The 71,614-nt window shown below is 39.4% G+C and overlaps 5 protein-coding genes, 1 long non-coding RNA gene and 1 pseudogene across 7 annotated transcripts; 4 read left to right on the top strand and 3 right to left on the bottom strand.

Moving 5' to 3' along the window:
- Positions 1 to 18,857: 18,857 nt before the first annotated feature.
- LOC121988863 (3-ketoacyl-CoA synthase 20-like) lies at positions 18,858 to 20,795 on the top strand. The gene is made up of 2 exons (XM_042542556.1): positions 18,858 to 19,646; positions 19,836 to 20,795. The coding sequence occupies exons 1-2, from the start codon at positions 18,919 to 18,921 to the stop codon at positions 20,614 to 20,616; spliced, it is 1,509 nt and encodes a 502-aa protein (XP_042398490.1). The 5' UTR covers positions 18,858 to 18,918; the 3' UTR covers positions 20,617 to 20,795.
- A 5,523-nt stretch (positions 20,796 to 26,318) lies between these two features.
- LOC121993496 lies at positions 26,319 to 26,495 on the top strand (annotated as a pseudogene).
- A 635-nt stretch (positions 26,496 to 27,130) lies between these two features.
- Positions 27,131 to 31,153, bottom strand: LOC121988862 (stress response protein NST1-like). Its single transcript, XM_042542555.1, has 2 exons — positions 29,906 to 31,153; positions 27,131 to 27,400 (listed from the first exon to the last, which is right to left on the bottom strand). Exon 1 carries the CDS (start codon positions 31,041 to 31,043, stop codon positions 29,913 to 29,915), a length of 1,131 nt encoding a protein of 376 aa, XP_042398489.1. The 5' UTR covers positions 31,044 to 31,153; the 3' UTR covers positions 27,131 to 27,400; positions 29,906 to 29,912.
- Positions 31,154 to 35,912: 4,759 nt separating this feature from the next.
- Positions 35,913 to 38,791, top strand: LOC121988861. Its single transcript, XM_042542554.1, has 3 exons — positions 35,913 to 36,169; positions 37,418 to 37,915; positions 37,990 to 38,791. Exons 1-3 carry the CDS (start codon positions 36,100 to 36,102, stop codon positions 38,523 to 38,525), a joined length of 1,104 nt encoding a protein of 367 aa, XP_042398488.1. The 5' UTR covers positions 35,913 to 36,099; the 3' UTR covers positions 38,526 to 38,791.
- Positions 38,792 to 42,753: 3,962 nt separating this feature from the next.
- LOC121988860 (cytochrome P450 734A6-like) lies at positions 42,754 to 45,639 on the top strand. Its single transcript, XM_042542553.1, has 5 exons — positions 42,754 to 43,167; positions 43,500 to 43,723; positions 43,803 to 44,038; positions 44,132 to 44,558; positions 44,634 to 45,639. The coding sequence occupies exons 1-5, from the start codon at positions 42,870 to 42,872 to the stop codon at positions 45,063 to 45,065; spliced, it is 1,617 nt and encodes a 538-aa protein (XP_042398487.1). The 5' UTR covers positions 42,754 to 42,869; the 3' UTR covers positions 45,066 to 45,639.
- Positions 45,640 to 47,218: 1,579 nt separating this feature from the next.
- Positions 47,219 to 53,024, bottom strand: LOC121988859. The gene is made up of 4 exons (XR_006114117.1): positions 49,048 to 53,024; positions 48,003 to 48,237; positions 47,684 to 47,937; positions 47,219 to 47,574 (listed from the first exon to the last, which is right to left on the bottom strand). It is a non-coding gene; the product is annotated as an uncharacterized LOC121988859 (long non-coding RNA).
- Positions 53,025 to 53,370: 346 nt separating this feature from the next.
- Positions 53,371 to 59,374, bottom strand: LOC121988858. 2 transcript variants are annotated; one of them, XM_042542552.1, is made up of 4 exons: positions 59,240 to 59,374; positions 58,277 to 58,695; positions 57,471 to 57,998; positions 53,371 to 56,542 (listed from the first exon to the last, which is right to left on the bottom strand). In XM_042542552.1, the coding sequence occupies exons 2-4, from the start codon at positions 58,682 to 58,684 to the stop codon at positions 56,498 to 56,500; spliced, it is 981 nt and encodes a 326-aa protein (XP_042398486.1). In that variant the 5' UTR covers positions 58,685 to 58,695; positions 59,240 to 59,374; the 3' UTR covers positions 53,371 to 56,497. The 2 variants fall into 2 exon arrangements, with proteins under 2 accessions (XP_042398486.1, XP_042398485.1); XM_042542551.1 differs by lacking the exon at positions 53,371 to 56,542 and having other exon boundaries at positions 56,549 to 57,998.
- Positions 59,375 to 71,614: the final 12,240 nt, after the last annotated feature.

Raw genomic sequence — 71,614 nt, 5'->3', positions numbered from 1 at the left:
GGTCAAAAGGGTCAGCATGAGTTCCGGCCGATCGAAGAAGGGGTGGGTCGACCGGCCGAACGGCTCCGAGTGGAATCAAAGACAGCCCGACGGGGAGTCGGGTTTCTGACGCTCATGGTGAATAAGGTCGCCGGGCCGAGCGGGAAGCCCGCTCGGCCAAGGCGTAAAGCAGCAACGGAGGAACCGTCTCAAGCCGACTGGAGAACATGGAGTGGAATCTTCCCGGTCGAACTGATGTCTGCCGAGCGGATGGACGCTCGGCGCGGGGAAAGAAGAGACAAAAGGACAAGGGGACATTGGGGAACTTCTTCTGACAACGGGCATGTTTGACGACTAAGTTATACGCATAATCTTATGACAGAAGGTTTTACCGTCCCATCAGAAAAGTTCCCGGACTGTAGCAGTATGGTGTTAGGCATGCTTCTCTGTGAAGCCCATGCTACGGTATGGTAAAGGACACGTGTACGCCTCGGTAGGTGTGCATAAGCCTTCCCACAGCTCTATATAAGAGCCCTTAGACTTCGACGGAGGTACGAAATCTATCGTCTTGGGAGTCATTTCATCGTTTTCCTCTTGCCTGATTTGAGCGTCGGAGGGTAGTCGCCGAGAACCCTTTCCCGGCCCGACTTCTTTGCAAGTTCGCCGGAGATTCGTGTAGCTGGTCGTAGAAAGAGGAGAGCGCCACGTCCCCAGCGTCCGTCGACTCATCGTTCGAACAAGATCAAATTGACGTCGTCTGTGGGAACGCACCTGTATCCGAGCGGAAGCGATGGACGAAGCTGGACGACCGCACACCGTGATGCTCTCCCAGGAGGAGCTCGACACTCTAATCGAGGCGAGAGTAGCTAAGCTCGCGGAGCAATAGAAACAGAAGGCGCAAGCCGAGCGGATGGAGCAACAAGCGACGTCCGCGTCGGGAGGCCGAGCGGAAGCATCGCCGGCCACGGTTCCATTTCATCGGGCCCTATTCCGTACGCCTCCTGAAATCGCACCCGCTAACATTGATCGAGGATCTTCATCCGACGAGGCGCCCAGGTGAGACAACAGAAAAGGCAAGGCTCCCCGAACGGACGCCTCCCCCGAGCGGATCAACCGGCAATTTTCAGAGGCCATCCTGCTGGACCCTCTGCCAAAGCATTATGTTCCACCGGCGATCGGGGAATACAATGGAACCACCGACCTGGACGACCATCTGGGTAAGTTCGACAACACAACTACCCTACATCAATACACAGATGGAGTAAAGTGTCGGGTGTTCCTTACCACCCTCTCGGGATCGGCACAACGGTGGTTTCGGAGGCTGCCGGACGGATCCATTACAAGTTTCAAGGAGTTCCGCGCGGCCTTCCTCCACCATTTTGCAAGCAGCCGGCGTTACCAGAAGACTAGTGTCAGTCTATTCGCCATCAAACAAGAGCCCAGGGAGTCGCTCCGAGCTTACATCCAGCGATTCAACCGGGTGGCCATAGATATTCCAACGGCCACCTCAGAAACAATGATGAATGCGTTCACGCAAGGCCTCGTGGACGGTGACTTCTTCCGTTCACTTATTCGAAAGCCGCCCCGAGACTATGATCATATGTTACATCGGGCTAATGAGTACATTAATGTGGAGGAAGCCCAGGCGGCCCGAAGGAAAGAAGTTCCAACCGAGCGGCTAGCCCATGCCGAGCGGAAGCCGCTCACTGGCCACCAGCCGCCCAGAGGACCGCGAGCTGAAGCATCCCACCCTCATCAACATGCAAGGTCTCATGTCATCCAAGAGGTATCCGCCGAGCGGCCCAAACCAAAAAAGAAGGTATAGACCCCCCATGTTTTGCTCGTTCCACCGAAACGACACGCATAACACACGAGATTACCGAAGCCTTCCCCTGATTGCCCACCCCGCTCCCTGGAGTGGCCACCGTCGATCGCCATCATCTGACAGGCAACAGCAGCACCATGAAGCCGGTCGGCGGACATTTAGAAAGTCTCCCGAGCGGTATCCTCCTCAAAGGCACGAGGACAATCCACGGGTATCTAAGGAGCGGCCTAGGTCGTCCGCACGGGAGGAAGAAAATAGAAGTAACACGTCCCGGGGCGAAATCAACATCATCGCTGGCGGACCGACCGGAGGTGACTCCAACAGAGCAAGGAAGGCGAGTGTCAGGCAGCTCCAGATCCATGCGGTCGGCTGCAGTCAAGAACGGGCGAGCGGGCCCGAAATCAGCTTCGGGCCCATGGACCTTGAGGGAGTCAAAGTGCCACATAACGACGCCCTCATCATCAAAGCGGTAATAACTAACTATATTATTCACCGTATTTTCATTGATACAGGCAGTTCGGTCAACATCATATTCAAAAAGGCTTTCGACCAACTACAAATCGATCGAGCTGAGTTACTGCCCATGACAACCCCCCTCTACGGGTTTACGAGCAATGAAGTTCTACCGGTCGGACAGGTCCGACTGGCTATTTCGTTGGGAGAAGAGCCGCTCAGAAGGACGCGGACTGCCAACTTCGTTGCGGTCGATTCTCCCTCAACATACAATGTTATCCTGGGGCGACCAGCGCTCAGTGAGTTCCGAGCGGCCGTCTCCACCTTCTACCAGAAAATTAAGTTCCCGGTTGAAGATAAAGTAGGAGAAGTGCGAGGAGACCAGCTGGCGGCTCGGCGATGCTACATCGAAATGGTCCGAGCGGAAGCTAATTCCGCGCGAAAGACGCCACGGATCGAGGTGAACGCCATAATCGAAAAACCACCCTCTTTGGTTTATGAAGAAAAGGAGGAGGTGTAGATCCACCCGACCCTATTGGAGGCTACCACATTCATTGCGTCCAATCTGGAGGCAAGCCAGAAAAAGGAAGTGATCAAATGTCTCCAGAGAAACTACGACGTCTTCGTTTGGTCGACGCATGAGCTGCCGGGAATTTCGCCAAGTATAGCACAGCATGAGCTTCACGTCCGACCGGACGCTCGGCCGGTGAAGCAAAGGAAGAGGTACTTTAGCGCCGAACAAAACGCCATCATCCGAGCGGAGGTCGAGAAGCTCCTGGAGGCCGGTCATATAAGGGAGGTCCAGTTCCCGAGCTGGCTCGCAAATGTAGTGTTAGTCTCCAAGCCGGGCAACAAGTGGAGGGTTTACATCGATTTCCGGGATCTCAACAAAGCATGCCCAAAGGATTTCTACCCTCTGCCCCGGATCGATCAACTGGTGGACTCCACAGCCGGGTGCGAGCTGATATGCATGCTAGACGCCTATCAGGGCTACCATCAGGTGCCGCCCGCCCGAGAAGATCAAGAGAAGGTCAGCTTCGTCACAGCCGACGGCACTTACTGTTATAATGTAATGCCGTTCGGACTAAAGAACGCAGGAGCAACCTACCAGCGCTTGATGAACAAAGTATTCAAGGAGCAGATCGGACGCAATTTAGAAGTGTGCGTGGATGATATTCTCATCAAGTCTGTCCGAGCGGCTGATCTTTTTACGGACATGGAGGAGACCTTCCGAATGCTGAGAAAGTATGGAGTCAAGATGAACCCTCAGAAATGTTTGTTCGGAGCAAAAGGCGGGTGTTTCTTGGGCTATATAGTGACCGAGCGGGGTATAAAGGCAAATCCCAGCAAGGTAAAAGCGTTACAAGATATGCCGCCCCCAAGAAACCTGAGGGAAGTACAGTGCTTGACCGGTCGAATAACTACGTTGTCAAGATTCATCTCCAAGACTGCCGACCGGAGCCTCCCTTTTTTCAAGATCCTACGCAAAGCTACTAAATTTCATTGGGACGAGGAATGCAATCGGGCGTTCGAGGAGCTGAAGACATACCTGAACTCCTTGCCCGAGTTAGCCAAGTCAGCTGCAGGTGAGCCGCTCTGTATTTATTTAGCTTCAACCGAGCGGGCAGTAGGCTCGGCCTTAGTAAGGACGAGCGGTGAAGAACAACCCATGTACTTCTTGAGCTATATTCTAAAAGATGTTGAATCTCACTACACTGGGCTCGAGAAGCTGGCTTTTGCGTTGGTCCTCGCCGCTCGGAGACTTCGTCCTTATTTCCTAGCACATACAATCATCGTCCGGACAAATAGCCCATTGGGAAGAGTGCTGCTGAACCCAGAAGCGTCCGGACGGCTCATCAAATAGACCACGGAGTTAAGTGAATTTGACATTCAGTATCAACCCTGTTCGGCGATAAAGGCGCAGTCCTTAGCAGATTTTGTTACTGAAGTGCAAAATCTCGAGCCCGAAGCTATGTGGAAAATATTCGTGGATGGATCGTCAACTCGGCTCGAGAGCGGGATTGGTGTGCTATTACTTTCTCCACAAGAAGAACGGATGCACCTAGCCGTTCGGTTGGACTACAAAGCCACCAATAATGAAGCCGAGTATAAGGCCCTCATAGCCGACTTGCAGGCAGCCCGGCATGTAGGAGCCGGTCGGGTAACAATCCATTCAGACTCTCAGCTGGCCGCCCAGCAGCTCTCAGGCACTTTCGAGATTAACAACGCTCGGCTCAAGCTCTACGCTGAGGCCTTCGAAAAACTCAAGGCCCACTTCAGAGAAGTCATTATCCAGAAGATACCCCGAGCAGAGAACCAGGTGGCAGACGAGTTAGCCAAGCTCGCAAGTTCAATATCACCGGTCATCATCCAGCAGCCAATTGAGCAAGTATCCTTGGTGGCGCACATTGACCGGATGGAGGGCCTCTCATTCCCGGGCAATTGGAGAACAACCATCATAGAGTTTCTGTGCTCAGGTGCCACACCGTCCGATCGGGAGGAAGCCAGCTATTGAGGAGGAGAGCCGGCCGATTCACACTCGTTGGAGATCAACTCTACAAAAGGCTTTCTCCCGCCCACTTTTAAAGTGTGTGAGCTCGGAGGACGCGGAGTACAGCCTCCAGGAAGTGCACCAAGGATCGTGCGGAGGACATCCGGGCGGACGATCGCTGGCGAGGAAGATCCTGCTGGCCGGATACTTCTGGCCAACCCTGCAAGCAGACGCCGCTCAGACCGTCGTGACGTGCCTCTCCTGCCAGAAGTACCACAACGTCTCCCACCGACCGGCGGAAGAGATGAAAGCATCTACAGTCTCCTGTCCGTTCGATCAGTGGGGAATGGATATCGTAGGTCCGTTCCCTATGGCGACCGGTCAGCGGAAGTTTCTTTTAGTGGCGGTCGACTACTTTTCCAAATGGGTGGAGGCCGAGCCACTGGCCAAAATTACCGAGCAGATGGTCAAAAGGTTTATCTGGCAGCATATAATCTGTCGGTTCGGCATTCCTCGCCGGCTCATATCCGATAACGGGCGACAGTTCGCCAGGAAGCAGCTCGAAGAATGGTGCAAAAGTTATGGCATCGAACAACATTTTACTTCCGTGGCGTACCCCCAGAGCAATGGTCAAGCTGAAGTAGCCAACCGGGAGATTCTTCGCATTCTTCGGGCTCGGCTCGACCATATGGGAGGAAGCTGGGTGGACGAGCTGCCGGGCGTCCTATGGGCTATCCGCACGGCCCCAAAGGAGGGAACGGGCGTCACGCCATTCCATTTGGTGTACGACGGCGAAGCAGTTATCCCAGTTGAAGTCGGTATAGAATCCGTTCGGATCCAGAACTATGATGATGACAACGCCGAGCGGAGGCAGCTGGAATTGGACTTGATCGACAAAGAACGAGCCAAGGCATCCGTCCGGCTGATGGCATACCGGCAGAGAATGAAGCAGAACTACAACCGGCGCGTGATCCCTAGAGCGTTCCAGGTCGACGACCTAGTGTGGAAGAAAGTAAAGCCGGTCGGGGACGTTGGCAAGCTGGAGGCTCCTTGGGCGGGCCCCTTCAAAGTCATCGAAAAGCTCCGCTCTGGTGCCTATTATCTGGAGGATGAAGACGGACGGCAACAGGATCGACCATGGAGCGCGTGTTGGTTAATCCTAGGAAAACGTACTGGTTCCACTGTACAAAAATTTTTGTACAAGTGTCGAACCTTTCCTTAAATAACCTATTGTGTTCTATAGAAATTAAATCAGGAATCGCAGACGGAACTTAACATCATTGATTCCAAATTTAACTTATCTGTTCTTAATGGTTTAGATTTGAATCGCAAGCGGAACTTAACACTATTGATTCAAATCTACCTAAATTATTAATTCCATAAATATTAATTTTTAAAATTGACTTCCAGGACTGCATGGCGAGGCACATGACCTTCTTGGATATAGGAGCAACCACCACCGTCTAGGCAAAGCCTTCTAAGGAAAGCTAATATTTATTTCCTTAAATAACTTTAGGTTAACCAAAAAGAACAATCGAATCACAAATTCGAAAAAGAAGAAAACACAAAATCAAAAAATAAATTCGATAAACTAGATTTAATTGCCTCTTGTATTTAGAATTCATACAAAGAAAAATAACTAGTATGATGCGGAAGAAAAATACTAGTTATACCTTCTCTTTGTAAGCTAATGACCTCGAGATCTTCTGCCGTATTCCTCGCCTCGCCTTGGACGTTGTGTGGGCGACGATCCTCCAAGATGAACACCACCCAAAAGCTTCCTCCTTCTTCTTCTAAAATCCGGCCACCACCACCACCAAGGAGAAGAGAGCAAAGGGAGAGGAAGAAGGGAGAGGGCCGGCCACCAAGAGATCACCCAAGCAAAAGAATAAGAGTTGTGTCTCATGAAGCCCCCTCACCCCTTCTTTTATATTACTTGCCCAAGGTAAATAAGGAAAAACCTTTTACAAAAAATAAAATCATCCAAGAGTTTTTCCTTTTTCCTTTTTATTTTTCCTTTTCTTTCCTCTTGATTGAATCAATCATCAATCAATGGTTGAGATCAATCCTATTTGGTTTAGGATTTAATTTGGTTTAATCCTATTGGCCGACTCTTGCTTGGGCACCAAGCAAGGTGGCCGACCACAATTAAAAGGAAAGGAAAAATAATTTTTTAAAAATTTTACAAGAAGAAATCCTCTTATAAAATTTACAAGCTCTCTTTCCTAAAGTATGAGTTAAAAAAGGAAAGTTTCTAAAAATTAAAACCATGTTTTAAAATTTAAAAACTCTCTTATAAAATTTCTTTTTTTAACATGGTGATAGAAAATTTAAATTTTAAAACTTCTTTTCCTTTTTTTCTTAAACCATAAGGATGGTTAAAAAAGGAAAGTTTTAAAATCTTTTAAACTCTCTATTTAAACATGTGGCCTAATTCAAATAAGGAAAGTTTTAAAAATTAAAATTTCTCTTTTAAAACTTATAGTTTTCTACAAAGAGAAGATTTTAAAAATTCAAAACAACCCACCCTTTTTGAATTATTATGGCCGGCCCCTACAAGCTTGGTCACCAAGCTATAGGGTCGGCCCCTTCAAGAGGATGTGGCCGGCCATTGCTTGGTCACCAAGCAATGGTCCGACCCCCTTCTTGGACACCAAGAAGAGTCTTACATTTGGATGGACTTGAGGCTATAATGAGGCTACGACAGGGACCTAGAGGAGAAATTGGTTTTGGCCTTCCGATGAGCTTGAGTATCCCGTGTTCGCCCCGAACACACAACTCAAGTTCATCGATAATAACTCATTCCACTAGAGAGTTATTACCGCACTACCGCACCAATCCCAAATTACATTATGGGCTCCTTCTTATCATGAGTGTGTTAGTCTCCCTGTGTTTAAGATTATGAATGTCCACTAATTAAGTAAGTTACTGACAACTCACTTAATTAATATCTAGCTCCAAGAGTAGTACCACTCAACTTTATTGTCATGTTGGACTAGGTCCACCTACAGGGTTTAACATGGCAATCCTTATGAGCTCCTCTTGGGGACATTCTCAACCTAGATAACTAGGACACAGATTCCTTCTATAATCAACAACACACACTATAAGTAATATCATTTCCCAACTTATCGGGCATATTGATTTATCGAGCTAAACCTCACCCTTTGATAAATAAAAGAAATAAATATTAAATATATGTGATTGTTATTATATTAGGATTAAGAGCACACACTTCCATAATAACTAAGGTTTAGTTCTTTTACTATGTCAGTACAAAAAGAACATACCTAAATGATCCTACTCAATACACTTAAAGTGTATTAGTGTAATTTATTAGTCAAGATAAACTAATACTTAATTACACTACGACTATACTGATAGTTTGTTCCTTTCTATCTTAGTTGCGAGCAACTGTTTATAATTTATAGAGAACCGACAACATGATCTTCTGAGTGTGACACCACACTCCATGTTGTCTACTATATAAATTAATTGAACAATTACATTTAATAAATAAATGCAGATATTGACCAATGTGATTCTTTTACTTTAACAAATAAATGTTTACAAAAACTAGGCTTTTAGTATGCACTCTAACAGCGCGAACCACCTCCAGCCTTACTAGGCGGGGTGAAAGGTGCGTCATGTAATGTATTCTGTATACTTTCCGTTCAGCTGTATACTTGAAATGCAGGAGTAAAAAATCGGAAAATTAGCGAAAGTATAAGGCACCGTCAGCCGAATTGGAAGACCGTCGAGCTCCGACGTTAAAAATCGAGAGTCGTACCGGCGACTATAAACCCTTCCGCCGGAAGACCGTCGAGCTCCAACGTTAAATATCAAGAGTCGAACCGGCGACTATAAACCCTCCGGCCGGAAGACCGTCGAGCTCCGACGTTAAAAATCGAGAGTCGTACCGGTGACTATAAACCATCCGGCCGGAAGACCGTAGAGCTCCAACGTTAAATATCGAGAGTCGAACCGGCGACTATAAACCCTCCGGTCGGAAGACCGTCGAGCTCCGACGTTAAATATCGAGAGTCAAACTGGCGACTATAAACCCTCCGGCCGGAAGACCGTCGAGCTCCGACGTTAAAAATCGAGAGTCGTACCGGCGACTATAAACCATCCGGCCGGAAGACCGTCGAGCTCCGACGTTAAATATCGAGAGTCGTACCGGCGACTATAAACCCTGCGGCCGGAACACCGTCGAGCTCCTACGTTAAATATCGAGAGTCAAACCGGCGACTATAAACCCTCCGGCCGGAAGACCGTCGAGCTCCGACGTTAAATATCGAGAGTCGAACCGGCGACTATAAACCCTCCGGCCGGAAGACCGTCGAGCTCCGACGTTAAATATCGAGAATCGAACCGGCGACTATAAACCCTCCGGCCGAAAGACCGTCAAGCTCCGACGTTAAAAATCGAGAGTCGTACCGGCGATTATAAACCATCCGCAGGAGTACAAGCTCGGAAAATTACGCAAGTATAGATCCTCACTTCGGAAGACTGTCGAGCTCCGACGTTAAATATCGAGAGTCGAACCGGCGACTATAAACCCTCTGGCCGGAAGACCGTCAAGCTCCGACGTTAAATATCGAGAGTCGAACCGGAGACTATAAACCCTCCGGCCGGAAGACCGTCGAGCTCCGACGTTAAATATCGAGAGTCGAACCGGCGACTATAAACCCTCCGGCCGGAAGACCGTCGAGCTCCGATGTTCAATATCGAGAGTCGTACCGGCGACTATAAACCCTCCAGCCGGAACGAAAGACGTTTGAAGATAAGCGGCGAGAAAAAGTAGTGACAAGTCGAATGTCACCTACGCCCGCTCGGGAGGCCTAATTGGCCAAGTTGTGTGTCATAGGCTCCGACCAATCACCCACCAGCATGCAAAGTAAAGTAAAAACGAAGTTGCACAACGCAGATAAATTTTTCATTGAAAACAGGGGAATTAAGGCCGAGCGGCCGAATTACAAAAAAGGATAGTCTTTGGCCGAGCGGCCGAATTACACAAAAACTTCTACTCAAGGAAGTCATAAATGCCCTTTGGGATGGTGCCGAGGAGCATCGCTTGGTCTTGGGCCGGGATGAGGACGGAGTCGGGAAGATGACCCTTGGACTTCAAATAAGTTGTGGTGGCCGTCATAGCAAGCTCAAAAGCAGTATACATCCGCTCGCATACTTTTTCAGAGAATTCGACCGAACGGATGTAATTCAGCCTCAAGGTGGCGACCCGGTCTGGTTCAGCATCCTGGTATTCTTTGAGGGCCGCTCGGGAAGCATTGGCGGCTGCCTGGTGTTCTTGTAAAGCAGCCTCGAGCTTCATCACCGCATCCGATCGGGCACCCTTCTCGTTGGCCAGCTGCTCCGTCAACTCCTTAACCCGTTGCTCCAGGCCCCGAGCCTCGACGTTCTTCTTATCCAGATCGGCGATAGCCGTTTTCTTCCGCTCAGTTGCAAGGCTTATCTTGCGGTCCAATGATTTGGCTTGTCGTTCGAGTTCGGCCAGATGATGGGCCTGGTCGGCGGCCCTTTTTTGCTCAGCCGCCAATAGATCTTGGGTCTTTTTGAGCTCTTTCTGCAGCTCGGCGTATGAGGGGCCTTGAGAGTCGAGCGGGCCGCTCGAAGCCTTCAGCCTCTTTAGCTCCTCGTCCGCCATAGCCAGACGATTGGAGACCGCGATCTCCTCCACCCATCTCTGACATAAGCAAGATTGTTAGTAGCCGATCGGAAAGAATGCGTAAAGGACTTGAGAAAACACGCTTACCCCAGTGGCCTGTTGCATATGGCTGTTGGCCAGATTGCTGAGCGGAATCATCGCGACGCGCGCCCGAGCGTCGGCCCACATCTCGGCTAGGGGCCCCTTCATTGTGATCATGTGCTCGGGCGCCGTTGGCCGATCAGATTCAGGCATCAACTTTTCGGTGGGAGATGCAAAGAGACCCGGATGGTACGGTGCCGACCGGGAGTCGTCTGGGCGGAAGCCGGGGAAGGATCGGAGGCCGGCGCAGAAAATTAGGACAAAATGGCCGAACATTCGACTCGACGGGGAGCGGACAGAAGGGCGCTGACTGGAATGACCTCGAGAGGGTCCGCAGACGCATCCCGCTAGGATGGGGTCCAATCGGACGAAATCGCCTCGACCGCTGGAGCTTTGCCGTGAGAATCGGCGGTGGTACGTTCGATCGGCTGGACCGCGGAAGTGGCCGAGCGGAGTGGTGTCTCCGTTCGTCTGTTAGAGTGTATACTGAAAGCCTAAGCTTTTGTAAACATTTATTTTGAATAAAGAATCACATTTGGTCAAATTGTCTACTTTTAGTTGTTGTTGTTCAATTAATTTATATTGTAGACAACATAGTATGTGGTGCCACATACAGAAGATGATGTTATCAGTACCTTATAAATTATAAACAGTAGCTCACTACCAAAATGGAAAGGAACAAACCATTGGAAAGTCGTAGTGTAATTAGGAATTAGTTTATCTTAACTATATAATTACACTAGTACACTTAGAGTGTATTGAGTAGGACCATTAGAGGTCGTTTCTTTTATACTGACTTTATAAAGGAACAAAGACCTCAGTTATTATGGAAGTGTGTGCTCTTAATCCTAATATAATAACAAGCACATATATTTGATATTTATTTCTTTAATTTATCAATGGGTAAGATTTAGTTCGATAAATCAATAAGCCCGATAAGTTGAGAAATGATATCACTTATAGTGTGTGTTGTTGATTATAGAAGGAAACTGTGTCCTAGTAATCTAGGTTGATAATGTCCCCAAGATGAGCTCATAAGCTCATAAGGATTGTCATGTTAAACCCTGCAGGTGAACTTAGTCCGACTTGACGATAAGGTTGAGTGGTACTATTCTTGGACTAAGATATTAATTAAATGAGTTGTCAGTAACTCACTTAATTAGTGGGCATTCAACGTCTTAAACACAGGGAGACTAACACACTCATAATAAGAAGGAGCCCAAAAATATAATTTGGGATTGGTGCGGTAGTTCAATAATAGTTCTCTAGTGGAATGAATTATTATTGATAAAATTAAAGTTGTGTTCGGGGCGAACACGGGATGCTTAATTTTATCGGGAGACCAAAACCAATTCCTCCTCTCGGTCCCTATCATAGCCTCTTATTTATAGAGTACTATGCCCACCTATACCCACCTTCATACCCATGATAAGGGGGTCGGCCAAGCTAGCTTGTGGATCAAGCTAGGGTCGGCCAAGCCTTGATTCATGGGTGGTCGGCCCTAGCTTGAACCCAAGCTTAGGTGGCTGGCCCCCATTAAATTTAAAAGAATTTTAATTTTAAATTTTTCTTATGTGGAAGATATAATTTATTGGAGAGAATTAAAATTAAAATATCTCTTCTACAAAAGATTAAGAAAAGAGATTAGATCTCTTTCCTTATTTGTAGATTGGAAATATATTTTATTTTTTCTCTTTGTAAATTATTTACATGTTAAAAATTAAAATTATAGAAATTTCTTTTTATCAACTATGAAGGGATTTTAAAGGGAAATTTTATTTTTTCCTAAGACAAATAAGGAATTTTTAATTGTTGATTAAAAATTATCTTGTTTGCTCTCCATGAGGTGGCCGACCATTACATAGTTGATTAGGAAATTTTATTTAATTTTTCTTAATTAATTGATGTCAAGGAAAATTAAGGAAATTTTATTGTAATTAAATTTCCTTATTTACCAAAGCTAAGGAATATAAAAGAAGGGGTTGGGGTGCCTTCATGAGATACAACCTCTATTATTCTCTCCCTCTTTTCCTTGGTGTTGTGCCCTGCCATCCTCTCTCCCTCTCTTCCTCTTTGTGGTGGTCAAAACTCTTCCATTGCTTGGAGCTTTTGTGGTGGTCAGATACTACTTCGAGAAGAAGAAGAAGAAGGAGAGAAAGCTTGCATCCCTTGGAGCTTAGTTGGTGGAAAAAGTTCTTCATCCTTGGATTTTGGTGCTTGGCCGAAACTTGAAGGAAGAAGAAGAAGGTGCTAGGTGGTTCTCATCTTAGAAGATCGTTGCCCACACAACGTCCGAGGTTAGAAGAGGAATACGGTAGAAGATCAAGAGGTTTTCTAAAAGGTATAACTAGTATTTTTCCTTTTCGCATCATACTAGTTATTTTTGGAAATAATACCAAATACAAGAGGCTTGCGATTCTAGTATTTCGAAATAGTTTTCGAATTTGTGTTTTTTTTATTTTTCTTTTCCTTGTGATTTGATTGTTCTTTTCGGTTGACCTAGAGTTATTTAAGGAAATTAAATATTAGCTTTCCTTAAAAGGCTTTGTCTAGTCGGTGGTGGTTGTTCCCATATCCAAGAAGGCCATGTGCCTCGCCACGTCAGCACTGGAAGCCAATTTTGGAAATTAATATTTAATGAAATTAATAACCTAGGTGATTTGGATCGAACGTGTTAAGTTTCGCAGGAGATCCAAGTCTAAACCTAAAAGAACAAATAGATTAAACTTTGGATCAAACGTGTTAAGTTCCGCAGGCGATCCAAGTTTAATTTAAAAGAACACATGGTAGCTAGGAAAAGATTCAGACCTTTGTACAAAATTTTTGTACAGTAGAACCATTAGGTTTTCCGAGTAGCAACCGACATCGACATCTCTTTTGTCGAAGAGGGTGCTCTTCCTCCTGAGCGGAGCCTTCCTCTTGGATTGTTGGTCCCCCGCTGGGGGTGGCTCCTCTTGCCACATCCGGGGAGAGGCCTGAGCGGCCGACTCCTCGTGAGTCCCGCTCTCCCCTTCATTTGAGTCGACCGGCTCAATACCAAGCGCCTCCATCTCTTTGGCAGCCGCGGCCTCGAGCGCCGCCGCTTTCCTTTTCAAAATGTCGGCCATCACGAACTCCATGACAATGTCCGCTGCAAAGAAAAAATGAGAAAATCAGTTAGCAATCAAGGCAAATGTACGAGTAAAATTCTTACCGAAGCCGCTCAGGAGGGGGGTCCTGATCGGACTCAAGCCGAATATGTACATCACCCCTTCAGGCAAGAACTTAGTGATGTCAAACTTCAGACCGGCTAGCATGTTGGCAGCGTGAAGATATTCTGGTCGGGTCTTGAACCTCTTTAGCTCAGGAGAGGTTGGTGGTCCGATCTGCCACTGGGTTCGGAAGGAGGCCCGCTAAGGAAGACGCAGATAAAAGTAGAACTCTTTCCAATGTTTATTGGAAGAGGGTAGTTTATTAAAGAAGACCAAACCGGGCCGAGCCTGGAACATGTAAGTACCCAGCTCGGACTGTTTAGGATAATAAAAATAATAGAAGACCTCCGGTCGGAGGGGAATGTTGTGGATTTTGAACAAGACGACGACGCCGCATAGAAGGCGGAAAGTGTTAGGGACTAAGCTTCTGAGCGGAATGCCGAAAAAGTTACAAACTTCTACGATGAAGGGATGGACTGGAAAGCGCAGACCGGCTATGAACTGGTCATGGAAAACACAGAAAGCTCCGCGCGACGGTTTGTGTGGCCGAGCGGAGGGGGAGGGTAGGATGATTTCAAAGTCAGATGGGATGTCAAAATTATCCATCAGAATATCGGCGTCGCGCCGATCGAAGCGCGACTCCAGGGTGGTATACCAGGGGCCGAGGGCTTGGTCTTGAGGCTGAGAGGAACTGGCCATTGGCCGAACGAACGAAACAACAAAAGGCAAAAAAAGAGGCCGACGACAGAAGGAAGGAGATAACAGATGAAACAGCGCCCAGAGGACCAAAACTAGGGAAGGAAACTTAAAGAAAACACCAGGCTAACAAAGAGAGGAAGTAGGAGAACCTTACAAAGAAACGGAGGATCGAGGGAAGAACGCCGAAGATCGTCGGAAAACAGAAGAGCAGGGTCGCCGGAGTGCTGAGAGAGAGAAGCTGTGGAGCACACGAAGGCAGAAATGCGGTTGGGGGAGAAGGCGAAGGCTTTATAGGGTTGGGCCCGAGCGGCCTCCACCGTCAGATGCAGGTCACGGGAACCGAAGCACGCATCGGGCCATCCATTTTAAACCGCCTCGATCCCGTCAGACACCACGCCGCCGCCGTACAATGACGACAACATCGCCACGTGGCATTCGGCTACTGGAGTGCATTTAATGAGCGCGTGCTCGGCCTTAATGATGGAGATTGGCACAAACTTCGAAGAGATCCGAGGAATGTTGGCGTTGACTGACGTTATAGCTACCCCCGTAGGGGCCGAGCGGAGGATAGTTGTATATAGACTCCGCTCGGCGTGACTGGCGGTCCAGTTAGTCGGACTAATTACCTCCTTCGACTAGACTTGAAGGGGAGGCAAGTGATCCGGCAATAAGGTCGGGGGACCCCCTTCTGAAGGGGAGTCAACGCCACGTGGAGGTCAAAGGTCAAAAGGGTCAGCATGAGTTCCGGCCGATCGGAGAAGGGGTGGGTCGACCAGCCGAACGGCTCTGAGCGGAATCAAAGGCAGCCCGACGGGGAGTCGGGTTTCCGACGCTCATGGTGAATAAGGTCGCCGGGCCGAGCGGGAAGCCCGCTCGGCCAAGGCGTAAAGCAACAACGGAGGAACCGTCTCAAGCCGACCGGAGAACGTGGAGTGGAATCTTCCCGGTCGGACTGATGTCTGCCGAGCGGATGGACGCTCGGCGCGGGGAAAGAAGAGACAAAAGGACAAGGGGACATTAGGGAACATCTTCTGACAACGGGCATGTTTGAGGACCAAGTTATACGCATAATCTTATGACGGAAGGTTTTACCGTCCCATCAGAAAGGTTCCCGGACTGTAGCAGTATGGTGTTAGGCATGCTTCTCTGTGAAGCCCATGCTACGGTATGGTAAAGGACACGTGTACGCCTCGGTAGGTGTGCATAAGCCTCCCCACAGCTCTATATAAGAGCCCTTAGACTTCGACGGAGGTATGAAATCTATCGTCTTGAGAGTCATTTCATCTTTTTCCTCTTGCCTGACTTGAGCGTCGGAGGGTCGTCGCCGGGAACCCTTTCCCGGCCCGACTTCTTTGCAGGTTCGCCGGAGATTCGTGCAGCTGGTCGTAGAAAGAGGAGAGCGTCACGTCCCCAGCGTCCGTCGACTCATCGTTCGGACAGGATCAGGTATGTTGAACGATACCAAGAGATTTCTATCTAGATATTTTGAAATAACGCATCTTTTGTATTAGGAATCCAAATACATTGAGATCATTCTCAAGGTATTCTTGGATTATCACAAAATAACTATATCAATAAGGTGCTTAAAAGATTTGACATGCAAGATTGTAAACCAAGTAATACCCCAGTCACTAAAGGAGACAAGTTTAGTCTTAAACAATGCCCTAAAGGAAGCCTCGAGACTCAAGAAATGCAAAAGATTCCCTATGCTTCAACTGTAGGAAGTCTTATGTATGCTCAAGTTTGTACGCGTCTGGATATTACGTACATTATTGGAGTGTTGGACAGATATTTAAGCAACCCAGGAATGGATCATTGGAAAGCAGCAAAGAGGGTAATGAGATATTTAAAGAGAACTAGTGATTACATGCTTACATATAAGAGGTCAGATACTCTTGAGATCATGGGATATTCTGACTCTGATTTTGCGGGATGCCAAGATAGCATGAGATCCACTTCAGGTTATGTTTTTCTGTTGGCCAGCGGAGCTATCTCTTGGAGAAGTGCCAAACAGGCATTAACTGCTTCTTCCACTATCGCAGCAGAGTTTATAGCATGTTATGAGGCATCTAATCATGGAATATGGCTAAAAAATTTTGTCACTGGGCTGCGTATTTTGGGAAAGGTTGAAAGACCACTGAAGTTATTTTATGACAATCGATCAGCTGTATTGAATTCTAACAACAATGGGAGTTTGACAAAATCGAAGCACATCGATATCAAGTTCCTTGTTGTGAAAGAAAGAATACAAAGTGGACATATTTTGATAGAACACATAGGCACAAACTCCATGATAGCAGATCCTTTTACAAAGGGTTTACCACCCAATGTCTTCTATGAGCATACCACTCATATGGGTGTTATTCAATTTGGTGAAATCTAAATCTAGTGGGAGTTTGTATTATATATGTTTTCTATATATGTTTGATTATGTTGATGAAACATATATATTTGGAGATTATCTGATCAGATATAAAGTTCGATGTTTACTTCATTACACTTTGTATAACTTAAGTTAAAGTTTTGATCTCACTTTGATTAAAGAGGACCAGTTGAAAATTGACATGAATAGATCACTTTGCATGTAATTTTCATGCCACATATTCATAATTGATCTATATCATTTGATTATATTGATGTACGTGACCATTGATGGTTTAGTTGTGAAAGATACAACGAAGATTACATTGATCCTATGTCTATATAATTAATGGACGAGATTGTTAAGGAAACCATACAGCTATGATGACAAAAGTTATGAGCTCATTAAGGTTAACATTTATAAGTTTGCACATATGGTCCAGGGGCCAAATTAGAAATAGGCAAACTTATATTTCTATAAATAAGGGTTATGGTCCCAGTTTGCAGATGATGCTTTTGTTTTGTTTTCTCATCGACAAAACTCTTTGGATACTAAGGAAGATCTGCAAATTGAAGATCTTGTCCAAAATCGATTGCATACTATGGATTCTGGTACGCTTTCATAATTTTATCTATTCTGTTTACAATTTCTTAAGAATTGAATAGAATGCATAAATTTTATGTTGAGATTTCTCAACTTATTTTTCGTCAAAAACAAGCAGATCTAATAACATCGATATTTGCCGCGTAACAAATAAATTGACAAAAATAGAGAGAGATGAAGAATCTAAATGCAATGGAATCGATATCGTCTTAGAAAGCATCATCCACAAAATTTAGAGATCATGTGGAGAAGGAGGAGAAGCAAAAAAGGTTGGTCTTCTCAAGGAATTAGGGTGATGGTGTGATAATCTCTTCGCTAATGGGAAGCATAGAAATTTATCAGATACCTAATCTAACAGAGATCAAATCTTATATACGGTGGGCCTACATCCGTTATCAATCTATCGTGAGGGTTAACCGGTTCTACACATGTTAACCTCACATCCTATAATACAAATCCAAAATAAACGTTAGTAAAATCACTTAATGGGTTTGTTTCTTAACCGTATGGATCTGCATGTGGCAAAATATTTTCAAAATTCTATAAATCAAATTATAATTTAATTGAAATAACGATATTTTTTTCTAAAAAATGAACTTTCAAATAAATTAATCAAATTTTACAAATTAATTTGATTCAATAGATTTAGGTAAAAGATATTTTACTCGCCCCTACTTCCATCCTCACAAGTACTACTTTGTAAGAAAAATTAGCATTTATTTTGTCTTGGCGATAAAATTAACAAATTAAAATTTATGATATATATATATATCAGCCCTTCGAGATCCGCCATTAAAATTTGTAGTTGGTAGTTGTCTCTTTTCTTCTTCTTATTATTGTATGTAAAAAAAATATTTTACCTAAAATAGTACAATTAACCATTTGCTTATCATAAAAAATCTCTGCATCCTATTGATATGATGTGAAAGATGTCTGCATAATATGGTGTGCGCTGCATGCTATTAGATATGATGTGAAAGATGTCTGCATAATATGGTGTGCAATTACTTCTAATAGAATATTAAATGTGAAGTTATGAAAACTATAAAATTAAAACTCTTGCTAACACGTTATTTGCTGGCTGCAACAAGAAGTTATTGCTCTGAGACGTAATTTCTTTAAATTTGCTCAAAAGTTAGATTTTTTTTATAATTTTAAATATGTCACATCAAAAGCATAAACATTTACTGTACTCCACCGTAAAAAGAACCTGACTGCACATTTCAAATCTCATTATTAATAAATTATTAGCCTCGCTGATTAATTTCTAAAATATATATATAATTTTAAATTTTCAAAATTACTCTTAAACTAAAAACCCCACGTCTCAAACTTTTTGAACCTCTTCAACAAAATCCTGAGAGGGCCTTACTGTTGAGAAACTAGTATTTTCAGTGTGAAATGAAGACTAATTGGGGAAGCCATCAATGACCCCATCCTCTTCTTCATGCGGACGCATCTATAAATTCTCCATCGTTGCTGCAAATCAGTATTAACTTAGATATAGTTATCATTTACGTACGCTATAATTTAGCTTAATTAGGCAACATGGTTAAAGAAACAGAGCACTACGCGAAGCTCGCCGTCGACTACCTCTTTTCCCATGGTGTCTACATCCTCCTCTTCCTTTTCCTCAGCTTCTTCCTTATCCAGGCGCCGGCGTCCGTCTCCTTGAACGATTTCCTAGGCTGGCTCGATTCGACCACCGCCGTGCTCGGCGGCTGCCTGCTCCTCTGCCTCCTCATCATCTACCTCCTGGCGCGGCCGCGGCCAGTGTATCTGATGGAGATCGCGTGCTACAAACCGAAGAAATCGACCCATGAGCTCATATCGTTGTCGGACTTAGCCGACGTGTTCTCTCCGGAGAACCTGGAGTTCCAGCGCAGGATCTTGGAGCGCTCCGGCCTCGGCCACGAGACGTACCTGCCGGAGACGGTGTTGCGCGCGCCGTCGTACAACCATCCGGTGGAGGCGCGGAAGGAGGCGAGCGCAGTGATGTTCGAGCCGGTGGAAGCGCTGCTGAAGAAGACGGGGCTGCGGCCGGAGGACGTCGACATTTTGATCGTGAACTGCGGGCTGTTCAACCCTGCGCCGTCGCTGTCGGCGATGGTGGTGAACCGGTTCAAGCTCCGGCACGACGTGATCACGTTCAGCCTCGGCGGGATGGGGTGCAGCGCTAGTCCGATTGCGATAGCGCTCGCCAGGGATCTCCTCCAGCTCAACCGGAATTCGTATGCCATCGTCATCAGCATCGAGAACACCGCCATGGGCGGCAGGTACGTAATGGAGATCGATAATCCTCCATCCTAACCTCGATCGAAGCCTTTCCGACATGCATCTACCGGAGATTTTCCATGTTTAAAGTAAAATTTTAAAAATGTTTCAATTTTTAAGAAAAAACATATTTTATTTATAATTTAATTTATTAATAATATTTTACTAGATATAACAATGGAGTCTTGTAGGTACGAGGGCAACGACCGGTCGATGCTGGTGTCCAACTGCTTGTTCAGGGTGGGCGGCGCTGCCGTGCTGCTGACCAACAAGCGCAGCGAGCGGCGGAGATCCAAGTACCAGCTTATGCACGTGGTGCGCACGCACACGGGCGCCGAGGACCAGAGCTTCATGGCGGCGGCTCAGGTGGTGGACGCCGACGGCAAGCTGGGCATCTCCCTCTCCAAGAACCTCATGGCGGTGGCCGCCGACGCGCTCCGCATCAACCTCACCACCCTCGGCCCCCTCATCCTGCCCGCCTCCGAGAAGCTCATCTACGTCGCCAAGTGGCTGGCAAAGAGGGTGATCATGAGTAACAAGGCCGCCGGCGAGACGAAGCCGTACGTGCCGGACTTCACGCGGGCGGTGGAGCACGTGTGCATCCACACGGGAGGCCGCGGGGTGGTGGAGGAGATGGGGCGGTGCCTGCGGCTGACGGAGTGGCACCTGGAGCCGTCGCGGATGACGCTGCACCGGTTCGGCAACACGTCGAGCAGCTCGGTGTGGTACGTGCTGGCGTACGCGGAGGCGAAGGGGCGGGTCCGCAAGGGCGACCGCGTGTGGCAGATCGCCCTGGGAGGCGGCTTCAAGTGCAACAGCGCTGTGTGGAGGGCGCTCCGGACGGTGAAGGCGGCGGCGGAGGACCCCGACCTCAACCCGTGGGCGGACGAGATCAGCAAGTTCCCGGTGCAAGTAGCCGTCTCGTCCAACGCCGACACCATGGGAATTCGCCTCGTTAAATTTGATTATTAATTAATGATTGATGCATGCCCTACGTACAATACAATTACGGCATGTCGCCGATCAAATAAATGTGCTTGCTTGTGTCTGTGTTGATGAATTTGTTATTAAGATGATGTAACTTTAATTGAAGATATTAAGGAAGACAATTCCTTATTATCATTTAATTTGGATGGGTCTTTTCAACATTATCTACCCACCACACAGTGGAAGCTTTTAGTATAGTTTACACATAAAATACTCTGTCATTTGTAATATAAAATACTAAAAAAAGAATATGAGAATTGCATTCAAGTATAATCAGGCCGCTCCGGACCAAGCTTCCAATTTGTGATGAAAGGGACTTCGGCCCTAACTCAGATTTAGGGAGATTTAAGAGGGTGTATTTAATGTTAGACTTTTAATTATTTTGAATGATTTTTGTGGATTTTAAAAGTCTAGATGTATTTAATTTAGATTTTTATAAACTCTATAGAAATCTAATGGTATTCAAATTGAATTTTTATAGAGTTTTAAAAAGTCATGTGGTATTCAAACTCGACTTTTTAAAATTCCATGAAAATCTTTTGGTATCCAAAATTTTAATAGATTTTCATGAATTCTTTTAGAATTCCTTGGATATAAATTTTAACCAATGAGAGCTCTCCAAAATACTTGGTACAAGTTTAAATATAAAATAAAAAGTCTTCTCCTCACCCTTTGAGATTTCTATAGACTTCAAATCATTTTAATTTTTTACGAATAAGTCCTTTCTCTTTCCGCTCCTCGATTTTGATTATTTCTTTGAGTCCCGTCCAGAGTCTACCAATACAATAGTATACAGTCCAACTTGACGCATATTCAACAAAGAATCTTCACCACCTTGATCAAATTTAACACTGTTCTCGATGTTATTCCTTCACCACCTTGATCACGTCGATGGTCTACCATAGAGATTACTTTACGGGTGTGTTACCCTCTGTTGCAAAACTCATGTTTTTTTTTTAACTTTATTATTATTATTATTTTGAATTTTATGCTTTTCTCTATTTTTTTATTTTTAAAGTTTACGTTTTTTTAAATTTATGTTTTTTTTAGTTTAGGTTTTTTTTTTAAGTTTTGACTTTACGTTTTTTTAGTTTAAGTTTTTTTAAAAGTTTATGTTTTTTTTCCTTACATTTTTTTTTTTAAGTTTACGATTTTTTTAGTTTATGTTTTTTTATTAGTTTACCATTTTTAAATTTTTTCTTTAATTTTTTAAAAAGTTTACGGTCTTTTTTAAAATAAAATTTTTATTATAAAAAGTTTGGTTTGTTCCGGATTGCATAATTTTCTTTACAAGGAGTGTTGTTCTGATGAATTTCTAGTTGAATCAGATAATGAAGCTTCATCATCCTTACCAGAATAAGTTCATGGTGTCGATTGCTTTGAACAACAGCGAGCAAATGTCAATGCATGGAGAGATACAATAGCAGATCGAATGTGGAGCGATGTTTATCATATTGGCAATAACGAAACGAATTTTTCTTTCTCATAAATCCACAAGTTTCCATGAAAAAGTTTATAAATGTCTGTAAAAGTCTTGCAAAAAAGTCTATAGAATTCTTTTCACAACTACGCGAGATTCTATATAAGTCAATAAAAATCAATCAACTCTATAAAAGTCTATCATTAAAAAAAAGTCAATGAAAGTCATTCAATCTCTTGATTGAATGTGACAAAAGTCTGGAAGCTTGGTCCGGAGCGGCCTGATTAGAGTTTCATCATTACCAACAGACTCGGAGTTCGATAGACTCAAGGGTCCATTTGGATAATCTCTTGGCCTAGATGATCAACTGTACTGACCTGAATGTTAACCCCTCCTTAGGGCATCTCCAATAGTTAGAGTTTTAAAAAAAAAAAATTATGATCTCAATATGTCACATTATGTCACATCAATATTCTAAAAACCTATTGAAATATCTCCAATAGTTAGAGGTTTAAATGATTTTTGTGTGCTCCATTTTATAATACGTAATTGCATGACTACATACATATTACATCAATTTTAACATAAAAAATAATAATTTTAAAATTTCACTAATGCTCTTTAATAACAAACTTCAAACCTTACATCCATAATGATTAAAAAAAATTTATTTAGTTTTTTTATTTTACAAATCTTTTTAAAAATCTTGCATTGAAGATGCTCTTAACTCTAACCATCATGTTAACCAATCTTTTAGACTTTCACTCAACTCCGAGGCTCCATTTTATTCGCCATGTGTGTATATATTTGAATACTATAAATAACACAATCGAATTCATCAATAAATCAAATATATTTTATATCTACTCATTTTAGTATTAGTTTTCATAACCATTAATTTAAATTTTATCTCTCCAATTAAATGTTAAATGATAAAACTATTATTGTTTTCTTTCCCCATACAACGCACATAGATTTTGCTAGCGTGCTCATAGAAAACAAACACTTGTGTCAGACCGCCTCTAGAAAACAACTAAAACTTTTATTGTGGCAACTACTTGAAAAATTATTAGTCCTTATGAAAATATTTCAACCCCTTTGAAATGAATAAACAAAAACAATGATCGGCTCTTATTAATTATTCTCCAACTACTTTGAAATGAATAAATGTATTTACTTTTCTTTTCTTTTCTCTAGATTTTAATACCTGTCTTATCCTGTCTGTTCCGATAAATTATAAAATATATTTTAATTAGAAAAAAAACTAATATCATTCATTCCAAACAGTAGTTCAATATGTCTGACCCATAATAGTATTATAATAGAATACTATTATGAAGGATATTTTTCTACTTATTAAAGTAAATAATCATGCAAACTACTTGTGCCAACTCGAAAGAAAAATATATTTTAATGTATTTATTGGAAGAGAAATTTGAATTGCATTCTTAATTTCTCGAATTAAATTCAGATCCAACTAGCTGGAAAAAGATTGTGTACTATCATTAAATATATATGTACTTTAAAATAATATACTTTTATGAAATTGATTGTCGATGTTACTAGGGAAAAAAAGGAATTTACCTATCTGCATCTGGGAAGACATGGGTTGAGTTCAGTGACGTGACGGATCCAGAAATTTAAATATGAAATGATGATTTTTACGTGAAATAAGAGATAATATCTTCTATTTTTATCGGGATTAATTTGATCTTGTCTGTATAGACAGTGCCCCAACCTCTCATATTGGGATGGTGGGACCCACACTTAAGTAGTGGGTCCCACCATCTCATTGTGAGAAGTTAGGGCACTGCCTGTACAAACAGGGTAAAATTTATCCTCCATCGATGAAATCTCATACTACTAGGGGTTCTATTACCGACAAGAGAAGATGACCGCTGATGCCGCCCCCCTGTATCCGTCCCTGATTGAGTTTCTAATCTTCTCCATGGATCAGTGCCAAGTAAAATGCCCCTATAATTTATCTAGATATCATTTTTTATTTTTAAAAAACATTTCCTAATGTCTCTTCTTAGTGTGCATATTCATTTTTTAAAAACTATATATTAACTTTAAAAAGCTGAAAATATCTAAATATAACATGATAATTATATAAATAACTGTTGTCTCACATTCACTTAGATATGGGCTTTATCAATTTATTAATGACACTTTATCTCGCTGCTGATTTCCAGCAACATTGTTCACAGGTCATAGTATCATGATAAAATATTTAGATTATCATCCAAATATTTATAATTCAAACCCCAATTATAATATATTTATAAAAAAAAATTCTTTAAATAAAAAATGTACCTAAAGAATGATGGACTTCTAAATTAATCATCGCATATGCTTCCTGATTTATTTTGATCATCAATAAAAAAAAATTTATATTAGACCGAATCAATTACTCCAAAAATAATTAATAAGACTAATTGAAATTATCTTTTCCAACGACATTAAATAGATTTTTTAAAAAAACATACCTGTCAGTAAAGTCCCAACCTACACTGACGTGTATCTTAACTATCCATAAAGACACTTTCCATTCAAAGTTCATCAATTCCAGACTGGTCCTGTAAAATCAAACACCTGGATTCCTGTAATTCAGTTAATGTTTTTTTCTCGGTAGGTCTCATAAGACGTTTGATTCTTTCCTATAAATAAGAATCGGAATAGAAATTATTATATTATGAAATAAAATAGATATGAATATGGATATCATTCTTAAAAATAATGTTTGGTTAGTTGCATATTTTCTATCGAAATAAATCAAAATTTTCTTTTTTACCCTCAAAGAAAAATAAGAGAAAAAATTAGATGTGAGAGAAAGATGAATGTGGAGAAAAATATGATAAAAGAGAATGATGAGAGAGAAAATATGATGAGAGAGAAAGTGTGATGAGAAAAAAAATGAAGAGAGAGAAAATGTGATGAGAGAAAATGAGAAAAGAGAGTGTGATACGAGAGAGCATGATGAGAGAAGATGAGAGAGAAAAGTATGATGGGAGAGGATGAAGAGAGAGAAAACGAGGAGAAAGAGTATGATAAGAGAGATTGAGGAGAGAGAAAGTATGATGAGAGAGAAAGTGTGATGAGAAAAAAAAAAGAACAGTGAGTGTGATGGGAGAGATTGAGGAGAGAGAAAGTATGATGAAAAAGAAAGTATGATGAGAGAGAAAGTGTGTTGAGAAAAAAAAGGAAGGAGTGTGACATGAGAGATTGAGGAGAACGAAAGTGTGATGAGAGCGAAAGTGTGATGAAAAAAAAAAAAAAAAAAAGAGTGTGATGGGAGAAATTGAGGAGAGGGAAAGTATGATGAGAGAGAAAGTATGATGAGAAAAAAAAGTAAGAGAGTACGATGAAAGAGATTGAGGAGAGAGAAAGTATGATGAGAGAGAGTGTAATGAGAAAAAAAAGAGTGTGATAGGAGAGATTAAGGAGAGAAAAAGTGTGTGATAAAATGATAAGAGAGAAAATATGGTGAGAGAAAACAAGGAGAGAGTAGTGATATGAAAGAATAAATAAATAAATAAATTTTGATATTTGATATTAAAGGGAAAAATTTTAGATTTAGGTCAAGGGTATTTTTGGAATGAGGGAATATTTTGATTGATGAAAATGGGATAATGACTCATTGAAGGGGAGGTACATGGGAGTGAATTATTACCAAATTTCAAGGATTCATTCCCTTATTTGTATTCCTATTATTATAATCCAAACATTAACAATGACAATCAATTATTCTCATTCTCATTCCCCACTCCTATTCCCCTAAACCAAACGTCCCCTCAATAGTCCGGCTAGAAAATGAATGTAAGATGTTTAATTAATAAATATTATTTTAAAAATATAATTAATCATTAATAAATTAGGAAAATAAATGAGAAAGGATTTAATTTGACTTATAATCTTAAAAATTAGGAAAGCGTTTATTCTAATTGGACATATTCTAGTCACTTAGCTCATTCAGATGGATTGAATCGTTTCAGATAAAATTTGATCAAAATAAAAAAATTTACTATTTTATTAAGAATATGTATCCTTATTAATTAATTTTTATGAATTTCATAATGAAATTACGTTAATATCCTTTTTTTCTTCTCATACTAAATTTTTTTTTAAAACTTATTGATAATTTTTTTAAATTATTTTTTATATAAAAAATATACCCTGTCGAAATTCTTTTTAATCTCATATCTTAAGATTAACAGCACCACGAAGAAAATTCTATAAATACCTTGGGTCAATAATATTAAAAAGCATACATTTCTCCGTCTTTTGGTTAAGATCAAGTGTATTATTTGTTCTTATCGGTTTAATATCTAATAAAAAAATTAAATTAATTTTTATGAGAGAGAGTCTGTTACAATAGTTTGCTGCTAGAGTTCTTAAACGTCACTCTTATGTTGTACTACAACATGGGTCTAACGAACCCTTACCAAGTCCAATTTATGGGCATAGAGCACTAATTTACATATATTTATATATTATATTACCAATGCAAATGCGCATAATGACTAGTATTATAAAAAAATCTCAACTCGAATCCGACTCAAATCTAATCCGAAAATTCTAAACTCAAATTCAAATAACCAGACCCACCGGAATAACTTGCTCGACTCGAAAAAAAATCATTTTTATTATTATTTTCCTATAATTTTTTTACTTTTATCTTAATATTTCATCATTATTATACTAACATCCTACTATTACATACATCTTAATTTTCAAAATAAATTTTAATTTAACCTCAAAAACAAAATCTTAAATCCTAAATTCAGGTCAACCCGGGTCAATCTGAACCTAAACCAACCCAAAAACCTAAACCCAATCCGAACCTGAAAACCCCTAATCCTAATTTGATATTTTTCGAATCGACTCGGATCGGATTGACGGATTGGGTTCATCTTGGGCACCCGTACTCCAACCCCACATTTCGCCTATCAAATAAATTCAAAAAGTATGGCAACTCCTGATGTAATGTCCCAGCTTCACCCGTAGTTCAATCGCAATAGATGTGTCCGGCATAAAAATATTGAATCCTAATTACTTAAAAAAATACACCATCGCTCGTACTACCGCACCAAGCCCAGGGGCCCAATTCATTTAGGTATAAACCAATTCATTTAATTTAGACCCTAAGGTGAGATGCCAATATAGTGTTGTTTAATCAAACTGCAGAATTCCTGTGTATCAACAATTCACCCTTCTCTTCCCTCAATAATTTAACTGCTACTTTTCCTGGATCACGTTGTAGCTTTGTAGTTGTTGGCGACCTTGCTTCTGCTTTAATAATTATCGACTCCTTAACCTTCTTTCGTTATAAGATCGTTACTCTGATTCCTGAAATTTCAGAGGATGGAATCTTCTCATAGGGTGAGTATAAACTCTAGCCCAAGCCTAAATACTGTATAGCTATTTTATAAGGTAGTAATCATCATACTAAAAAAAAGACTGAGAAGGAGATACTAAATAAAGAAATGTCAACTTCATTTGGCAACTCAGCAATATAAACACTATTAAAAGCTCCAAAATGAAGCTATTTGCAGTAATTGAAAATTTTTCCTATTTGCAGCAATTCTGACATGTATAGTTCCTTTTGTTTTCTTATTTTCTGCAAAGATTATAATGTTAAGTGCTAACCATTGTTAAAATAATCAATAAATTTGTTAATTGTTAAATGACCAAGAGGTCAGACAGGTTTGTCCTAAGAATTTTCTTTTATCCTGTAAGTAGATAAATCTACAGCATCTCCTTTTGTTTAAAACCTGTTTTAGCTCTTTACTATCCCTTTCTTATCCTTTTAACTCCTTAAACTCAATCAATTTGTTTATCAGTAAATTTCTTTCATAATTAATCTAATGGATTAGATCATGTCATGACCTGAATAAATCACTTCATAAGGAAACTGGAGGCCTAACTTGATAGCCTTAATCATGTGGCTTAGATACTCGAGCTTCCAGTCAATTAACAAAGAAAAATCATATGCATTATGAACAAATGTATTATTTCACAACTAAAAATATGAGACTAAGTGGAGAGTGGAGTCTGATAATAATGAATTCCAACTTATCAACTTATGGCTTCATAAATTTAGTCAATGCCCTAGTTTAAATCACTGCAGAATCTAATGGGTGGCTCCACTACAGAGGTTCAATTCCCATAAATCCTCTTGTTAGTTAGCATTTGTGATTTGTATATTTACAGATTTTGGTATGATTATGTGAATTTTGAGTAGATGCTGTATGAAGCTAAGTGGAATTGATCGACTCTTAGATCATTCTAATTTAACAGTAAAGTCTCTAATTGAACATAGATCATCAAATAACACAAAAAATAACTTAACCAAAATGAGCATAGTTATCATTGGATAAACATATCTAATTAGACTGTTTAATGACTTGGCACTCTTACATGCACTTGTTAGTAATATTTGCAACAAGGAACGGTTATATGTAAAATTGTGTCACAAAAATCCCAGATAGAGAAAACAACAAAAATAAAATAAACTCGTAGGAAAGGAAACCAATTACTAGCATAAAATACTATTTTATTTTGTTTCTAGAGTGCCTTAAATACTGTTTTATTTCCCTTTTTACTCATGCTAACTTACTGCATATATTATGTCTTGTTCATGTCTTAATGTAACTGGATCTCACCCTATTTTTTTCACTCATTCAGGCAATTATAATTCACAATTCATAGATTTTTTCTTCTTTATCGGCAAACAACTAACTGATGTACCATCAACATGTTATTTTCGTGCAACATCCAGTAGTATCATAGTCTTAGTTTGCTACTTCGCTGTGTTTCTATGTCAGTCATCATTTTCCCCTTGTTCTTGTTGTCAGTTCTCATCCCTTCATTTCTCCTCTGTCTTCCCTCCACAAGCGTTTCTTGACAATTTTTGTTGTGTCATGTTATTGTGTCAAAAGCAGCTTGTGTCACTCGGGTCCTTCTAAAAACGTTTGGTCCTTATCTAGTGCAAATGTGGTTTCAGGACTTTCCTAAATGGGTTCAATTGTAGATTGGCTACCATCGATTCCATTTGAAGTACTTGTCTTTTAACCATGTAAAATATATATTGAATGACAGTAATGAGGTCAAATTCTTAATTTTTACAATGAAGATTAAATAAGATAAGTCAAAAGTATTATCATCGCATTAACAAACCTTTCTAAGCAAGAGTAACTGAACAATGATGAAAAAGATCCGAGTCACTTTGAAAGAGACTCCAACAAGGATTTTTTTTTTTTTTTTTTTTTTGCCTTTTATCAGCATAGAGAGCTCCAGTTACAATGATTATTTTGTCAACTTGTTCTAATTGAAAGACACAGATGTGCCATATCAACAGCCTGAACTTAAACTCTTCTCTTTGAAAGACAAAACAGTTACGATGTTTAGCTATTTTTAAGTTTTTGTTCTTCCTTTCTGTTGGTTCAATTCTCTTTTATTGTTTTTAAGATTTCAATGTTTTCACATCTTTCACAACACTACTTTCCATTTCAAACCTATTAAACCTATGGTGATGTTCCATGTACTATTATCCTAGAAATCATTCTACTGTAGTCAAAAACTTCATTGGCGTAATCAGTTCACCTATAATTGTTGCATCAAAAACCAAAAACACACGCACACAAAAAGGGGGAAAAAGAGAGTAGGAAACAACAGCAATGCGATCAAAGGGTAGATACCATGGAACAAATCTCTAACATTGCAATACTAGTTGTTCAAGGCTAATAGTTTCTTCACAAATTAAAATTGGCACATGTTGTCTTGCAACTAGTATATAAAAACCTGCAGCATTCGACAAGTAACTGGAAACAAAGAATTAATGTACAAACTTACATGAAATCTACACATAGTGCGTGGTAGAGTCATCTCCGTTCTTTCCATTGTCTCCAACCAATGTTTCAGGTGACTCTTGTTGCTCTTGTTGCTGTGGCTGCATCACTTGATGTTGCATTCCCCCAATTCCACCATCAGAACCACCTGCTCCTCCTCCAAGGAATTGGCAAATAATCCTCACCAAGATGGCAATCATTTGCATCTGAGCTTGAAAAGCATCGGCTTGCATTTGCATAGCCTGTTTCTCGTGCTCCATCTGCATCACCAGGATCCTTTCTCTCCACTCCATATCCTCTACTTCCCTCCTCTCCTCCCTTAGCCTCCTCTTTCTCCATTGCAGCCTCCTGTCCTCCTCCTCGTCCATCTCCCTCTGGTGCACAAATGCCCTTTTTTGCAGTTCCCTCTCCAGATACTCCTCCTCTCTCACCAATTCTTTTTCGCGTCTCCTTTCCTCCCTCCTCATTGCAATCTCACCAATCTCTACCATCTTGGAACTAAAAAATTCCACTTTTTTCCTGCGGAAGTGGCTAGGATCTTTGCTTGGCAATTCTAACCCTAATTCCTCTGATTCTTCCCCTTGATCTACAGTTGTTGCAATACCCCTTTCGTCTTTCTCCATCAATTCTTGGTCGGAGTAAGAGAAGTCATCCAACAACTGGACCCCATCGTCCTCCTCAACGTCATCATATCCATCGTCTTCTTCGTTTATGCTATCATCGTCGAAGCGATTCTCGTCGAGAGGAGCGGTTTCGAGGGAGGGGCGGTGGAGGGGATCGTGATGGTCGCCAAAGACCTGCTTGTAGATGATGAAGTTGGGCCATAGATGGAGGGCGTGCTCGTCGTGAAGGTTGGTGGGGAGGGAGTGGATCTTGCGCTTGACGTGGAGGAACTGGTGGCGCATGTTGTGGATCTTGACTGAGATGTCGCGCCAGGACCAGAGGAAGGGGAAGGCGTTGGGGTCGCGGAGGTTGTGAGCGGCGTTCACCCGGTCGGCGATCGGCTGGAACTTCTTCTCCCGCGTGCGGAGCCGAGCGACGAGGAGAGCGCCCAGGGACGAGCGAGCCGCCGGCGATAGAAGGGCCGCATACTCCCGAATAAGCGTCGCCTCTTCCTCCGCCCTCCACTTCTTCCGCTTCATCACCGGCGGCGGGCAGCGACTGCTTAGATCAGCAGGTCGACCGCCGGGAGAGAACACTACTGGCAGCGTCGGTTACCGGTTTAGTGTGGGGAAAGAAAACACAAAAAAAATAATAATAATAAATACCGACAGGTGTACGCATCAAAGGGTTAATTCGATTCTGTCTGTATAGACAGTGTCCTAACATCTCACAATGAGAGGGTGAGACTCACTACTTAAGTGTAGGTCCCACCATCTCAATGTGAGAGGTTGAGACATTGTCTGTACAGGCCGGGTGAAATTTACCGCATCAAAGAGGATCATAGTGATTCGCAGAATCGTAATTCTACGTTAAAAATCCTTAAAAAATTAATAATTAAAAAAATATTTAAAATATTTATTTACACATTAAATATATAATCATAAAATAGATATATAAATTTAAATTAACTAATAATTTAACTATCGAACTGTAATAATATTTATATTTTCATATTATAAAATTTAAAAAATATAAAATTTTTATTAATACAATAATAATAACACATTCAATAATCCAATTTAAAGACTAATAAAGGACATAACGTACATAACAGATGTTATTAAATAGTTTGATTCAAATATGAATGTCAGAAATAATCTTTTAAAAATTGATTGATATCACACAATACTAGACAATAGGCATTAAAAAATTCATCATTTTAGAAAAAAAAATGGCAGAATATTATTGATCAAAAACTAATTCAAAAATAATTAAACATATGTTTAAATAATTTAAAACCCTAACAAGACGAAAAAAATATAATAAAAAGATAACATCTTCTGAACCTCCGAAAAGAATTTAAATGATATTTTTTGGATTTAAAATAGGATAGTTAAGGATAAACTTTAAAATTTATTAAAGACCTTTGAACAAAATTTGATTTTATATATTATAAATCCCGTAGTTCAATCCGAGTCAAAAATTATGACATCTCAAAATTTCCACATATTCTGCTCTAATCCAATTACAATCCTATTGATTCTGTTCCGATCTTGTTACGTTCCTACTGTAAAAATCGATTCTACACGATCCTGGCTCAATTTATGCTTCTGGATCATAGAATCGTATGATCAAAATTGATTCTGCATGATCCTAACTCAATTTATGCTTCTGGATCATAGGATTGTACGATCTTATGATCCAAGATCACAATTTTACAAAGATGGCACTAGACTGACTACTCTTAAGTAATCACCAATCAAAAGTCTCTCTCTTTACATAATTTTATTAAATATTTAAATAAATATTAATTAACTTTATAAATTATCTTAACCCTTTTAAATTCTATATCTTGTAGAATTAATTCTCTTTAAAATTAATCTCTCATAAATAAATGCAATATTAATCTATATAATATTGTATCAACTATAATCTAATATTTCTTTCTAATAATTTAACAATTCTTTATTTTTAAATACTTAACATACTGTTAAATTAATTTTTTGTATTAAATTTACACAACAATAATCAAGCCTTTTCTCACTAGGTAGATCGATTTTGTATTAAATTTACATAGCCGTTAATTTCTTAAACACTTTAGCCACTTAATTGCTCTAAAAATACTATACAAATAATGCATACAATATTTTAGTTTAAAATAAATACTGAAAATATTAATACCTGCAGATTGACAAAACTCGGTTATGACTAAAAAGAATAATCACATAATAAAATTAAACCTAGTTATTGTAATATCTAAAATCAATATGATACTATAATTAATGATCATATCTGAAAATGATGGAGATGACGTATTGGATAGATGACTCTATTATTGACTGAAAGAAGACTTTGTGATGAAGAAGAGATGACACCTGACACTCCTTCCTGGCAATCCTTCTTGCGCACACCGCAAAGAGAGCAAAAGAGAGTGTTAGAGCAAGAATCGAGGGGGTCTCAGGCGCAGACACTCTAAGGCTCAAGTCAGTACAATAGCCCAACGAAAAGTGGAGAAGAAGATGAACAATAGATTTATGCATTTTCTTACCTTGTAAAGTGTACCTGCCAACGAAGATGACTCCTTTTTATACTAACCCTCAGAACTCCTATAATTATGAGGTGTTAGAGAATATCTGATGTCATAATATGTCAAGTAATGGAATATGTACAACCACCCTTCAAGGAAGTTTATGTTTTATACACATGAGTCGTCTTTTGTAACCCTCGTATTAATGAAGCGGCTAAGAATGTCATACATCAAAATATGTTAAGTAACATCAGGCAATGGAAGCTTGACAAACATCCTCAGAGAAAGATTCTATTTCCTGTATATGCCTTAGTGGCGGAATATTCTCTGTCAAGTAGTTATTATTCTCTGACAAGTTATTGTAAATTATTGACAATGTTATCTCTTGGAGGTAGTCCGACTGGCCTGGAGGCCGACCGATTGTATATTGGGAGACTAATAAGAGAAGTGGGGAACAAAGCCCTTTAAGTCCAACCTACTCTTTGGCCCACCATCCATATGCTGAGAGTTGTCTTAACGCTGAGAGATGGGGAACTATGCCCTATAAGTCCGATTGGCCCTCTGGCCGACTAGCTATATGTTGGGAGTTATATTGTAGAATCGTGAAGTTAGGCTCCACATGCCCGACCATTTTAGGAGTCGATCGAGTTTATTTTGTGTGTATTGGCACTGAGTGGGGCGTTGAGGCCCTTAAGTCCAACCTGAGGAAGGTTTCGTTTTATGCACATGAGCCATCTTTTTTAACCCTTGTATTAATGAGGCAGCTAAGAATACCAGATGTCAGAATATGTTAAGTAACGTCAAACAATGGAAGCTACATGGACACCCTCATAGGAACGTTCTTTTTTCTTTATATGCCTTGGTGGCGGAATATTATTTGTTAAGTAGCTGTTATTCTCTGACAGATTATTGTGATTCCCTGATAATGTTGTCTCTTGCAAGCAATCAGATCGGCCTGAAGGTCAGTCGCCTGTATGCTGGGAGACTGACAAGAGAAGTGGGGAACAAAGCCCCTTAAGTTTGACTGCCTCTTTGACCGACCGTTCATATGCTGAGAGTTATCTTAACGTTGAGAGATGGGGAACTATGTCCTATAAGTCCGACCAACCTTCTAGCCGACTCGTCATATGTTGGGAGTTGTATTATAGAATAAGGGAGTTGGGCCCATATGCTAGACCATTATAGGAGTCGACCAAGTTTATTTTGTATGTATTGCCATTGAGTGGAACGCTAAGACCCTTAAATCTGACTAGCACTTTAGGTCGACCGGTCGTATACTGAGATTTGTATCGTAAGAATGGAAAGCTAAATCCTTTAAGTCCGACTAGATATAAGACTGACCAACCGTATGTTAAGGGACTTGCCCATCAGTTATAAGGTGTTGCACCCCGTGACCCCGGTAGAATTAAAGTTCGTCCAAATTTATATTAGGAGTCTCACTTAGAGATGATTCATCTGAATATGTATACCCTTATTTTAATTAACACATCATTTTAATTTTAACTATCACATCATTTTTATCATGAATTTTATATTATTTTTAAGTTCACTCACAGTGCACCGTATCCAATAATAATTAACAAACATTATTTAATTACTTGTCTAATATCTAAAAAATAATTACCTTACAACCTGCAATTCGATGCAGAGCTCGAGGTTTTAACTGAAGGAGGTGAATCCTTCAAAACGAAGCGTATAACTAGGAACAGACAAGATTGGAAGTGAAGGCGAAGCTGCTGCATGGCACTGCAGCGAGGGCAGGTCATATGGAGCCATGTTACTCCTATTGCAGAGGTAGAGAAGGGGACGTGCATGGTTTGGGGATGAGGTTCTCTTGGGAGAAGAGAGGACAGAGAGAGCAGGGCATGGCTTATTCTGACTCTCACCTTGTGATAGCACACAATCATGGCAACCAGGCAAACTCACATTATTTTCCTCCTGAATTCACTGGAATTAGTAGGTCAAGACTCAAGATAATTAGGGCAAAAAACAGTGGTAAACAAAGGAGAACTATGGGACAAGGCAATGGTGGAGCATCTTTTGTTTTATATTTTCTGTCTAAATTTTCAGCTAAAACTGTGGAATCAGCTCACATGCATGCCAGTTCCTGGATTAATTAGCACATGATGGCTGAGAGCAGAGCACGTGAAACTCCTAATTGCTTCTTTGAGCTGTGAGTCCAAACAGACAGAACTTATCTGGCTTTGAAATATACAAGTCACCAGAATAAGCTCAATTTCTAAAGTTAATTTCTAAAGTTTTTCCTTCCTCATAACCAAAATGGTCTTTCATATATAGGTCTGAATGTCCTTTGCCATGGAGCTGAGTTGGTCTGAGCTGGTCTTTTTTGGTCCACCTTACTCAGAACTAGGATGAAGTCCCTTTACATAAATTTATCTAGATCTGCCTGGATAGTAAGTATAGATCTGTTACAATTTTCCTCATTATCAGATATCACTGTTTCGTGTAGTGGTGAAAAGAAACTTCATCCAAGTTTTATCTCACCTTATCCTCTGTTTTATTTTCAAGCCATGTGACTGGTGCAGTGTCCAACATATCTTCAAACATTATAGAACCCTGCCTTAACTTTTGTTAAGCTTTTGATCAGTAGCTTTTGATGCCTTGTGCTCTCGATCAGGTAGCACATTAACTACTGTTAAAGAATTTCCATGTGGTCTGTTCAGTTATTGTCAGAGATTTGGGCTTTAAGCTTAAGTTTACCCCTGGCACAGCAAGAACACAGTACGGTGCATATAATGAGGCCAGACTCATGCACCTTGTGAAGTTGTTGCTTTAACAGTTTTACTTAGTGAGTTTGTGTGATGAATAACCAGTAGTCACAGATTCCTTGCTCTATGCTGTTCTTGTTTAGATCAAGTGGCATTTGGGGTATAGAAAACAGAGCTGACTCATGTTTTTCTGGACAAGCATTGAAAGTCGACCCCTCTCCTGACCACCTGCTACAAATAATTCACTGATCTATCCTCTCTTTGCCTTGCTCCTCTCTCTCTCTCTCTCTCTCTCTCTCTCTCCTCATCTTCCTCTCTTTTGCAGTCTCGGCAATCAAAATGCTTCCTCTGCTTCCATATTTCTTGCTTCTGTGTATTTCTTCTCAGCTAGCTGCAGCTCTCAAGGATGGTAAGATTTCAAAGCTCACTACTACTACTTCTTCTTCTTCTTCTTCTTCTTTTTTGTATTTCCTTTCAATTTTCTTCGGGGGTAAATTATGAAGGTATTGAATGAAATGGTGATAATGACTCCTTAGTGGTCTGGAAATCAGATTGAAAACACTATTAACAGAATCAGGCTGCTTCGATTAGATTTAAGTCATATGAGATAGCTTTAGTTTGACTGAAGCTTTCTCCTGTCAGATTCTGCTTCATTTATTCTATTAAAATTACATAATTTTCATAGGGAATCCTAATTTTGTCCCCCTTTTTTTTTTTTTTCTAAATAACACACACAGTTTAAGAATTCTGAAACATGGTCACCTTCTCTCACCAAACAGGGCAAACTTCTCCTTTTTTTTTTATTCATATATCTCTATTTCATCGATTAAGGCTAGATTTAAGTTCCTGATTATTCAGATCTGGTCATAATTTATGATTTAGAAATATTTTAGTTGGTTAAATCATCAACTAGGATTAGATCTGCGTTCCTGATAATATAGATTCTGTCATAGTTTATATTTGTTCATCAACTAGTTGGTTATTCATATATCTCTATTTAGAAGTAGTGTTTTAGTTCGTGATAATTCACATTTGTTCATAATTTATGATTTAAGTGTTATAATTTATACTTCAAATATAAATTCAGCCAATATATGCATTTGTATGAGCCTTATATTTATCATTCGAAGTTAGAGAGGACCATGAAATTTACCTTTCTTTAACCATTTTTTATAATTAAAATGCATATTTTCATTGTAAATTTATCAAAAACTAAATACATTCAAGTATATTTTTCTAAAAATTTATTTTACTCTTATTATCTTATATGTTTTTTTAACCAAAACACAATTCTATGAGGTTGTTAAATGCACACCTAAAAAAAGGGTGAACCAATAATGCCATATAAAAATACAAGGACAACATGACACTATTTATGAAAAATGTAAGAATAAAATGATAATAACTAAATTCCAGTGGATATTTTAAAAACCAATTAAAGCCTGAGAAATAAAGTGAAAAACTTTAGTATTATTATTATTATTGAATTTTTTTGATGAACTTGTTGTCTAGTTCATCTGAGTCATCAGTATCTGTTTGGTTTACCATACAAAATCCATATGAAGAATCGTAAAACATATAAAGGATCTCTAACGAACTATCAAATTTACTTGTTCAAATTGAAGCATTTTGAGTCAAAATTGTTAATCGCGAGCAGGATTGCTGCCGAATGGGAACTTCGAGCAGGGGCCGCGGCGATCGGCACTGCGGGGCACGCAGGTGATCGGGCACGAAGCGATCCCGCAATGGCAGACGGCGGGATTCGTGGAATACATCCAGTGGGGGCAGAAGCAGGGGGACATGCTGCTGGTGGTGCCGGAGGGCTCCTTCGCCATCCGGCTCGGCAACGACGCCTCCATCAAGCAGCGGGTCCGCCTCACCGAGGGCGTCCGCTACTCCCTCACCTTCAGCGCCGCCCGCACCTGCGCCCAGGAGGAGCGCCTCAACGTCTCTGCCTCCCCTGAGTTCGGCGTCCTCCCCATGCAGACCATGTACAGCAGCAACGGCTGGGATTCCTACTCCTGGGCCTTCCTCGCCAAGTCCGCCGCCGTCGACCTCGTCATCCACAACCCCGGCGTCTCCGAGGACCCCGCCTGCGGCCCCCTCATCGACTCCGTCGCCATTCGCCAGCTCTTCCCGCCCCGCAGAACCAACAGTAAGACTTAATTACTTTACTAAACGCGACTCGCGCGCGCTGCTTGTTCGATCTAATGCCTCCCCCGCCGGCAGCGAACCTGTTTAAGAACGGGGACTTCGAGGAAGGACCCTACATCATCCCCAACACGACGTGGGGCGTCCTCGTGCCGCCGCAGATCGAGGACGACCACTCGCCGCTCCCGGGGTGGATGGTGGAGTCGCTCAAGGCCGTGCGTTACATCGACGCGGAGCACTTCGCGGTGCCGCGCGGGCGGCGCGCGGTGGAGCTTCTGGCGGGGAAGGAGTCGGCCATCGCGCAGGTGGTGCGCACGGTGCCCGGCCGTCGCTACGCGCTCACCTTCGCCGTGGGCGATGCCGGAAACGCCTGCGCGGGGTCGCTGATGGTGGAGGCCTTCGCCGGGGGGCAGACGGTGAAGGTGGCGTACGAATCGAAGGGGAAGGGCGGATGGAAGCGCGCAATGCTACGGTTCGAGGCCGCCAAGCCGCGCACACGCGTCGTCTTCTGGAGCTCCAACTACGTCACGCGCAGCGACGACCTCAGCTCCCTCTGCGGGCCCGTCGTCGACGACGTGGCGCTCGTCAGCATCCGCAACCCGAAGCGGGCGTGAGCACCGCACCGCTATCAATCACGTGCCGTCCCGTGAAAATTGAAGACTTAAAAATACAGATCGGCGGCGCAACGGTGCCGGTCACGTGAGCTAAACTATTATCAGATCTTTGTTATGCTTTGCTAGATTTTGTTTTTTTTCGCTCTAAATATTATCATCAATGTATGAGATTTTAGATCTTTTCACTTCTTCGTCACTGTATTCTGTTCCCTGTGCAATATTTCCGTTGCAATAAAATCATATAAAGTCTAGTCTTCATCGTATTAGTGGATTAACTTTGAAAGCTACAATCTGCAGCACAGTTGAATCGCCTCACTCACAGTGGCATGCAGACTTTTTTGCCGTAGGCAGCATTTCAGCAACCAGAATAAAGAGGCAGTGCTTTCTTTGGGCGGCCCAACTTTTTGAAGCCTTTCCCCCTTGAGTGGTCCTCTCTCTACTTGTCTTCTTGCGCCAGAAAAACAAATTCTCATCTCCCCCCTCAATTTCTGCAACCTCCTTTCTTACTCCATTCCATTCCATTGCCTCCTGTGCAAAGTTAAAGCAGCTACCATTCCCCCTGCCTTTTGTGCTTAGAAAGAACAACCGCAAGTATCAACGAGAACGCAACAAGAGATAGTGGACAATCGAAACGAGCCAAGAAACGCGTGTATATATCTTGCATGCCCTTCTTACTTTACCATTCTCAAAGCTCCACCGCTGTATAATCAACAAGAATAAATTTTTTTAAAAAGCATTGATGGCTGAAACAGGTAAGCGATCTGTTTCATTTTTCCTTTACAGAGTATTATAGACTGTGTAGGTAAAAGATCTGCGCCAGTAGTGTAGGCACTTTCTGATGCCAAGATACAGTTTGTGATAGCTCAATAGGACTGATGGGATCAGTGTCATCGTAAGTGGTCCATATCGAGTAGGCCCATCTAAATAAAGATAACTGCTAAATTCACAGCACATTCTGTAGATTGCAGCGATATGTATATGATTAATGGCAGGACAATGATCAACTCCTTTCAGTTTCAGGAACAACTTTCTGCAAGGAAGCTTGACAAGCCTTGAAGTGAGACTGTATGAGTGAAACTGCCCTGCAACAACTGGTCAAGGACCACCAGGTAGTAGGTAGGTGCCAAATACTGGCCTGTTTCTCTATATAAACATCGCAATCGCATTCGGCACGTTAAAAGAATGCGTAGGAAGCCCATTTCCTCCTCGAGTAATGCAGTGACAGGTAGAGACTCGGCCATCTATGATTGGACCAAGATTTGCTGGATCTCAGATAGGTTTCTGTTCGATAATTAAGCTAACACAGCAACAAGTTCTTGATTCCGCATATGAATTGTTGAGAGTTGGAGTTGCATTTATAGCAGTCGGCCACAGGATTAAGACATCATACCAGATGATTATTTAAACAAATAAGTAATGTCAGTTGTCATTTCCATGATGAAGAATGCAATTTGATTGAGCTACAGAAAGCCATTAAAAAATGTCATTCCTGAATCATACTTGAGTGATATCATGGTTGTTTTTATAATCTCTAGTTTCTTCAGCAGTTTCAACAACTTCAGCTAGAAGGTTGAGCTGTCAAATGATATTGAGCTACTACGACCGAGCTTAATGGCTGAAAGAAAGTCACTGCCAGAACAGTGCCATGGATATTCTATTGCTGGAATTGAAACTGTAATCGACTTCATCACTGCTTCACTGGAGCTGATGAATGCAAAACAAGTCTGAATTATCTGTCCGTTCAAGACGGAAGACTTTTAGAGGATTGCAAGCGTCACGGCCAACAACCAGCTAGACCTGGAGGTGTTTGAAGAAAAGAGGAACTCAAAAGCTGAATTAGCCAAGATGAGGCCAAAAAAGCTGTGCTCCAGCAAGTCAAGGAGCTGTTCTCCAGCAAATAAGCAAGGACCGGTCCAAGAGTTAGCGAGGAAGAAGAGAATTGGGGTTGTGTTATTGGGGGATGAGGAGGTTGTTCCGGAAGACCCCAACCCGGAGCTTGGGGGTTGTGACCACCTGGGAGCACGACGTCCCATGCATGCTGTCTCGGTCACATTTTGACAACATGGCGAAGTGGGCGAGAAGGTGGGGCCGCAGAGTTGTCCCTCTCCGGCCTCCAACGCTGGGGTCCACGCCTTGGTTCGGCCGTTGCATATCAATTTTCAGAGACTAGCAGTGCAATCGGTTTCATCTGCTCCAACCAAACAAAGTCGTTGCGTTTGTATCCTACAGTGTCAAGGATCAAGGGAAGCTTTCGCCTAAGTTCTCAAAGTTCTGGTCTTGTATTTAACTCCCCACGAGTTCTCAAAATTGGCTGCATGCCATTAATTTAATGTTGCTTGTGGATTCTGATATGTACTTGGACGACGCTTTGGCCATTTTTTATATACAAAGGTTACGCTCGATGCCTCTAAATGCACCTTAATGACACTACAAAACTCATCTCTGTGGCTTCTAGGAAGCTGAGAGGTCGTCGAATGGCTGAATATACCTTCCAAAATTTGTCAGCTTTGGGCGTACAGGTAGGTAAGGGCTGAGCCAGGTGACATGATTAAACATATATATGAATGATCTCGTGTTACATCTGATCAGGAATACTGAGGATTTCTAAAAAGCTCGGGGGCATGGCGGACTTGGACAACTCCAGTCTCCACTTGGCACTTTACTTTTAAGAAGACGCTGAGGAGGAGCAAGAAAAATAAAGTTAAATCCAGAGACGTTGGCAGTAAAAAGAGCAAAGCACACGTCAATACTCGGCATTGGACTTGTACTTGCGGAATCAATGGCGACTCCATATATTGTCAACTCAGAGTAAAGTCTTCTCAGATTTCTGGAAAAATGTTTAACGGGGCGAAAAAAAAAAAAGCTGCTGCACTGTCCAAAACTATACTGAGTCGGTGAGCTTTTGTAGCAAGTTCTAGGACTCATCATCCATGATCAGTCATCTTGATCTTTTAAAGTGGTCGAAGAGAGAGGGGGAAAAAAAACTTACAGATAGTTGAGCTTCATGTTAGCGTTCATTGTTTTGTCGCTGGCTCACTGATGGATAGATAAACTGCTACAACAAACAACCTGATTTCTTTTGGTTTTTTTTTTCTCCTCATAATATGTTATCTATTGATTCCACTGTCCCCACTCCTCTCCTATCTCTTCTTGTACTGCCCCATGTATAGTTAGCAATAAGCTCACCCATAGTTTGTAGAATCGCGATCCTACGCAGGATCGATTTAGGATCAGGATCGGATCGGTCAGGATCGGATCGTAGAATCGTACGATCCTACCAAAAACCCTTAAAATTTTATCATACATGATTAATAATTAGAAAAAATACCTAAAAAACTCATTTACATATAAATAAATAACTAATTTTGTATATATATGCAATTATTTACACTCAACACATCAAATTACATTACTACATGTATAAATTTATTTAAATTAATTTGTAATTCAACTATCATTCTCGCATAGTAATAATATTTATATTTTCATATCATAAAATAAAAGAATATAAAATATCTATTAACACAATAATAATAACACATACAATGTCAAAAATATTTCCTTGATTTATAAGATAATTCAATTTAAATGTCAACAAAGCATCTAACGTATATAACAGAAGCTATTGAATCATTTGATTCAAATATGAATGCCGGAAATAATCTTCTAAAGACTGGTTGATGTCACACAATACTAGACAATAGACATCCAAAAACTTATTATTTTGAGAAAAATAAATGGCAGAATATTATTGATAAAAACACTAACTCAAAAATAATTAAACATATATTTAAATAATTTAAAACTCTAATAAGATGAAAAAAAGATAATGGTTAAGGATAAACTTTGAAATTTATTAAAGATCTCTGAACGAGCTTTAATTTGATATATTATAGGTCCCGTGGTTCAATCCGAGTCAAAAGTTATGATCTCTCAAAGCTTCCACCGATCCTGCTCCGATTTTACTCCGATTCTACCGATTCTGTTCCGATCCTACCGATCCTACCGATCCTGCTGCGATCCTACTGCAAAAACGATTCTGCACGATCCTGGATCGATTTTGGGTTTCCGGATCGTAGGATCGTACGATCCTACGATCCGGATCGCGATTTTGCAAATTATGCCCATTCCCATCCATTAAAGGTCAATCCAGTCATTTGACCATAGATTTTGTCTCGCCCTTTAAACCCGGAAGGCGGCCTCGACGGCGCCGGCCTACCCTTCTCTATATAATCTCACTCCCCTTGTGCTTCCTTGCCCCTTCAATTTTCTCTGCTCTCGATTGTCTCTCAGTTTGATGTTCCTGTGAGCCTGCATAAGAGTAAGAAGAAGAAGAAGAAGTAGATGATGATGATGGGGTGGTGGTGGTGGCAGTGGAGCTTGTTCCTGTGCGCGATAGGGCCGTGTATGGTGATGGCATTCAGGGTGCTGGACTACCTGTGGTGGAGGCCCAAGAGGGTGGAGCGCTACTTTGCGAAGCAGGGAATAAGAGGTCCCCCTTACCGTTTCTTCTTTGGCTGCGTCAAGGAGATGGTAGGCCTCATGCTGGAGGCCGCCTCCAAGCCGATGGTGATGCCTCAGAACCAGCACAATGTCCTCCCCAGAGTCCTCGCCTTCTACAGCCACTGGAAGAAGAGATACGGTGCTGTGAACGCATGGCATGACCCCATGCCTTTGCCTTTTTGTCTTGCTCCTTGCGCATTTTGGCCTCTTCCTTCCTCCCATGTTCCCTTTTCGAAAAGATCGTTGTGGGGTTATGCATCTGTGATTTTTTTTTTCTTAGCTTGATTACTGAATTGTGTGGGCGTTTCATGGTACATGAGCCGCCTCTTTCTTGTTCCTTTTCATCGCTTTGTCTGCGTCTTTCAGTTGTCCTAACTTGCGTTTGCTCATTGGCTTTGTCTCTCTTTCTCTGTCATCCCACTTCTCAGGGAAGACGCTTGCTCAGTTAGCTCTTGCTGTCTCTGTTTGCAGGCTCCCCTTTCTTGCTATGGTTCGGGCCGACGCCGCGGCTCGCCATCGCCGACCCCGACCTCATCCGGGAGATCCTCTTGTCGCGGTCTGACGTCTTCGAGCGCTACGAGTCGCACTCGGAGGTCCGGAGGCTGGAGGGCGAGGGGCTGGTGAGCCTCCGGGGAGAGAAGTGGGCTCACCACCGCAAGGTCCTCACCCCTTCTTTCCACATAGAGAACCTCAAAGTAGGCCCTTCTCCCTCCGTTGCCATTTCTATCGCCGTCGCTTTCACTTTGATTCATCTGAAAAATCGTAAAACTCCAGCTACTGATTCCCTTCATCGGCAAGACGGCGCTCAGCATGGTGGAGAAGCTGCCGACCTCCAGCGAGGAGGTGGAGATCGACGTGTCGGAGTGGTTCCAGACGGTGACAGAGGACGCCATCACTCGGGCCGCCTTCGGGAGAAGCTTCGACGACGGCAAGGCCGTGTTCAAGCTACAGACGCAACAGATGGCCTTCGCGGCAGAGGCTTTCCGCAACGTATTCATCCCTGGCTACAGGTATCGCGTCGCTGTCCAACTTCCACTACTGTTGCAGTGGCATTTAAAATAGGATCATGGATTTAATTTCATCATTAAAATGATCGAAATTAGATTTTTACCGACGAAAAAGAATACCAACTCGTGGAAATTGGAGAAGGAAATGAAGAGAAGCCTGGCCGAGTTGATCGTCCAGCGAAGGAAACGCAAGGAGGAGGATTGGGAGCAGCCACAGGGCAATGTCAAGGATCTGCTCGGTCTAATGATCGACGCGAGCGAGACGAAACAGAGTACCGCGGCGGGTTGCCCGCCGCCAACAGGGTCACCGTCGGCAGCATCGTGGATGACCGTCCGTGACATTGTGGAGGAGTGCAAGACGTTCTTCTTCGCCGGGAAGCAGACCACCTCCAACCTCCTGACGTGGACCACCGTGCTGCTGGCGATGCATCCAGAGTGGCAGGAGCGCGCGCGGGCGGAGGTCCTCCGCGTGTGCGGCCCTCGCGACGTCCCCTCCCGCGAACACCTCCCCAAGCTCAAGACGGTACGCTTTGCCACATCCCAGAATTATAGACGTCCGAGTAACTCTCGTTTGATGAATTCTTCGTCGCCGTCGCAGCTTTTGATGATAATCTACGAGACGCTGAGGCTGTACCCGCCGGCGGTGGCGACGATCAGGCAGGCGAAGGCGGACGTGGAGCTGGGAGGATACCGTATCCCTCAGGGCACGGAGCTGCTGATCCCCATCATGGGCCTGCACCACGACGCCGAGCTGTGGGGACCGGACGTGGCACAGTTCAACCCGGAGCGATTTGCCAACGGCGCCGCGCGCGCCGCCCGGCACCCGACGGCCTTCATCCCCTTCGGCCTGGGCCCCCGCATGTGCATCGGCCAGAACCTAGCGCTCCTCGAGGCCAAGATCACCGTCGCTGTCCTCCTGCAACGCTTCTCCATCCGCCTCGCGCCCTCCTACGTCCACGCCCCAACCGTCCTCTTGCTCCTCTACCCACAATTCGGCGCCCCCGTCCTCTTCCGCCCCCTAACTTCATAATAACACAGAAAACCACAAAGTATTTATTCTTTTGGAATGATACACCGCTAACCAAGTGCCCGCCGCCGCCATGGCCACCTTCTTGCACCTGCAAATACCGCTGCACACTTTCAAGTTCCGTCCTTTATTAGTGTTCTCTTCTTCGTCTAGCCGCAGCTCCCATGTGGCTTTTTCTGTACGTATTTACCTTGTAGTATACCACTCATCCAACTGTTTCAAATCAAAATACACAATTTGTTTTGTTCATATCTGAAATAGGCAGAGCTAGAGACGACTCCCCGACATCGTTCCATCTCATCATCAACAACAACAACAACAAATTAGGATTCTGGGTTTTGCTTCCTTCAGCAGATCGACGCAGTGCATGCGTTGTTTTTGCACATTCGATCCTCCATGAGGAGCGAGAACAGAAACATGTGAGAGTAAGTGGACCATTGTGGAGTTCTCAGTAATCTCTGCTCCCTATGAAAGCATGTGTGGAAAGAGAGTTCAACGGCATTTCTTCTCTATTTCGTTCCTTCCCTTTCAATAAAGACAAGGGAAGCCATGTGATTATCTACATGCTACTCTCCGCCCGCGAACAGTCGTTGCCCTCTGTCATGGGATTCACCCATGTTTACCAACATGCAAGCGGAACTTTATCCTTGACTCTGCTCTAAAAAGGTGTGAAATTCATGGGATATCTCGCCTTTATGCACTTAATTGGGGTAGTTTATTTGTTAACCCAAGGGGAAAGGATTGCTCTGTCTATTTTATCTATGTATCGATCTATCCAAGGTTAGTTAATCATCCAACAAAGCCAACTTTAGGCATAAAGAAACCCCCCTCTATTTAAACTGATCAGAGCAGTTGATAGTCATTTTGCCTTGAATTTGAAGTGATCAACTCTAAGCAACCTACGAACAAAGAGCTGAGCAGGGCCACAATTCCGTCCGCATGTTCTCTGTTTCGGAGGTTGGCAATCTCCTCCGGCCGCCTCTCCTCTGGCTCTAGAATCTCCAGCCCAGGCCACTCGGAAGAAGACACAGCACTAATCCAACATGGCCCAAAAGCTGTTGGTCGTTGGGTGCGACCCAACGCCCGGCAGCCGTCCGACCAAAGATAGCCACAGCTGTGATCGAGATGCGCGAATGCCAACGTCCCAATCAAATTAACTTATACTAGGAAATAAATAAATGGTCGCCTAATGGCACAGGGTTCTGCCATTCTGGTGGTGGTGGCGGTGGCGGAGAGCTCGGGCTCTGCAATGCCGTGCATTACAGCTCAAGAAGGGCGGAGGTGGTGGGGTGCATGTTTTTAATGAGTCGATCGAGTTTCCCCAGTAAATTCCATCAGATCCATGGTTTCTGCTGAGAACAGCTCCTCGTAGCTAAACGCCAAACGGCCTCGTCCTTGATTTGTGCCAATCTGTCGGAGCATCGGGAACACGACGAGCATGGCCATCTCCTCCTCCATGATTAGCACCCTGCGTAGTACTTCTTCCTTCAAGGGAAACTATATTTTAGCTACGGGGGGTAGTTGGGTTACAGCTGCCTTTGAGCTAATCCATGCAACACCTTAAACTTAAGCGTGCTTAGCTGGAGGGTGAGCTTCCTGTGCAATCATCTCCATTATTAAACCTCTCTCTCTCTCTCTCTCTCTCTCTCTCACACACACAATGATCTCTCTTGGACTCCTACATAATTATCATAATATCGTACTTATACCTGCCATTAGGTTAATTATGAATGATCTCCAAACTCCATATATCTGATTTGGATCTAGCTCATTTCTGAAGAAATGTAAAGAAATGGATGATCATGTAAACGACATCCATGTCAAAATCCAACAAGGCAAGGACCCGGCTGTAGTTGCATTGAAAGAGAATGACATTATTGGTGCGCTTTCATCTATCAATGTATCATACTACCCTCTCAAGTGTGGCGAGGTGGTTCGACATTATGAAGTTGGTAGTTTATGATTTGACCTTGTGACTAAGTATATCAGCTTATCAAACCTCATACCCTAGCTGGTGTGCCACGTGTTCGAATATTAAGGATACCAGCGAGCCATTATCTTCATACATACGCTCAGAAGATGCAAAGGAACATATATAGCTGTCATGCAATTCGTAAGCTTATCTACGAACACCATGAGGGGACGATCACAACACAGAACAATCAATGCGCAGTCGCAGAACAATCATAAGAAGTTTAATATACCGAGTCAACTTTAGGCTCTCTTCGGAGCCCAACATAAAGGGACAAGCCAACATAAACATTAGGATGTATCGCCATCACTAGCACTATGTGGTCGGCTATTCAAGAAAAAAGGAATGGACTGACAGAGACAATGATGACTCACAGTATTTAATGTGGGAGGAGAAGAGGAGAAAAGAAATGAGCCGAAATATATCTACATGGGCAAAGACGCTTGGCGTCCCTAAGTAGCCACGTTTCCTCCAATCGCATGTATGACTCTGCTGTAGCCAGTATAGGGACAACGCAGCAGATTCAGATGGCCTCATCACCTACAACACAGAAAGAGATGTACAAACAGACCCACCAAACCTACCGTGAAGAGATGCATGCCATACTTTTAATGTTTGTGCAGTGCTGCTGTTATTGCTTGTTAATTACCTTTCTCCACAGCACAGCAGCAGAATTGGTGGGAGGAAAAGATAGGCACGGGAAGCATGTGAGGTTCCTTCCCCCTTGTGACGATAAAGTCATCTGCCATGTACAGAAGGTGGTGTAGGTGTAGAGACAGCAAGAGGCCATACGGTGGGTGGAGTATACATGCGCCCATGTTTGGCTCCATAACAACAGACGCACAGCCATCTGCTGAAGGTCGTTACGTGGTAGCGGTGAGTCACAGTGATGCCATGCCATCCCTGAGGATTGATCTGGCAGTGAGGTACAAACGGGAAGAAAAAAGCTGCGAGGAAATTAAACGTACAGTGCATCTTTGGCAGTTCCTGATAATTGAATCTTATCTTGTACCTGCAAATGTATTAGGTAAAATTTCCAAAGAATATCTCTGCATCTTATCTCATATTTTATTTTTCACTCGAATGGCGGCTCGTCTGATCATCTTAATTCATGTAAACTTGCCGTATGCCTGCCAAAACAGACTGACACATTTGTTTGTTCAAAGCCTTCTTCCGCCCAAGTATTATCGTAGTGCTGTCATCCTGTTGAAATTAAATAGAACAATGCAATTTAGAAAAAATTTAGAGTTAACTCATGCCCTTTTGCGGTTTTAACTAAAACTAATATATAGACTTCTCCCATCAAATGATGAATCTGAATAAATAGATGTGATCTAAAAATGAACACACATAATTGTCGAGGACGTACGCAAGGTTGAAGCAAACAAATTAGGCCAGTTGTATGGTCGGTCATTTATTTTTTTCAGTAAATGGGAGACAAAATTGAATTATTTTAGAGGGCATTTAGGGCTTTCTACAATTGAATAAAATTTACAAATTATATTACCTTTCCCGACTTTTGTACAGCACACGAGAATATGTAATTCACAACTTGCCATTTTATTCAGAGACTTCTGTACGAGAGACATTAAAAAAATGTAATTCACAACTAGTAATTTTATTTCCAATCATGAACAACATGCTCCAGCAATTAGTTCAGACTTCGCATGATGGTAATCGAATTTGATTAGTACTTTCTAACGCATCTGCTACATGAGATTTCCTTGACTTGAATGCAAGGTACGCTTAAACCAGGATCAGCATCTATAATTTTTTTTTTTTTGGATTCTACAAGTCTCTTTACTCTAATAATTTACTCGCAGTACATAGCCAACTTAAAGCCAGCATTAGATACATTTATATTAGGAGCAGTTACAATGTAACCAGTTTCACTCAAGTGGCTACAAGAACACTTTTTCAAATACAAATCGGTCATCAGCATCCCTGAATACATTACATTTATATATTTTATATGTGCCTGACCAAATTAAAGGAACAAGCTAAAGTTCATACCTTGCCAGGTTGGTCAGAGATCAAATAAATCAGCAGTGAATTTGGTACCAGAAGTTTGTTGTTTCTTCAGAAGTAAAAAAGAAACTTGGATTCGGACGGTCAACTGACACACTGAATCTGAGTCTGTAGCTACTTTAACTGAAGCAGCTAACATCGTCACCTAGTCAATAAGAAAGCAATTTTAGGTTGGATACAAGCCTATAAAAATAATTCAACCCAATATAAAAAATAGCACTTTGCCATTACATTGACTATTTGTTTTCAGTAATTATTGAAAGAAATACTGATGTAGAAAACACTTCAACCTCACTCCGTGATTTGATGGTTCACTAAGGTGAAACATCCTTGGTGGATGTCTTCCAGGCTTGTTGGGTCTTGACCAACCCCCACATATTCCTCGTTCTCTTGAACAATATTAATTTAATTGCCTAAAACTGATAGATTTAACAAAATACAGATATTGCACCATATTCATTGAAGTATGGTTGTTGCTAAGTTAAAAAACCCATGTCCTTCAATATGTTACACTGACAGTCATTTTGCGAATCAGGATATTAGATAATTAACAACAAATTTTTTTAAAAAAAATTAATACCAAAAAGATTAAATTGACAAAAAATTATAAAGTTGGAATGCAGTATCATCATAGATGCAAGGTACTCAGTCAAACTAAATAGCATCAAAAACCATAAACATTTTGAATTTGATATTATACAGCAAGTCGCTAAAATCATTTCTGTAAGTAAGATAGCACTAGCTAGTTTAACTGAAAACTATCAGATTTAAATCACAGAGTAAGACAGTACCTTCTTGAAGTACAAACAGTGCCAACATTTGTAGGGACACCTAAATAGCATCAACACAAGTCAGTGAAACAGATGTCATAATTATATGTCCTCAGCCAATACCAATAGAGAGAGGGTTTTATTTCTTTTAGTTGAAGGGGAGCTTTTCCTTATTTACATAGTATAGATGTAAAACAATATATGACCTTAACAAGTTCTAGCATTTTTTACATTGGATAAAAAAACTTAAAATCCTAATCTTATCTTCAAGTAGAAGTTTTTTCTATTTATAAATACTTGAATTGCATAAATAGAAATAAAAGTGAATGTAGTCATACTGAGTACTGACCATGTTATTTTCCATTATGCATGTATCTTCTGGCAAATTGCTATTTAGATTAAATGATACAATTACTTAAAGAGCAGATATTAACGACCAAACGATTGCATGAGCATGTTACCTGATAAAACATAAGATTAGTAAATATCTAGATGTTCAGTGAGCCTCAATGCAAAAACACCCAGTTTTAGCTTTTCAGATCAAAAGGCACAGTTCTAACCTTTTACAAATTTATAATCTCAGCTGTTATTACAAGGTGTGAACAATAAAACGATAAGTAATACATGCTTATCCAGCATAATTAATCTTTCACAGTGGAATCTATAAATTACAACAATGAATATGATGTAGGATAACTTACATCAGAAAGCATGGATCCATATGCTCCACGCATAAATGCTAGTTGTGTAAACTAAAATTTTCTCATATTATCCAATGTCAAGCCCAGAGTGTGAGGATGGAAGTTGCATTAAGTTCTAACAAATAAGCTATCTCAAACCCTCATGAAAGATTGTGTTTGTTCTAAAATATTAGTATTACTAGTGAGCAGCCTTATATGAAGTTCAATAATGGGGTAGGATCCATATAGCTCACTCAAATAGTGGGAATATTTAAAAAATTGTTGTTGTTTTTTAATATGTAAACACGGTTTTAGCTCAGAGTATAAGAATAAGTTCTGAAGGACCCTAATACACACCCAATTTTATAAGAACTAGCAGGCATGACTAGGCTTAATTAGATGTATCTCCAGGAGTGAATAAAAAGATGATTTTGTGTAACCTGGTAACCATCAGAATGATGCAATATGAAGCGACTGTAAAAGAAAATTGCTTATAGAAACAAACATTATAGCTGCTCCTGATGACAATTGTTGGTTGAAAGAAATTAATGTTAAGAAATAGAAATACTGCTAAGTATTCTGCAATACTCAAGTCACTTGTGAACAGTTGTATGCAGCCAGATCTGTGGCTAAAATGTCTGACCTCATTGAATATCCTATAGAGATTTCTAATATATATTGTCCCGTGAAATAGCAATTGATACACAATACAAATAATGAAATAGTAGAACAAGTTAATTTGATTAGTCATGTTATTAGCGATTTCATATTATTGATATTATTAGGTTGATAATATCATATTATTATTGTTACAATTTAATAAAATAATATTCTAGAAACATCAAGTAGTATTATATTGTGGAGTTAAATGTATGTCTTTTAGATTATCGACAATAAACTTTGTTAATAGAATAAAAAAATTAAAATATATATTAGCAAATATTGTTGCATTTAGTAATAAAAAAATAAAATTATTGTAGATTAATATCATTCACTAAGAAAAATTATTATTTTAATATAACAACAACTAAGCTTTATCCCACTAGGTGGGGTCGGTTATATGAATCATTTTATGTCATTGAACTCTTATCCCCTACTGTATCATCATCTATACTTAAATAAAGATTATCTTATTTTATTGTTGCTAACCAAGTCTTTTTTGGTCTTCCTCTTCCTCGTTTGATGTGTGCATTTGTCATGATTTCATATCACCTAACTAGAACATTTATTGATTGTCTAAGTACACATTCGTACCATCTTAAATGTTAAGATGCGTCTCTCAGAGTTTTCCTTAATAGATGCAACTCCGACTTTCTCTCTAACGCTCTCATTTCTTATTCTATCCATCCTCATATATTCACACATCCACCTTAACATTCTCATCTCTACAACTCTCATCTTCTACTCATGTGATCAAGTTATAGTCCAACATACAGCGTCATATAACATAGCAAGTTCAACCGTCGTTTTATAGAACTTCTCTTTAAATTTTAAAGGTACTTTACAATCACATAGAACATCTGACGCTCTCCTTCATTTCAACCATCCTACTTGTATTATATATAAAACATCTCTATCAATCCCTCCTTCATTTTGCAAAAATAATCCTAAATACTTAAAGCTCTGAATTCCACATAACTCGTTATCTCCTATCTTAACAATTGTCTCATTACGTCTAATATTGCTATTTAAATTCCATGTATTATGCCTTTACTAAGTCTAAAACATTTAACTTCTAATGTTTCCTGCCAAATTTCTAATTTAGCATTTACTCCTTCACGTGTCTCATCTACCAAAATAATATCATCTGCAAATAACATACACCATGGTACTCCGTCTTAAATATGTCCAGTGAGTTCGTCCATAATTAACGTAATAAGATAGAGACTTAGAGTTGATTCTTGATATAATCATATCTTTATTAGAAATACTTCTGTTGATCCGCCTGAAGTCTTCACTCTGGTCATTATATCCTCATATATATCCTTAATTAGTTCAATATATGTTACACAACACCTTTCTTTTCTAGAATTCTCTATAACTTTATCATATGTTTTTTCTATGTCAATGAATATCATGTATAGAGCTTATTTTTGCTTCGATACTTTCCGATTTGTTGCCTTAGAAGATGTATAACTTCTATTATCGACTTTCAACCCAAATTGATTTTTAGTTACCGTGATCTCCTTAATCTTTTTTCTATTACTCTTTCTCAAAATTTCATAGTATGACTCATTAGTTTAATACCCCTATAGTTTGCATACATATCCCTTGTTCATATATATATATAAGGGAATTAGAACTTTTTTTTTATTTTCAATATCATGTTAAATAATTTTATAAGTCATTCGATACTTTGTTTCCCTAAGCATTTCCATATCTCTAATGGAATATCATCTGGTCTAACGGTTTTTCCATTGTGCATCCTATTTAAAACATGTTCTACTTCTGAAGTTTGAATTTTACAATAAAATTTTAAATTTCTATACTCATTTGACCTACTTAAATTACCTAAATTAAGTTGGTCACCTAAACCTTCATTAAAAAGTTAATGAAAATATTTATTCCATTGCTTTTTTATTTCTCCATCGTTTACTAGTATCCAATTGCATTTATCTTTAATACATTTTATTTGGTTAAGATCTCTTGTTTTCTTTTCTCTTACTTTAGTTATCCTATAAATATCTCTTTACCCTTCTTTTGTATCCAATTTTCAATATAACCGTTCAAAATTTTCATTATTTGCTTTATTCACTACTTTTTTAACCTCTTTCTTAGCTATTTTATGGTTTTTTAGATTTTCCTTATTCTTACAAATATATAATTTCTTATAAACGGTTCGTTTTTCATTCCACCACTAGAATTCTTTACCTCGTGGGGCATATCCTCTTGGCTCACTAAGTACACTTTTAGCTACTATTTTCAACTTTAATATCATCTTATCTCATATTGTATTAGTGTCACCGTATATTTCACCTAATGCTTGTACTCCTACAATCTCCTTAAATATGTTTTGTTTTCCATCATTTAACTTTCACCACTTAATTCTAAGAGTCGTATATATTTTCCTTCTATTGATACTATGCTTGAGGCGTATATCCAACACTACTAACCTATGTTGGATAGTTAAGCTTTCTCACCTTACAATCTTTACAAATCTTTATATCCCTCTTCTTAACAATAAAAAGTCAATTTGTGATTTATTATTCCCACTTTTGAACGTAACAAAGAGTTATTTTATTTTCATAAAAAATATATTAGATAACATAAGGTCATATGCTATCGCAAATTCATTTTTCTTTCCAAACTCATAACCCCCATGTACCCTTTCATATTTCTTATTTTTCACTATGACATGCTCATTTAGATTATCTCCTATTAAAATCATTTCATTTGGCAAAATGTTTTGTAATACTTCATCTAGGTCATCCCAAAACATTGATTTGATAGTTTCATCTAATCCTACTTAAAGTGCATATATGCTAATTACGTTCATAGTTTCTTTTGTCACTCCTATCTTGAAAGTTATAATTCTATCCTTTTTTCTAACTACTCCTACTGCTTCATCTTTTAACGAACTATATACCACAATACCTACTTCATTTCTTGTTTTACTCTTTCCTGTATATCATAACTTAAAATCTGAGTTTTCTATTATCTTTGTCTTCTCGTCTACCATTTTATCTCTTGTACACACAAAATACCAATTATTCTCCTAATCATCGCATCTACTACCGCCATTGATTTGGATTCCTATATTCTATATTCCAAATCTTAGACTATTAGTTTTCCTATAATATTTGTTCTTATCCAACTTATGGTGTGAAAAGTCTTGCCTATTTAGCAACACTCAAGTTCTCATAAAGATATAGCAGTCATTGCCGATACATCACAGTTAGCTCCTACAACACAAACTCTTGCATATTTAGCGCTACACCCAAGTTCTGAAGATGTAACAATCATTGCCAAAACGTTACAATCGGACCCTACAACGCGTTCCGAGAATGACCTAGCATTATCATAATAGTTTAATGGATCTATTCATTAAACATTTGTCTTAGTTTTAATATTGGCTGACAACCTAACGCAACCCTCCTTTATCCGAGCTTGGGACCGACTATGACTGGTTCGTCATAGTTTAATATTAAATTATTGGGTTTAATTGAGAATGGGCTTCTTTCAATCAACACTAAATGAAGAGATGAGGTACTTGGTCTATTTAGTGCATTTTCCCCCGTGGGTTAGTGACTTGGTGCGGTTCATACCTGTATGGGTGTTTACTCCAATAGGTGTTGGGATCAATTCCCAACATGTCTCGTTGGATGTCTAAACTCCTAGCTGCAAAGGGTCGTTGCACTAGGGCAAAATACCTCTTGTGATTTACTTGTGTGTATCTTGGCGTAGAACTGACGATATTGAGCCGCTTGGGATGAGCGATATCACCTTTGCTCCAATATACAACATGCAACAAGGTTGTTCTATTGGTCTCAAAACAAATCTTAGGCAGTGAGAAGGCTAACAATCTATGCTAGAATTTATAATAAAAATAGGGACTATCCTCTTCTCATGTATGCCTTCACTAGTATAGGCTAAGACTCAGAAAGTGTTGAGTTAGATTGGTCAAATTTGTCAAAATCAATTTAAATTAACAAAAAAAATTCAACCTATTACATCCTTACCATTCATTATTTGACAAACTTTCAATTAATTTTATCTACATTTGTCATATTTAAGTCTTTTTTTTTTTGTAACTTTATTTCCTTTAAACTTCTCCATGGATCCATATAAAATGATTTCTGAGAAAAGATCAATTACCCTTTTCCAATACCGATCCAATACAAGCAATAGTTATTGATATCATCCATGGTTTTTACGACCATAACTTCAGTTCTAGTTATGCTAGTTAACTTCTACATGTGAAGTGGGATATATATTAATCGACATTTGGATGAACTACTACAAATGTGAATGCCTTAAAAGCAGTTGTTCACATCCAATGCAAGACGCTAGGAGAGGCCTCTATTAATAAGACAGGTAAAGATTCTCTTATTAGTAAAGAATGTTATAAATTAAGATGTTTGTTATACATTTTTTAGCAGATATTATGAAATTTTAATTCAAAATTTGTTGTTAGTAGAAAATAAGAGGGTCATAGGGGAAGGTACAACACTAAACCTGCCTATTCAGTCGAGATAACTCAACAGCAAGGCAGATTGCTTCCCTGCATAATACATATCAGACCTAGTTTTTATTTTTATTTGACTTAGCATAATGTTTCTTTCTGTCCACAACTCTGCATACTACACATCAGACCTATTTTTCTTCTTATTATTTTCCCTCTATTTGTATCCCTTGTAGGGACATGAACATCAACCCACCAGTACCAACCTTGAATAAAAGGTTCTTTAAATCACCATGTGAAACTCTGCGTATGACGACCGGTCAGTCCCAAGCCCGGATAAAGGAGGAAGGTTGCGTTAGGTTGTCGGCCAGCGTTAAAATTATAGCAAATATTCAATGAATGAATCCATTAAACTATTGCCGACCCCACCTAGTGGGAAGAGACTTGGTTGTTGTTGTGTTAAATCACCATGTGAAGCCAGATCATTTGGTTTGTTTCTGTTGCCATGCTAAATATACTTGCTATGCAGCATAAATAAATGTGTCATTAATAGACACATGTTTAAAGTCTGGTGTCTAATTGTGCATGCTAACAACAATTCTTCTGCTTGCACATGAACAACTAAATCAAAGATCAAGTGTTCGATATTAAAAGTGGTTTCAAATAGCAGTTTTAATGCAATGGGAAATGTCCTGTATGCATTTCAGTTAAGCTTCCTTTCATCATGCATTATCACAGGCAAAGATAAGCCTGAAATAAGAGCAAACAGAAACAGAAATACCAAAACTGATATACCCATAAAGAATAAGATGGATGTCTTGCCCCACTGATGGAAGAGCAAATTCGTGACAATTCCACCATCATCACAGGACTATGGAAGCAAAGTTTAGAAGCCTCCAACTTTGGCCCTGGAAGAGGGATGCAAGTATCAATTTTGTCAGCAAGATGGAGATAAAATCAAGAGAATCAAATTGTAGATGTCGCATATTAGTGCCACAAAGAATGCAGAAAACCTACACATCATGTGATAGGATATCAACAAACAAAGCATGCAAAAGTGAGCATAGTCAACTATCAACCATAAGAGATGCCCATCATCATGATGTTAGGCAATTCCCAACCCTATAAAATCAATGTCATAAAAGCCAACGGCCCTGTGCCAATAATCAAATTGCCAAAATAAAATCTTCTGTAAATTGAACTTGTCCATTAACATTTTAGCTTCCATATAAAAACTGCCAACTTCAGATGTAACCAAAGTAGGTATTTTGTACCAATGGAGTAACCCATTGATTTTGAATGCAATCAATGCTCATATGGACAAATCTGTTTTCTTGATAAAGGGCATCCTATGAAAGTAACTTTAGACGAGCTCCAACATTTAAGTTTTTTTTTAAGTTCACAATCACAGTAAATAAAATTAATTATTAGTATTCATAATTATTACAGCATTTATATTGTTGGAACCAATATACATGAAATGAGGCAAGAAAGTAAGCAATAGAAGTTTAGAGAAGAAATTCATCCCATGAGTTATTCTCATAGCTAAATGTTAGTGATACAAAAAAATATTGCGCTACATAAAAGGTCAGCCTGCTCACTTGAAAATGAAGACAGTATACTACATAGTTTTGATTCACCTTTCTACAAATCAACATTTTCAATTTTACTTGAGTTATATTGTAACTCAAACCTAAGCAAATCTTCTAGTCAACTACAGTGATATGGAGTCATATCAGAATTTATCAAATTCCTTATCTCCATTAAGTGTTCATCATTTGATATGTTTAGCATTAGACGAAGGTTTGTCATCACTGCTTCTCGTTCCCAACTTACCGGGCCAGAAGCATAGAATGCTTTTAAAGTGGACCTGTATGCACTCAACTCAAGCTGATGAATTTCTGTTTGCAAGTCACCTTTCCTAGAAAAAGCTGAGTCTCTTTCAAAACCACAGGAAGTTTCTACATAATCGTATTGGCTATAACTTTCTTCATGACTGCTGTCAACACTACAACTACCCACAGACGATGAAGTGCTTTCAGCATCACTACGCACAGAACTATTCAAAAGATAGTTTTCTTTATCTGAATGTAGCATACTCCTTCCTGATTCAATTCTGGAAGGACCAGCTCTCTTGCTTAAGGAATAATCTGTGTACTTCTCGCCAAGAATTTTTCCAGTTGAAGCAAGGAAGTCTACCTTCATTGCTAGCATCTTTTTTCTTCCAATATTGCATGCGTCAGTTGGAACAGACATATCAAGTGGCCTTTTCTTCATTTTTTCACATGATTGAGGGATATGACAAACAGATCTCCCACCCCTCATTGAGCTGCTTAGTCGTCCATCACTTTCTTCTCCAGAATCCTAATGGAAAAAATAATTAAATTAATTCAAATATCATCAAAGTGAGTATGGTGCATCCAAAAACTCAGATAGCATGATTGCCCTAATAGTTATGAGAAGAAATTAACAAAAGATTGAAATGAAAGAAAACATTTGGTGTAATGGAGATCAATACTACCAAGATATGCTGATCAAACTATATTAACTGAGAGTTAAGCAACATATAAGGATGCTAATACAACAGCCCTCAATCATATTGACTTTAACAATAATTTGTGAAAAAGAATGCACCATGCTACCTTATAAATTACCATCCACTTGTTGTCTTGCCAAGATAGCCGTCTCCTTATGTTAGATTTGTGGAATTGGAATTTCCTAGAAGACCCAAGGAGCCTCATAGAGCAGTAACCATTACCAATAATCGTCCGGATTTCAGCTATCTTCCATGAGTTTTTGTCAAATACCTCAACAAAATCACCAATCCGCAGCTCCCTCTGGTCCTCTAATGGTGGAGGGCGTGGCCTAATGGCTTTTCTTGGCACTCTGTCCACTGCTATACTGTTGTCTATTGGATACCCATCATACCTCACTGAATATGTGTGCCCGTTACCAGATATGATTTCGGCACTCCACCAAGAGCCGGAAGGAACCTCCCTCCTGTTCCAAACCTCCACCTTATTACCCTTCTTGAATCTCGTGGTCGGCATTTTCTCAATTCCTGATAAAAGGAGATGGAGTATAAATAGTAAGTATTCAACTGAGTAAAAGCAATCCGATTTGTTCCGAAAGATCAGAATCTTTGCCTTCTTAACCTAACGGCGAACTAAAAGCACCAAACGCCGAGAAACCCCGAAGTACAAAATAATCCGAAACACATCATGTCGCATCGAACAGGAAAAAGAAAGCGACGACATTCACTGGTGAAACATCGTCCCAATACAAACAAAGAAATCAAAGCAACCTGCTCTTGGACAATCCAAGTTCTGTTTACTCTTCTTCTAAAATTAGGCATTTTTACAATATAGTCTACTTCAAAAGGAAATCTTTTGAGAGCAATGAACGATCAAAACTCCAATCAAATTAAAATACCAAGAAAATAATCCACCAAACATTTTTGCCTAAAACCCAAAAGCAAGTATCAACGATAATCGGAGTACAGATGGAGGGAGCCAAAGCGACAGAGCCCCGAGTTACGAACAATCGCATTACATAGAGGATCGAAAGTTGGTGATAATCAATTAAGCCATCGAACAAAAGCGTACTTATTCCTCAACGTGAACAAGCGCGAGGCCAACCAAGCGAGCGATCGATCGACGTTCGTACCAGAGACCCCTCTCAGCTTCTTCTCTCTCTCTCCGCTGCCTCCGAGGACAATTAATCAGCAAAATTCGTATCCGATGAGGAAGTATAAAATGGAACCCAGGGGCCAATCAAATTCCGTTTATTTTGCGTGGGTCTCGACTGGAGTCCGGCATCCGAGAGCCGATCTCAGCCGTTGGTTAAGGCAGGGAGGGCTCGTGATGAAATTCTAGGGCAAAATTATTAATGACACGTTTGGTTCGTTGTTTAGTTAGCTTTGGGGACACGTTCGCTGTTGTAAAGAGGATGGTTTGTGAATAGCGGTTAAGCTAATGAGGGAATGGCATCAACTATCACTACTTGCACGTAATCTAGATTTGCTTTTTTAGGTGTCATTAACTTGTAATTTTTTTTAATCCAAATATCAAACTCTCAAATGTGTAATATGTCATGAGATTTGAACACTCATTACGGCATCGCAGTCCCAAGGATTAAATTATCACATTTTACGTGATAAAAAGTATGACTATTCATGTCACCAGGTCGATTTCTATGTTAGAATTTTTTTCTATGGAGCTACCAAGTTCCACACTTCCGTCCTCAAATGTACCACAGAGGCACAAGAGAATGCCTTCTCAGAATTTAACCAACAATAGTCACAAGCAAGCAACATAGAGAAATACAAATGGAATATCAAAAATATTTGCCCACGTGTTTTTACTGTATTAACTCCATGTCAAATATCAATCTGCACACCTTATGTTTTACCCCATTACTCTACTACTTCAGCATCATACTAAGGGTGCGTCTGATTCAGGGTTATTCTTGATAACCTTGGTTATCCATCCAAGGTTATCAACAAAAACTTTGTTTGGTTTAGGTATTTGATGATTCCCAAGTAATGTTACATGCCCGACACATCAACAAAAGGGTCATGCAGCCCGGAATCGGAAAACCTCAGAAAACTAAGGTTTTTCTTGATTCCGAGGTTAACGAATTTTTTTTACCAAAAATACCCTCCGATAAGAAAAAATTAAAAAAATATTTTAAAAAATTTAAAATTTAATTTTTTTTTTTAAATAAATAATTTAAAAATATATAAATTTTAAAAAAATATATAAATTTTAAAAAAATATATAAATTTTTTAAAAAAATAAAAATTTTAAAAATGTTAAAAAAATTTTAAAAAAAATTTATAAAAATTTAAAATTTTTAAAAATTTTAAAAAAAATAAAAAAATATTTAAAAATTTTAAAAATTAAAAATTAAAAATAAAAAAAATTAAAATAAAAAAAAGTAAAAATATATATATATAAATATAAATAATATAAAAATATAAAAACATTAAAAAATAAAAAAACACATAAAAAAGTAAAAAAATATACAGGAAAAAGAAAAGTAAAAAAACATTAAAAATAAATAAATAAATAATAATAATAATATTATTATTATTATTATGTATAGTTGGTTTTGTAACTGAGGGTAATATGGTAAAATATTAAATTAGGGTATTCATTAAAACCTTCAAACAAACAAGTTTTTGTTGCATTACCTAAGTTGAATCAAACAACATTTGGTTATGTTTTATTCCCTATAACCTTGGTTATGTGATTACCTGGTAATCACATAACCAAAGTTATACATGATGACTTGAACCAAACACACCCAAGTGTCAGCCTGCACGTCTTATGCTTTGCCACGTCATTCTGTTGGTTTGACAACACACCAAGTGTTAGCCTGCACACCTTGTGCATGGCCCTGTCATTCTGCTGCTTTGGCACCATGTCAAATGTTAACTTGCACACCTTGTGCATGACCCAAGCTCGACACCGCGAACTTAGGTGAAAGAGCCCCTACTGCTCTATTTGTCGTGATGCCGTGCATGCGCCCACCGCATGTCATCGCTCACATTTTGACGCCAGACAAGATAGCGATTATCCCACATGCTAACGAGATAAGAAAATTAAGGAGAAGGCAAGAAGAAAAAAAATAATAAGGAGAAAAACCGTTGTTTGCTAAAAAAAACTTTATTAATAATTGGGGGATAAATCCTCATATAACTAGACAAGTGTTTATATAAACATTAGACCCTAAGATAAAGAAAGGAAATAAATCTCAATATATAGTCCTCAATTCTAATTTTATAGAGAAAGAAAAGAGATCTTTCTAAAAAAAAAATATCTTGATAAAAATTTAAATTAATAAAACAGAACGTTGTTATAGTCTTGTAGACTAAATATCATAAAAATTGACATTACTAAAAATAGTAATAAAATTTTTAGAGACTCGAATGAGGGCCTAAATGGTGGAATTTAATCTAAAATTTGGTAATTATGAGTACCAGATAACAAATGTATATTTTTTAATTATGCACGTGTGACCACTAACATAGTCTGATTCCGAGTCCTGAATTTTAAGTTATGACCGTTTAAAATTCAAGGGGTCATGTTGGGTTGATCGTGCATCAGTCTCTTCAAGTTGAAAAGAACTCACCCTCAAGTTCATAGTACCCTCATCAGCATTCATCAGATAAGAAGTAAAGTGCTTCCCATTGAAGACATCAGATGTCTTTAGATGACTAGGAAGGCGTAACCTGTATATATTGTCGTTGATCTTTTGTAGTATCTCACACGATCCAACGTTTCGATCCTTCAGTTTATTATACTTACCAGCAGGAAAATGATCACGAGTTAAAATAGTCCAGATAAAATCTCTTACCTAAAAAAGTACCTAGCAACGATGGCTATTAACCCGAGTTTTATACTTGGTATTGCTATTTAAAATTACCAATTTCACTTGTTCATGAATGTTTCGAAGATGTTTTGTCATCTCATCTACTTTAGGATTAAATCATCCCATATGTGGAATAGGGGCTAAGTTCAAAACGCTCAACGAGTTCCGCCCAAAGACAATCTCAAAAGAACTCAAACATGTGGTCTTGATTCTCGATCGATTGTAGGTGAATTTTACTTGAGGTAATGCTAAGCCTCATTGCTCGGCTTAATTCCAGTGAGACATCTCAAAAGATTGCCCAGACTCCAATTCACCACCTCAGTTTATCCATCTGTCTAAGGGTGGTAGGTACTACTAAAGTTTAATTGCATGCTCAGCTTTCCCTAAAAGCTCTTCTAGAAATGACTAATGAACTTGGTATCTTGATCTAAAGTCATGAATCGAGGAATGTCATATAGACGCACGATCTCCTTGAAGTAAAGATGGGCAATCCGGATAGCATCTATAGTCTTCCTGCAAGCTATGAAATGTGTCATCTTTGAGAATCTATCAACTACAACAAGAATTGAATTTGAGGTTCATTGTGTACAAGTAATCCTAATACAAAATTCATGATGACATCAAACCAAGAAGCTTCAGGAACAAGTAAGGGAGTGGACAAGTCTACATTGGTGAGCACCCCTTTAGATTGCTGGCATACAACACATCGGTCCACAAAGTGGATCACATCGTGGTGACTTGGGCCAATAAAAATCAACAGAGATAAGGGTTAATATCTTATCACATCTGAAGTACCCCTCATTATAAAGTTCTCTTATGATCTACTGCTTAAGAGAGAATTTGGAAAGCACAACTGCAATCCATGAAATAAATAGTCATTATGTAAAACAAAACCATGTCAGTGTCTATCATGTACCTCCTGAAATATCCTACCAAATGATGGGTCAGCTGTTAGTGCAGTCAACACTAATAATCAAACTTAGGTTTTGATACATAACAAATTGTTAAAGTTAGAATATGTGTGATCTAAAGTATTTACCATGCTTGCAGAGTAAAGGACTTGATAGATCTAGAGGACATGACACCAGACTGAAGTCCAATTAAGTCAAGAGGACCTCACAACTGATAGGAAGCCCAAATAAGTCAAGAGAAGATATGATATCTGACAGGAAGTCCAAATGGGTCTGTAAGACCTGACAATTAGTTGAAGTTCAGACGGGACATCATGTAGGAAGACCTGATGGGTCAGACGACAAGTCAAGTGAGTCTATGAATGGTAAGTAGAGTAAGTCACTAGAGGAGAGATCTAGTAAGGATGAGTCCCAGTGGGACTGTAGGTGCTAGTCCAACTTAGATCCAATTTAGAAATCTGAGTTGAGACCAAGACTAGATCCTGTACATAGTAAAATAGGATCTAATTCATAATTAATTTATATATCTGTGCTAACTTTATTTTTTAGGTAATGTTATTATTTGGACTAACACATTTTTGCAGAAGTTTAAAGCAAAATTGAGTTCGAATGAACAGTGCTCGAGTTGCCTTAGCTGATTGGAGGTGCCCTGAGTGAGGTGTTGGTGCAATCGACCTTTAGAGTTTTGATGTTTAATAATATACCAATGTATGGTCAAATTGACTAAGAGTTAATCCAAATAGTTACTTGATGTTTGGAAGAGAGGCGTTTAGTTAGGACTAGACGATGACTATCAATGGTAAGTCATAAACTGAAAAATAGACAGATGAAAAGTCTACTAAGTGACTAGTCCTTACTAGATGTTAAGTAAGGGGAAGTCCTGGTAAATGAAGTCAAGTCCTAATGAGTGAAGTTAGGTGGTGGAAGTCCTGGTGAGTGAAGTCGAGCCCTAGTGAGTGAAGCTAGGTGGTGGAAGTCCTAGTGAATGAAGCTAGACCTTAGTGAGTGAAGCTAGGTGGTGAAAGTCCTAGTGAGTGAAGCTAGGCAATCCTAGGGGAAGGTAACCCTAGGTAATGAGAAGTCTTGGAGGAGTAAACTCCAGGCATGTGTGACCGACTGGTTTTCGGTCGATCGTACGTGGTTGATCGAACTAGTGAATTCTTAATACTACTAACACTATTTTATCTTAATATTTTATATCTATTTTGCTAATTTGGTATCGTAGGAAGGTAACCAGAGAAAGTCTAAATAGGTCTGGAGGATCAAATATTTGGCAGGTAAGGTCAGGTAAGAAATTGGAAGAGAGATCTAGTGAGGACGAGTCCCGATAGGGACTTTAGACACTGGTCCAGCTTAAATCCATTTTGGAAGTCTAAGTTAAGACGAGACTAGGTCCTAATTTAGAGGACAAGATCTAATTAATAATGCATATAATTGTGCTAACTCTATTTTATAGATTCTATTATTTCTCTGTGCACTATTATGTCTCTGCAGGAGTTAGAAGCAAAAGAAGTCTCGGATAGTATTCACCCAAGGCACCTCAGATTGGTTTAGGGGTGCCCTAAAGTAGTTGGCTGAAGCCTTTGCACTAAAGGTGCGAAGGTGCCTCAATGGTAAGGAGGTGCCTCAGTGCTGGAGGCGCGGAGGCACCTCAAGATGAAGAAGGCGCCTCCCCACGCGGAAAAGGATTGCGGTCGCTAAGCATAGAGCCTCGTCGAACAAAGGTGCCTCCAATGGGAGGGTGCACCTTTGTGCGGATAAGGGTCACTGTCTTCGATGAAAATCAGATTAACTGGAGGTGCCTCCAAGGGAAGAAAGCATCTCGGATCATCTATAAAAGAAGCTGCCGAACAATGCAGCAAACACATCCCTAATACGCGCTCCTATAACTATTTCGCTACTCCGACTTCACTATGCTACTACATTTCAAGCCTGATTGACGTAAGAATGATGCGACGTCCTACGTGCTCAAACGAGCCTAGAATTTGGTAACGTATAGTTGTTGCTTACTATTACTCTTGCTTTCTTTACTGCACCTCTTATTATAAAGTTGGTAGTTTTGTTACCAATTCATACTTTGTGAAGAAACGATTGATTATTGAATTACCCATCAGAAAGGTCTGAAGGACTTGAGTCTTGGAGTAAGAGTCGTCGAAGGCTCTGAACCAAGTAAAAAAGAGCGTGTGTTGGTTTCTTGCTTAGTTAATTTTATTCCGCTGCGCACTTTGTTTTTAAAAAGACAAAAAAGATAAGTTTTTAAAATATACGTGATTCACCCCCCACCCACCTCCTCTCATGTGTCCTCAATTGGTATCAGAGTCAAGCAACTCTGAATTAATACAATCACCAATCGAGCAGAGGTTTCTTTTTTAATAAAAAAATATATATATTATTTTTGAGTAAAAAATATTCTTACACCTTTTTTATGATTTTCTATTTTTATTTTTTTACCATTAGTTAAAATTGGTACAATCACATTTTCTGACAAATTTATCATTATTTTTTCCTTAAAATTGGTGCAACTCCATTGAAACTATTTTTTGCTTTATTCATTTTCCTCCCACACTACTAAGTCAAGATCTAGTCTTAGGACTTGTCTGTTTGCTTCTATCTTTCTTGCAAGATTTTCTCATATAAATGGCTCAAAGCAAAGAACGGAGTATTCATGAGCCTCCACCATACAAAATGGATTACTTCATAATATAAAAGCGTCAAATAGAGTGCTTCATTAGGATGGACGACTTTGACTGCGGCATAGCACTAAGGCAATCCACTCAAGACGAAGAAGCGAACATAAAGGTAATAAATTTAATTTTAAGATTATTACCTAACAAAATTATATGCAGAATTGGAGAGTTTAAATATGCCTACGACTTTTGGATCTGACTAAATAAACTTCACAAGGATCTATCACAACTGGAAGAACAAGTCGAACTGGAGATCGAATCTGATTCTAAATCCCTAGAATCATCCTCAAAATCAGACTTAGGAGAATCAAATCAAACCAACTTCATGGCATTAATGGCTAAGGAGGTAGAAGGATTTGAATCTAAGTTAGAGTCCGAATCTGAGATGATGATGGACAAAGAAGAGAATCCTAACAAGAATTCAAAGGTAAACTTGTAAATTCAAAATTTAAAGATCATATAATATATTTCAAATACAGTGAAAGAGAACATTGCAAAAGCAAGTGTCCCACTTGTAAGAGTCGATCCACACAATCAGAGGCAAAGGAGAAGTCGATACCAAAAGTCTAGAAAGGGAAGGAGTACATCAAATGTTTCAAGTGCAGACAAATGGATCACTACAAACATCAATACCCGGAAAGAAGACCCAAAGATCTAGGAGGAACAATCAAGGTTAGTAAATTTACAGTACATGGAAATCCTATTTTTTTTCTCTATATGATAGTAACTTAGATAACCACTATTGCTCAAGTTTAGACTCCTAAAAAATTAGAAATGCATGCTCACTCAAACAAATCAATTAACTCAAATAATTTAATTAATCAAGTTAATTCAAATCCAAATAAGAATAATTCAAAATCATTTAATAATTTTTTAAAGATTAAAAATTCATCTTCATATTTTAGAAATTTTGAAAAATAAAATAAGCTTTTGAAAGATAAAATTGACAAACTAGAAAAAAATTATTAATAATTTTATCAACATATAAAATCTAGACTGGGTTATAAGTCTAAGTGAAATTTAAAACTTAAATTTCACAAATCAAGTTATAATCAATTATCTTTTAATTATGAAACTAATCAATTAAAATAATAACAAATCTAAACTAAATCAAAAACTTAAAATTCAAAATAGAGATTCTATTGTTTAGGACGAGACATCAAATTAGTTGACACTTCAAAAACATAACCTACCTGTTTGAGTAATTAGAACTAGACTAAAAAAAAAAAAAAGTTGGCTCTTGTCCAAATAGTACCCGGGTGGGGAGAGATGATAATACGTTAGTAAAGTTTGGTCTAGGAAGTCAAGTAAGGTAAGGTGTACCCCTATTTAGTTTATTTACCTAAGTGGAACTAATCGAAGCTGCTTCGCCACATCGTAGACTAGATAGACAAAGGTTTCTCAGTAAGTTGATTAAATAAATAATTTCTTTAAAAAAAAGGATAAATCCGCTAAATAATTTCTTAAAAAAGCTTTATTTAGAAATAGTCGTTGTTCCGATACACAAGAATGCCTCTATACCTCATTACAACCTAGAAGCTAATTTTGGAAATGTGCATTTCATTAATTGACGGTTAAATATGAATCTAACACAAAGTCAAACAATCTTTTAAAATAAAAATATAAATCATCTCACAAAATTATGTGATACCCTTTGTTGAAAACATATATCGAGTAATATGAATAAGGATATAATTAAATCTTCAAATTAAATTAATTAAAACTTAATATTAATTGAATATTAATTTAATTAAACTTCAAATACTAATTAATTAAACTGTTTCAATGAATGTTTTAAAATTAATTAAAACTTTTAAAACTAATTAAAACATTTTAAATTTAATTAAAAATTTTAATATTAACTAAACAATTTAAAATTTATTAAAACTGTTTACAAACATTTTAAAATAATTAAACATTCTTTAATTAAACCATTTAAAATGAATTAAACTTTAAGATTAATTAATTAACTTAGTTAACATTAACTAAATCTTTTTAACTATTAAATTAAGTAATTAAATCATTTAAAATCAATTAAACTTACTTAAACTTAATTTAAAACTTAAGTTAGACTTAATTAAATTAATTAAAACCTAATTTAACACTTAATTTAAACTTAAATAACATTAATTGAAACTTAATTTAAAACTTAAGTTAAACGTAGTTAAATTAATTAAAATCTAATTTAACACTTAATTTAAACCTAATTAAAATTAATTAAAACTTAATTTAAAACTTAAGTTAAAATTAATTTAAACACCTAATTTAAATTTAATTTAAAACTTAAGTTAAACCTAATTAAATTAATTAAAACCTAATTTAAAACCTAATTTAAACCCTAATTAAATCACAAATTAAGACTTTAATATAAAACTTTAATTAGAAAGTTTAATTAAACTTCACTTAAATCTTAAATTAAAACTTTAATTAAAACCCAAATTAAATTTTAATTATGTTTCAATTAAAAATTAAAATTGATTTAAATTTAAATTAAATTAAAGTTCAGTTAATTCTAATTAATAAGTTAATTAATCTAAAATTTAATAGTTAACTCAATCTTAACTTAATACATTAATAACTAATCAATTCACTTAATTTAAAATTAATTTAACTAAATTATTTAATACGAAAATAATCTCAAACTTAACTTAAATATAACTTGAGATCAATATTGATTCAAAATACAGCAATAATTAATTAATAATTTATTTAAGCAATTTTATTAATCAGAAAATTATTTCTATGTTAGATAAATTATATTAACATCTCTATAAACGCATAAAGTTATCATGTTTGAAAATCTAAAACAGTTGATATGCTAGAAAAAGTAAATTTTTTAGTTTAATTCATGATTGCTTAAGTGTAAATTATTTGTATACCTTTCAAAAATATACATTCTTGAAAGTGATTGTTAACTAACACTTAGTGGCAAGATTCTTTAAGTCAACCATAAAATTCTAGATCCCTATACACATAGGTATATAATCCTTATGGTTAACAAATATTTTCTAAGGTAGTATCAGGTAAAGGGGGAGGTGTCAGGTTAAGGGGGAGACTAATTTGAAAGACAAATGTAATCATTAAAAAATATTTTGGAAATATCCTGAAATTTATTTTTCAAACTTTTGACAAAATAGTTTAAATAATTTTTCAAAAATCTTATGAAAAATAATTTTTCAAAACCCTTATGTAAAATCACGGTTTTATAATTAAGTTAATTTTCTATTATTATTGTATAAGAAAGTGTATCCTACTTTCTTTATTTGTAACCAAGATTCAAGATTTAGTGGATTGCCCAATCGTTATAATCCAAGGGATCATGAGCCTTGGAGTAGGAGTCGTCAAAGGTTGTGAACAAAATAAAATCAACTTGCATACTCTCATTCTTTTTCTTGTAATTATTTTTTATTATTTCCGCTGCATACTCATGTTTTCAAAACAAAAAAAAAGTTAAAAAATGAGATTCACCCCCCTCTCTCGTTCTTTTCGATTCTTCATCAGCTACGTACATATTTGGAAAAATCTTAAAGTATACAACACTAGTACTCATGGTGGTGAATAATGAAGAACGATGACTCAATGCATCTATGACACGATTCAGACTTTCAATTTGGTGTTTTAATGTAAAGATGAACCCTTGTAAGTAAGGCACTCACATGGCATACCGTCTGCTTGACTTATGTTGACCATTGATGTATTTTAATGTTTTATGATCAATAAACAAAATGAATTCCTTTTGTACTAGGTAGTGATGCTAATATTTTAAGAACTGAACAATGACATAGAATTTTAAGTCATAGGTAGAATAATTCTTCTTGAATCTGGATAACTTCTCATTGAAAAAAGCAACTAGACACCTTGACTAACACATAACACCTCCTATACTGATGTCAGATGCATTATAGTTGACTTTGAATACTTGGTCAAAATCAAGAAGTGCCAGAATCGGTGCTTCTGTTATATTTTGCTTGACTAGTTGAAAACTAATCTATGATTCTTCAAACCACTTGAAATAATGTTCCTTAAGACACTCGGTGATGAGAGCAATCAAAGTGTTAAATTTTTTGATGAACCAGCAGTAGAAAGAAGTCAAGCCATGGAAACTTCTGACGTCGTGCAAGGTCCTTGACTGAGGCCAATCCACGACTGTGTTTATCTTCACTTGACCTATGTGCACACCATTAGTAGACACAATAAAGCCAAGGAAGGTTACTGAAGTAGTAAAGAAGTAACACTTCTTCTTGTTGACAAATAAGCATTTTGTTTTCAATTTTTTAAAAATAGCACGGAGTTGATTGAAGTGTGGTGCCCATGTTGTTGGTCCCGTGCAGCTGGCAAGAGGGGGTAAATTGCCCTAAAAAGACAAAAAAAATACCCTTTTCAAAACTTTCGACATTGATTAACACAAACACTTTAATAAGAGAAACTAAAATTCATAAAATAAGTATGTGACAAAAAAATTTACTTGGTTTGTAACCGGGGAGGTTGCTAATTCAAGGCAAGTGTAACTCAGCTAACTAACGCCTTTTTCAACACCAGTCAGAGGCAGAGAAGCCTCGTACTGAACTTTGAAAGCACAGACTTTGAAGAATAGAGTGAAGTAACTCGAATACAGAAAGCGTTGTGCTTAACTGATTGAACAAGGGTTTTATTTATAATGCTCTGGTGAATTTTATCCTTTGCTGACGTGACACGATTTGGGCACCCAAACCCTCTCTGGGTGCCTCTAGTGGGACAAACTATATCTCCCAGCAACAGCTAATAAATAGAGTTTTTTTATATTCGGGCGACTGGAATATTCCTAGGCACTCGGACCGTTGCTGACGTGGACCTGAAGAGCGATCCGCTGAGATGAGGCGCCCCTTTGGGCACCTTGGTGGTCTGAGCGCCTAGACCATCTTGTGCGGGTGCCTGGATGGTCCAGGCTCCTAGATCAGTCAACTTAGTGTTGACCATCCGATGCCTTCTTCGATCACTGCCTTCTTCTCCAATCGCCTGGGTGATCCTCTGTCCTTCCAGAGTTGAGCTCACCTGAATCCAGCTTTGATCTTCTCTCCTCAAGCAGTCTTCCGCTCTGACTTCTCTTATCTCAGAAATGTTTTGCGTTTTTTTCTTGTTCATCGGCATACTCTTCCACAGTACTTCGTCCCTTAGACGCACCGAGCATGTTGACGCCCTTCTCGTGCTATCCTTGTCACTAGCTATATCTTTCACTTGATTTCCTGTGTCCTTAAGCTCCTGCACACTTAGACACAAGGATCAAATACACAGAACCTAACTTGACTTGGTTGACTATATCAAAACCAACACGGGGTACTTACACATGTCGCACTAAAGATGAGAATGTCATCAAAGTAAACCATTATAAATGTTCCCATGAAAGGTTGCAGGATCTAATGCATAAACCTCATGAATGTGATGGGGGCATTGGACAATTCAAAAGGCACGATCATCCACTCATAAAGGTCATGTTGCGTCTTGAATGCTATCTTCCATTCATCTCTCAACCTTATTCTGATATGGTGGTATCCGCTTTTAAAGTTAATTTTTAAAAAAACCCTAGAACCGGATAGTTGATCCAACATGTCATCTAAGTGAGGAATTAAAAATCTATACTTCACTATAATCTTATTGATAGCTTAGCTGTCAACACACATATACCATGAGTCATCCTGCTTCGGTATTAGTAGGGCAAGAATAGCTCAGGGGCTCATGCTCTCACAGATGTGACTCTTTTCTAGCAACTCCACAACCTGGTGTTGTAATTCCTCAACTTCCTTAGGATTACAGTGATACGCTAATCGATTAGGCAAACTCGACCCTAAACAAGATTAATCTAATGTTGGATATCTAACATCGGCGGCGATAACCCAGAAGAAAGGTCCTATGGTATTAACTCATCAAAATTCACTAGCAGTTGTTGCACTTCGACTTGTAACTCTATGTCTGTGGCTTGGACATCGCTCTGATATGGTAGCAAAGCATAGACAATATCGTCATGCTTCAT

This window comes from Zingiber officinale, chromosome 6B (genome assembly GCF_018446385.1).
Source record: "Zingiber officinale cultivar Zhangliang chromosome 6B, Zo_v1.1, whole genome shotgun sequence".
NCBI classification, from domain to species: domain Eukaryota; kingdom Viridiplantae; phylum Streptophyta; class Magnoliopsida; order Zingiberales; family Zingiberaceae; genus Zingiber; species Zingiber officinale.
This window is presented reverse-complemented; position numbering and strand designations above follow the sequence as displayed.

Excerpts from the sequence above, each read along its gene's own strand:
- LOC121988861 (XM_042542554.1), top strand. The coding sequence starts at position 36,100 with ATGCTTCCTCTGCTTCCATATTTCTTGCTTCTGTGTATTTCTTCTCAG. Across the intron at positions 36,170-37,417 it reads AGCTGCAGCTCTCAAGGATG|GATTGCTGCCGAATGGGAAC; the intron begins GTAAGATTTCAA and ends AATCGCGAGCAG. Across the intron at positions 37,916-37,989 it reads CCCGCCCCGCAGAACCAACA|CGAACCTGTTTAAGAACGGG; the intron begins GTAAGACTTAAT and ends CCCCGCCGGCAG.
- LOC121988860 (XM_042542553.1), top strand. The coding sequence starts at position 42,870 with ATGATGATGATGGGGTGGTGGTGGTGGCAGTGGAGCTTGTTCCTGTGC. Across the intron at positions 43,724-43,802 it reads TCCACATAGAGAACCTCAAA|CTACTGATTCCCTTCATCGG; the intron begins GTAGGCCCTTCT and ends GTAAAACTCCAG. Across the intron at positions 44,559-44,633 it reads ACCTCCCCAAGCTCAAGACG|CTTTTGATGATAATCTACGA; the intron begins GTACGCTTTGCC and ends TCGCCGTCGCAG.
- LOC121988863 (XM_042542556.1), top strand. The coding sequence starts at position 18,919 with ATGGTTAAAGAAACAGAGCACTACGCGAAGCTCGCCGTCGACTACCTC. Across the intron at positions 19,647-19,835 it reads AACACCGCCATGGGCGGCAG|GTACGAGGGCAACGACCGGT; the intron begins GTACGTAATGGA and ends GGAGTCTTGTAG.
- LOC121988858 (XM_042542551.1), bottom strand. The coding sequence starts at position 58,684 with ATGCCGACCACGAGATTCAAGAAGGGTAATAAGGTGGAGGTTTGGAAC. Across the intron at positions 57,999-58,276 it reads AGTGGATGGTAATTTATAAG|GATTCTGGAGAAGAAAGTGA; the intron begins GTAGCATGGTGC and ends TTTTTCCATTAG.
- LOC121988862 (XM_042542555.1), bottom strand. The coding sequence starts at position 31,043 with ATGAAGCGGAAGAAGTGGAGGGCGGAGGAAGAGGCGACGCTTATTCGG.